This window comes from Arachis stenosperma, chromosome 4 (genome assembly GCF_014773155.1).
Source record: "Arachis stenosperma cultivar V10309 chromosome 4, arast.V10309.gnm1.PFL2, whole genome shotgun sequence".
In the NCBI taxonomy this organism is placed as follows: domain Eukaryota; kingdom Viridiplantae; phylum Streptophyta; class Magnoliopsida; order Fabales; family Fabaceae; genus Arachis; species Arachis stenosperma.
The window spans coordinates 139,667,796-139,739,884 of record NC_080380.1 but is presented as its reverse complement, the minus strand read 5'-3'; the positions used below and the strand labels follow the sequence as shown (position 1 = coordinate 139,739,884).

General features: G+C 33.9%; 1 protein-coding gene, 1 long non-coding RNA gene and 2 other non-coding genes across 5 annotated transcripts; 2 read left to right on the top strand and 2 right to left on the bottom strand.

Moving 5' to 3' along the window:
• The first annotated feature begins 13,503 nt into the window (after positions 1-13,503).
• On the top strand, positions 13,504-13,611 carry LOC130977917 (small nucleolar RNA R71). The gene has a single exon (XR_009085587.1). It is a non-coding gene; the product is annotated as a small nucleolar RNA R71 (small nucleolar RNA).
• Positions 13,612-29,101: 15,490 nt separating this feature from the next.
• Positions 29,102-29,209, top strand: LOC130978796 (small nucleolar RNA R71). The gene has a single exon (XR_009086410.1). It is a non-coding gene; the product is annotated as a small nucleolar RNA R71 (small nucleolar RNA).
• Positions 29,210-42,211: 13,002 nt separating this feature from the next.
• Positions 42,212-45,438, bottom strand: LOC130977140 (heavy metal-associated isoprenylated plant protein 39-like). 2 transcript variants are annotated; one of them, XM_057902164.1, is made up of 4 exons: positions 45,102-45,438; positions 44,481-44,556; positions 44,339-44,383; positions 42,212-42,995 (listed from the first exon to the last, which is right to left on the bottom strand). In XM_057902164.1, the coding sequence occupies exon 4, from the start codon at positions 42,976-42,978 to the stop codon at positions 42,520-42,522; it is 459 nt and encodes a 152-aa protein (XP_057758147.1). In that variant the 5' UTR covers positions 42,979-42,995; positions 44,339-44,383; positions 44,481-44,556; positions 45,102-45,438; the 3' UTR covers positions 42,212-42,519. The 2 variants fall into 2 exon arrangements, with proteins under 2 accessions (XP_057758147.1, XP_057758146.1); XM_057902163.1 differs by lacking the exon at positions 44,339-44,383 and having other exon boundaries at positions 45,102-45,431.
• A 19,061-nt stretch (positions 45,439-64,499) lies between these two features.
• On the bottom strand, positions 64,500-66,909 carry LOC130976717 (uncharacterized). The gene is made up of 4 exons (XR_009084740.1): positions 66,744-66,909; positions 66,598-66,652; positions 66,380-66,509; positions 64,500-64,866 (listed from the first exon to the last, which is right to left on the bottom strand). It is a non-coding gene; the product is annotated as an uncharacterized LOC130976717 (long non-coding RNA).
• Positions 66,910-72,089: the final 5,180 nt, after the last annotated feature.

Genomic DNA, 72,089 nt, shown 5'->3' with positions numbered 1-72,089 from the left:
CATCAATATAATTAAACTAAATTCAATAATAATTTCGAAAATTATGTACTTCTTGTTCTTTTGAATTAAAACATTTTTCTTTTAAGAGAGGTGAAGGACTAATGGATTTTATTTCATAGCTTTAAGGCATGGTTACACACTAATGATCATGAAAGAAAGACACAAAACATAGATAGACATAATACTTAAAAACCGAAAACAGAAAGAAATAAAGAACAAGGAATGAATCCACCTTTTAGTGGCGTCTTCTTCTTGAAGGACCAATGATGTTCTTCAACTCTTCTATGTCCCTTCCTTGCCTTTGTTGCTCCTCCCTCATTGCTCTTTGATCTTCTCTTATTTCTTGGAGAATGATGGAGTGCTCATGATGTTCCACCCTTAATTGCTCCACATTATGGCTCAAATCTTCTAAGGAGGTATTAAGTTGCTCCCAATAGTTGTTGGGAGGAAAGTTCATTCCTTGAGGCATTTGTTGATGATGAACTTCCTCATGTTCTTCTTGAGGGCCGTGAGGAACTTCTCTTGTTTGTTCCATCTTTTTCTTGGTGATGGGCTTGTCTTCTTCAATGGAGACATCTCCTTCTATGATAACTCCAGCTGAGTAACATAGATGGCATATAAGGTGGGGGAAGGCTAGCCGTGCCATGTATGAAGGCTTGTCAGCTATTTTGTAGAGTTCATTGGAGATGACTTCATGAACCTCTACTTCCTCTCCAATCATGATGCTATGAACCATGATGGCCCGATCCACAGTAACTTCAAATCGGTTGCTTGTAGGGATGATGGATCTTTGAATGAACTCCAACCATCCTCTAGCTACAGGCTTGAGGTCCAGTCTTCTTAGTTGGACTGGCTTGCCTTTGGAGTCTACTCTCCATTGGGCGCCTTCCACACATATGTCCATAAGGACTTGGTCCAACCTTTGGTTAAAGTTGACCCTTCTTGTGTAGGGGCGTTCATCACCTTGCATCATGGGTAAGTGAAACGCCAACCTCACATTTTCCGGACTAAAATCCAAGTATTTCCCCCTAACCATTGTGAGATAATTCTTTGGGCTTGGGTTCATACTTTGGTCATGGTTCCTAGTGATCCATGCATTGGCATAGAACTCTTGAACCATTAAAATTCCAACTTGTTGCATGGGGTTGGCTAGGACTTCCCAACCTCTCCTTTGGATTTCATGTCGGATTTCCGGATACTCATTCTTTTTGAGTTTGAAAGGGACCTCAGGGATCACCTTCTTCTTTGCCACAACATCATAGAAGTGGTCTTGATGGCTTTTGGAGATAAATCTTTCCTTCTCCCATGACTCGGATGTGGAAGCTTTTGCCTTCCCTTTTCCTTTTCTTGAGGGAACTCCGGTCTTGGGTGCCATTGATGGTGAATGAAAAATAAAAAGCTTAGGCTTTTTACCACACCAAACTTAAAATTTGCTCGTCCTCGAGCAAAAAAAAAAGAAGAGTAGAAGAAGAAGAAGAGAATATGGTAGAGGGGGAGAAAGAGGGTTCGGCTATGTAGGAGAATGTGGGGTTGTGTTGTGTGAAAATGAAGGGGAATTGAAGGGTATTTATAGGGTGGGGCCATTTTGGGTGGGAATGATTTTGAATTTTAAGAAGGTAGGTGGGGTTTATGGGGAAGAGTGGATTGATGTGAATGGTGAATGGGGTAATTGGGAAGAGGAGTTGAGGTGATTGGTGAAGGTTTTTGGGAAGTGTGATATTGAGAATGAGATTTGGATTAAGAGAGTGTGATTAGGATTAAAAGGGAAGGTGGGAATATGGTAGGTAGGGATCCTGTGGGGTCCACAGATCCTATAGTGGGGATCCTGTGGGGTCCACAGATCCTGAGGTGATAAGAAATACCATTCCTTCACCCTATAGGCATGTAACATGCCTTCATGCATCATCCTGGCGTTCAAACGCCCATTGGTGCATGTTCTGGGCGTTAAACGCCCATGTGATGCTTGTTTCTGGCGTTGAACGCCAGTTTCAAGCTTGTTTCTGGCGTTCAGCGCCAGATTGTCCTCTGTGTGCGCATTCTGGCGTTAAACGCCAGGATGTAGCTTGTTCTGGGCGTTCAGCGCCAGAAAGATGCTCTGTTCTGGCATTGAACGCCAGCCAGATGCATCTTCTGGGTGTTGAACGCCGGCCCGTGCGTCCTCCAGGGTGAAAATTTTTTTCTTCTATTTTTGACTCTGTTTTTAATTTTTTTGATTTTTTTGTGACTCCTCATGATCATGTACCTAATTAAACACAAAAATAACAAAGAAACAAAATAAAATAAAATTAGATAAATAAAAATTGCCTCCCAACAAGCGCTTCTTTAATGTCAATAGCTTGACAGTGGCTCTCATGGAGCCACAAGGTGATCAGGTCAACTTAAGTGTGGTATTCCCAACACCAAACTTAGAGTTTGAATAACAAAGAAACAAAATAAAATAAAATTAGATAAATAAAATTGGGTTGCCTCCCAACAAGCGCTTCTTTAATGTCAATAGCTTGACAGTGGCTCTCATGGAGCCACAAGGTGATCAGGTCAACTTAAGTGTGGTATTCCCAACACCAAACTTAGAGTTTGGATATGGGGTTTGGACACCAAACTTAGAGTTTGGTTGTGGCTTCACAACACCAAACTTAGAGTTTGACTGTGTGGGCTCTTCTTGACTCTGAACTGAGAGAAGCTCTTCATGCTTACTCTCTTTTGCATTCATCATCTTCCTTCCTAGTGTCTAGGATTATGAAATCAGTAGGGATGTAAAGGCCTTCAACCCTTACTAGCACGTCCTCTACTTTTCCATAAGCTTGTCTTATGGACTTATCTGCCAATTGTAATGAGAACAAGGCAGGTTGTACCTCATTGATCCCCAGCTTCTCCATTACAGAGAGTGGCATAAGATTTATTCCTGATCCAAGATCACATAGAGCTTTTTCAAAGCTCATGGTGCCCATGGTGCAAGGTATTAAGAACTTGCCAGGATCTTGTTTCTTTTGAGGTAGAGTTCTCTGAATCCAAGTATCTAGTTCACTAATGAGCAAGGGGGGTTCACCTTTCCCAAGTCTCATTACCAAACAGCTTGGCATTCAGCTTCATGATAGCTCCTAACTATTGAGCAAATTGCTCTCCAGTCACATCTTCATTCTCTTCAGAGGATGAATATTCTTCAGAGCTCATGAATGGCAGAAGGAGATTTAAAGGAATCTCTATGGTCTCTAGATGACCCTCAGATTCCTCAGGATCCTTAATAGGAGACTCCTCCTTGCTTGAGGGACGTCCCAGGAGGTCTTCCTCACTAGGATTTTCGTCCTCCTCCTCCCTTGTGCATTCGGCCATATTGATCAAATCAATGGCCTTGCACTCTCCTTTTGGATTCTCTTCTGTATTGCTTGGGAGATTACTGGGAGGAGTTTCAATAACTTTCTTACTCAGCTGGCCCACTTGTGCCTCCAAATTTCTAATGGAGGATCTTGTTTCATTCATGAAACTGAAAGTGGCCTTTGACAGATCAGAGACTATATTGGCTAAATTAGAATTGTTTTGTTCAGAATTCTCTGTCTGTTGCTGAGAAGATGATGGATATGGCTTACTATTGTTCAGCCTATTGCGTCCACCATTGTTAAAACCTTGTTGAGGTTTTTGTTGATCCTTCCATGAGAAATTTGGATGATTTCTCCATGATGAGTTATAGGTGTTTCCATAAGGTTCACCCATGTAGTTAACCTCTGCCATGGCAGGGTTCTCAGGATCATTAGCTTCTTCAGAAGCTGCCTCTCTAGTACTGTTGGATGCATGTTGCAATCCATTCAGATTTTGAGAGATCATGTTGACCTGTTGAGTCAACACTTTGTTCTGAGCCAATATGGCATTCAGAGCATCAATTTCAAGAACTCCTTTCTTCTGAGGTATGCCATTGTTGACCGAATTCCTCTCAGAAGTGTACATGAATTAGTTATTTACAACCATGTCAATGAGTTCTTGAGCCTCTTCAGGCGTTTTCTTCAGGTGAATAGATCCACCTGTAGAATGATCCAATGACATTTTCGAAAATTCAGAGAGACCATAATAGAATATATCTAATATGGTCCATTCTGAAAACATGTCAGATGGACATCTCTTGGTCAGCTGCTTGTATCTTTCCCGAGCTTCATAGAGGGATTCACCATCTTTTTGTTTGAAGGTTTGAACATCCACTCTCAGCTTGCTCAGCTTTTGAGGAGGAAAGAACTTATCTAAGAATGCAGTGACAAGCTTATCCCATGAGTCCAGGCTATCCTTGGGTTGTGAATCCAACCATACTCTAGCTCTGTCTCTTACAGCAAAAGGGAAAAGCAAGAGTCTGTAGACTTCAGGATTAACTCCATTTGTCTTACAGTGTCACAGATCTGCAAGAACTCAGTTAAAAACTGGTAAGGATCTTCAGATGGAAGTCCATAAACTTGCAGTTTTGTTGCATTAAAGCAACTAGTTGAGGCTTAAGCTCAAAATCATTGGCTCCAATGGCAGGAATGGAGATGCTCTTCCATCAAACTTGGACGTTGGCTTAGTGAAGTCACCAAGCATTCTCCTTGCATTATTATTATTATTTTCGGCTGCCATCTCTTTCTCTTGTTCGAAAATGTCAAGAAGGTCTCTTCTGGATTGTTGTAATTTAGCTTCTCTTAATTTTCTCTTCAGAGTCCTTTCAGGTTCTGGATCAATTTCAACAAGAGTGCCTTTATCCCTGTTCCTGCTCATATGAAAGAGAAGAAAACAAGAAAAGAAAAAGGAATCCTCTATGTCACAGTATAGATTCCTTTATGTTAGTAGAAAAAGAAAGGGGTAGAAGAATGAAGAATGGATTCGGATTTTGGATGAAGAGGTGAGGAGAAGTGTTAGTAATTAAATAATTAAATATAGAAGAAAAGAGAAGAGAGAATTCGAAAATAATTTTTGAAAAGGAGTTAGTGATTTTCGAAAATTAGAGATAAAATAAAATTAAATTAAAATTTAAAACAATTAATTAATTAAAAAGAATTTTTTGAAAAAGGGAAGATATTTTCGAAAATAGAGGAGGGAAAGTAGTTAGGTAGTTTGAAAAAGATAAGAAACAAACAACAAGTTAGTTAGTTGATTGAAAAAGATTTGAAATCAAATTGAAAAAGATAAGAAGATAGTAAGTTAGATAAGATATTTAAAAATCAAATTTTGAAAATATAAAATTTTAAAAAAGAATAAGATAAAGAGATAAAAGTTTTAAGAAAAGATATTTGAAAAAGATTTAGTTTTTTAAAATAACTTAACTAACAAGAAACTACAAGATAAGATTCTAGAACTTAAAGATTGAACCTTTCTTACAAGAAAGTAACAAACTTCAAATTTTTGAACCAATCACATTAATTGTTAGCTAATTTCGAAAATTAGATGTAAAGATAAAAAGATTTTTGAAAAACAATTTTTAAAATTTCGAATAATAAAAAAAATGAAAAAGATATGATTTTTGAAAAGATTTTGAAAAGATAAGATTTTTTTTAAAATTGAAATTTGACTTGACTTGTAAGAAACACTAATTTTGAAAATTTTTGACCAAGTCAATCCCAAAATTTCGAAATTTTGGAGGGAAATAAGGAAAAGATATTTTTTTGATTTTTGATTTTTGAAAGATGAGAGAGAAAAATAACAAAAATACTCAATGCATGAAATTTTTAGATCAAAACAATGAATGCATGCAAGAATGATATGAATGTCAAGATGAACACCAAGAACTTTGAATCAATGCATCAAACATAATGACAAAGAAAACATGCAAGACATGAAATCTTAACAAGAACAAAACAAGAAAACAACAAACAAACAAAGACATCAAGAACAAGAGACTTGAAGATCATGAAGAACACTATGAATGCATGGGATTTTCGAAAAAAATGCAAAAAATTTTTAAAGCATGCAATTGACACCAAACTTAAAAATTTACTCAAGACTCAAACAAGAAACACAAAATATTTTTGGTTTTTATGATTTTGTGATTTTTTTGTATTTTTATTTTAATTTTTTCGAAAATAAAGTCAAGAAAAATGAAAAATAAAAGAAAAAATTTGGAAAAAGATTTTTGAAAAGAAAAGTACCTAATCTGAGCAACAAGATGAACTGTCAGTTGTCCATACTCGAACAATCCCCGGCAGCGGCGCCAAAAACTTGGTGGACGAAATTGTGATCACTTGTTATTTGTTTATAAAGGATGTATACTCTTATGGCACTGTTTATTTTCTTCACAACTCCGTTCAACTAACCAGCAAGTGTACTGGGTCGTCCAAGTAATAACCTTACGTGAGTAAGGGTCGAATCCACAGAGATTGTTGGTATGAAGCAAGCTATGGTCACCTTGCAATTCTCAGTTAGGCTGATTAAATATTGATTTATGGGTTTCGAAAATAGAAAGAAATAAATAATAAAAAGGATAGAAATACTTATGTAGATTCATTGGTGGGAATTTCAGATAAGCGGAAGGAGATGCTGTAGAGCTCTCGGACGCCTGCTCTCCTATTCCTTCTACTCAATCCTTCTTACTCCTTTCCATGGCAAGCTTTGTATAGGGGTTCACCATCAGCTGTGGCTACTTTCAATCCTCTCGGGGAAATATCCTATGCGGCTGTCACTCGCACAGCTAACCAGTCTGGAGGCATCACCCATGGCTGATGGCTACATCCCATCCTCGCAGTGAAAGCTAATGCTCACGCACTCTGTCACAGTACGGCCAATCACCGGTTGGTTCCCTCCCCTACTGGAATAGAATCTATTGATTCTTTTGCGTTGTCACTACGCCCAGCAGGTTACAAGTTTGAAGCACGTCACAGTCATTCATTACCGGAATTCTACTCGGACACCACAGACAAGGTAGACTTTCCGGATTCCCAGGATCCTACTTGGAACACCACAGACAAGGTTGGACTTTCCGGATCCTCATAAATGCCGCCATCCATCTAGCTTATACCACGAAGATTCTGTTGGAGAATCTAAGAGATACACATTCAAGCTTGTGTTGCATGTAGAACGGAAGTGGTTGTCAATCACGCGCGTTCATAAGTGAGAATAATAATGAGGATTATCTAACTCATCACATTCATCATATTCTTGGGTACGAATGAATATCTTGGAATAAGAATAAAAGAGGATTTGAATAAAAGAAAATAGAACTGCATTAATACTTGAGGTACAGCAGAGCTCCACACCCTTAATCTATGGTGTGCAGAAACTCCACCGTTGAAAATACATAAGCAAAGGGTTCAGGCATGGCCGAATGGCCAGCCCCCAAAACGTGATCAATGATCCCCTAAGATGAAGGTTAAAACAAAACTGAGATCAAAGATGTCTAATACAATAGATAAATGTCCTATATATACTAGACTAGCTCCTAGGGTTTACATGAGTAAATAATTGATGCATAAATTCACTTCCGGGGCCCACTTGGTGTGTGTTTGGGCTGAGCTTGATCAATCCACGAGCTAAGGCATTTCTTGGCGTTGAACTTTGAGTTATGACGTGTTTTGGGCGTTCAACTCCGGATCATGACGTTTTTCTGGCGTTTAACTCCAGAAAGGAGCGTGTACTTGGCGTTCAATGCCAAGTTACGTCGTCATTCTTCGAATAAAGTATGGACTATTATATATTTCTGGAAAGCCCTGGATGTCTACTTTCCAACGCCGTTAAGAGCGCGCCATTTGGAGTTCTGTAGCTCCAAAAAATCCATTTCGAGTGCAGGGAGGTCAGAATCCAACAGCATCAGCAGTCCTTTTGTCAGCCTTTTTCAGAGTTTTGCTCAAATCCCTCAATTTCAGTCAGAATTTACCTGAAATCACAGAAAAACACACAAACTCATAGTAAAGTCCAGAAATGTGAATTTAACATAAAAACTAAGGAAAACATCCCTAAAAGTAGCTTGAAATTACTAAAAATTACCTAAGAACAATGCCAAAAAGCGTATAAATTATCCGCTCATCAATATGGTGATGAACGAAAATAACATAAAAGATAAAGATAGAGATACTTATGTAATCCATTGGTAGGAACTTCAGATAAGCGCATGAAGATGCCTTCCCTTCCGTCTCTCTGCTTTCCTACTGTCTTCATCCAATCCTTCTTACTCCTTTCCATGGCAAGCTTTTGCAAGGGTTTCACCGTTGTCATTGGCTACCTCCCATCCTCTCATTGGAAATGTTCAACGCACCCTGTCACGGCACGGCTATCCATCTGTCGGTTCTCAATCAGGCCAGAATAGAATCCAGTGATTCTTTTGCGTCTGTCACTAACGCCCCGCCCTCAGGAGTTTGAAGCACGTCACAGTCATTCAATCATTGAATCCTACTCAGAATACCACAGATAAGGTTAGACCTTCCGGATTCTCTTGAATGCCGCCATCAGTTCTCGCCTATACCACGAAGACTCTGATCTCACGGAATGGCTGGCTCGTTTGTCAGGCGAGCATTCGGTTGTCAGGCGATCAACCATGCATCGTGTTATCAGGAATCCAAGAGATATTCACTAGAGCTTTGATTGCTTGTAGAACAAGAATGGTTGTCAGTCACCTTGTTCATGAGTGAGAATGATGATGAGTGTCACGGATCATCACATTCATCAAGTTGAAGAACAAGTGATATCTTGGACAAAGAACAAGCGGAATTGAATAGAAGAACAATAGTAATTGCATTAATACTCGAGGTACAGCAGAGCTCCACACCTTAATCTATGGTGTGTAGAAACTCCACCGTTGAAAATACATAAGCATAAGGTCTAGGCATGGCCGAATGGCCAGCCTCCCAATGATCTAAGATAGCATAAAATTCAAAGATAGCTCCCCAGATATCTCAATACAATAGTAAAAGGTCCTACTTATAGAAAACTAGTAGCCTAGGGTGTACAGAGATGAGTAAATGACATAAAAATCCACTTCCGGGCCCACTTGGTGTGTGCTTGGGCTGAGCAATGAAGCATTTTCGTGTAGAGACTCTTCTTGGAGTTAAACGCCAGCTTTTATGCCAGTTTGGGCGTTTAACTCCCATTTGGGTGCCAGTTTCGGCGTTTAACGCTGGAATTTCTTGAGGTGACTTTGAACGCCGGTTTGGGCCATCAAATCTTGGGCAAAGTATGGACTATCATATATTGCTGGAAAGCCCAGGATGTCTACTTTCCAACGCCGTTGAGAGCGCGCCAATTGGGCTTTTGTAGCTCCAGAAAATCCACTTCGAGTGCAGGAAGGTCAGAATCCAACAGCATCTGCAGTCCTTTTGAGTCTCTGGATCAGATTTTTGCTCAGATCCCTCAATTTCAGCCAGAAAATACCTGAAATCACAGAAAAACACACAAACTCATAGTAAAGTCCAGAAAAGTGAATTTTAACTAAAAACTAATAAAAATATACTAAAAACTAACTAGATCATACTAAAAACATACTAAAAACAATGCCAAAAAGCGTACAAATTATCCGCTCATCACAACACCAAACTTAAATTGTTGCTTGTCCCCAAGCAACTGAAGATCAAATAAGATAAAAAGAAGAGAATATGCAATGAACTCCAAAAACATCTATGAAGATCAGTATTAATTAGATGAGCGGGGCTTTTAGCTTTTTGCCTCTGAACAGTTTTGGCATCTCACTCTATCCTTTGAAATTCAGAATGGTTGGCTTCTTTAGGAACTCAGAATCCAGATAGTGTTATTGATTCTCCTAGTTAAGTATGATGATTCTTGAACACAGCTACTTATTGAGTCTTGGCCGTGGCCCAAAGCACTCTGTCTTCCAGTATTACCACCGGATACATACATGCCACAGACACATAATTGGGTGAACCTTTTCAGATTGTGACTCAGCTTTGCTAAAGTCCCCAATTAGAGGTGTCCAGGGTTCTTAAGCACACTCTTATTGCCTTGGATCACAACTTTATTCTTTCTTTCTTTTCTTTCTTTTTTTTTCGGTTTTTTTTTCTCTTTTTTTTTTCGCTTGCTTCCTCTTTTTTTTTTTTTGTATTCACTGCTTTTTCTTGCTTCAAGAATCATTTTTATGATTTTTCAGATCCTCAGTAACATGTCTCCTTTTTCATCATTCTTTCAAGAGCCAACATCCATGAACCACAAATTCAAAAGACATATGCACTGTTCATGCATACATTCAGAGAGCAAAAGTAATGCCACCACATCAAAATAATTAAACTGCTATAAAATTCAAAATTCATGCAATTCTTTTCTTTTCAATTAAGCACTTTTTATTCAAGAAAGGTGATGGATTCATAGGACATTCATAACTTCAAGGCATAGATACTAAGACACTAATGATCACAAGACACAAACATGGATAAACATAAGCATAAAATTCGAAAAACAGAAGAATAAAGAACAAGGAAATCAAAGAACGGGTCCACCTTAGTGATGGCGGCTCTTTCTTCCTCTTGAAGATCCTATGGAGTGCTTGAGCTCCTCAATGTCTCTTCCTTGTCTTTGTTGCTCCTCCCTCATGATTCTTTGGTCTTCTCTAATTTCATGGAGGATGATGGAGTGTTCTTGATGCTCCACCCTTAGTTGTCCCATGTTGGAACTCAATTCTCCTAGGGAGGTGTTTACTTGCTCCCAATAGTCTTGTGGAGAAAAGTGCATCCCTTGAGGCATCTCAGGGATCTCTTGATGAGAGGGGTCTCTTGTGTGCTCCATCCTTTTCTTGGTGATGGGCTTGTCCTCATCAATGGGGTTGGTAAGTACTTCCCAACCTCTTCTTCGGATCTCATGGCGGATCTCCGGATATTCACCCTTTTTGAGTGAAAAAGGGACTTCGGGGATCACCTTCTTCAAGGCCACAACTTCATAGAAGTGGTCTTGATGCACCCTTGAGATGAATCTATCCATCTCCCATGACTCGGAGGTGGAAGCTTTTGCCTTCCCTTTCCTCTTTCTAGAGGTTTCTCCGGCCTTGGATGCCATAAATGGTTATGGAAAACGAAAAAGCAACGCTTTTACCACACCAAACTTAAAAGGTTTGCTCGTCCTCGAGCAAAAGAAGAAAGAAGAGAGTAGAAGAAGAAGAAATGAGGAGAAGGGAGATGGTGGTTAATTCGGCCAAGAGGGGAGAAGTGGTGTTTAGGTTGTGTGAAAATGAAGGAGTGAAGAAGGGTATTTATAGGAGAGGGGAGATGGTGTTCGGCCATTATGGGTGGGTTTGGGAGGGAAAGTGGTTTGAATTTGAAGGGTGAGGTTGGTGGGGTTTTATGAAGGATGGATGTGAGTGGTGAAGAGAAAGGTGGGATTTGATAGGTGAAGGGTTTTTGGGGAAGAGGTATTGAGGTGATTGGTGAATGGGGGAAGAAGGGAGAGGGTGGTGGTGGGGTTGGTGAGGGTCCTGTGGGGTCCACAGATCCTGTGGTGTCAAGGAAAAGTCATCCCTACACCAAATGTTGCTCAAAATCACGTTTTGAGCCATTTCTGGCGTTAAACGCCGGGCTGGTGCCCATTCCTGGCGTTTAACGCCAGGTTCTTGCCCTTTCCTGGCGTTTAACGCCAGTCTGGTGCCCCTTTCTGGCGTTAAACGCCCAGAATGGTGCCAGACTGGGCGTTAAACGCCCAACTGCTAGGCTTACTGGCGTTTGAACGCCAGCAACATCTTCCTCCAGGGTGTGCTGTTTTTCTTCCTGTTTTTCATTTTGTTTTTGCTTTTTTCATTGATTTTGTGACTTCTTATGATCATCAACCTACAAAAAACATAAAATAACAAAAGGAAATAGTTAATTATAAAACATTGGGTTGCCTCCCAACAAGCGCTTCTTTAATGTCATTAGCTTGACAGATGGCTCTCATGGAGCCTCACAGATACTCAGAGCAATGTGGGAACCTCCCAACACCAAACTTAGAGTTTGAATGTGGGGGTTTAACACCAAACTTAGAGTTTGGTTGTGGCCTCCCAACACCAAACTTAGAGTTTGACTGTGGGGGCTCTATTTGTCTCTGATTTGAGGGAAGCTCTTCAAGCTTCTTCTCCATGGTGATAGAGGGATATCCTTGAGCCTTAAACACCAAGGATTCTTCATTCACTTGAATGATCAACTCTCCTCTATCAACATCAATAACAGCCTTTGCTGTGGCTAGGAAGGGTCTGCCAAGGATGATGGATTCATCCATGCACCTCCCAGTCTCTAGGACTATGAAATCAGCAGGGATGTAATGGTCTTTAACTTTTACCAAAACATTCTCTACAAGTCCATGAGCTTGTTTTCTTGAGTTGTCTGCCATCTCTAGTGAGATACTTGCAGCTTGTACCTCAAAGGTCCCTAGCTTCTCTATTACAGAGAGGGGTATGAGGTTTACACTTGACCCTAAGTCACACAAGGCCTTCTTGAAGGTTATGGTGCCTATGGTACAAGGTATGGAAAACTTTCCAGGATCCTGCCTCTTTTGAGGCAGTTTCTGCCTAGACAAGTCATCCAGTTCTTTGGTGAGCAAAGGGGGTTCATCCTTCCAAGTCTCATTTCCAAATAACTTGTCATTTAGCTTCATGATTGCTCCAAGGTATTTAGCAACTTGCTCTTCAGTGACATACTCATCCTCTTCAGAGGAAGAATACTCATCAGAGCTCATGAAAGGCAGAAGTAAGTCCAATGGAATCTCTATGGTCTCATTTTGAGCCTCAGATTCCCATGGTTCCTCATTGAGGAACTCAGAGGAGATTGGTGCACGCCCATTGAGGTCTTCCTCAGTGGCGTCCTCCTCCTCTCTTTCCTCTCCACATTCGGCCATGTTTATGGCTTTGCACTCTCCTTTTGGATTTTCTTCTGTATTACTTGGGAGAGTGCTAGGAGGGAGTTCAGTAATTTTCTTGCTCAGCTGACCCACTTGTCCTTCCAAATTCCTAATGGAGGACCTTGTTTCAGTCATGAAACTTTGAGTGGTCTTTATTAGATCAGAGACCATTGTTGCTAAGTCAGAGGTATTCTGCTTAGAACTCTCTGTCTGTTGCTGAGAAGATGATGGAAAAGGCTTGTTATTGCTAAACCTGTTTCTTCCACCATGATTATTATTGAAACCTTGTTGAGGTCTCTCTTGATTCTTCCATGAGAAATTTGGGTGATTTCTCCATGAAGAATTATAGGTGTTTCCATAGGGTTCTCCTAGGTAATTCACCTCTTCCATTGAAGGGTTCTCAGGATCATAAGCTTCTTCCTCAGATGAAGCTTCCTTAGCACTGCCAGGTGTATTTTGCATTCCAGACAGACTTTGAGAAATCAAATTGACTTATTGAGTCAATATTTTGTTCTGAGCCAATATGGCATTCAGAGTATCAATCTCAAGAACTCCTTTCTTCTAACTTGTCCCATTGTTCACAGGATTCCTTTCAGAAGTGTACATGAATTGGTTATTTGCAACCATCTCAATTAGTTCTTGAGCCTTTGTAGGCATCTTCTTCAGATGAAGAGATCCTCCATCAGAGCTATCCAAAGACATCTTGGATAGTTCAGAGAGACCATCATAGAAAATACCTATGATGCTCCATTCAGAAAGCATGTCTGAGGGACATTTTCTGATCAATTGTTTGTATCTTTCCCAAGCTTCATAGAGGGATTCTCCATCCTTCTGTCTGAAGGTCTGGACTTCCACTCTAAGCTTACTCAATTTTTGAGGTGGAAAGAACTTTGCCAAGAAGGCATTGACTAGCTTTTCCCAAGAGTCCAGGCTATCTTTAGGTTGTGAGTCCAATCATATTCTAGCTCTGTCTCTTATAGCAAAAGGGAATAGCATCAGTCTGTAGACCTCAGGGTCAACCCCATTAGTCTTGACTGTGTCACAGATTTGCAAGAACTCAGCTAAAAACTGATGAGGATCTTCCATTGGAAGTCCATGGAATTTGCAATTCTGTCGCATTAGAGAAACTAATTGAGGCTTAAGCTCAAAGTTGTTTGCTCCAATGGCAGGGATAGAGATGCTTCTCCCATAGAAGTCGGGAGTAGGTGCAGTAAAGTCACCCAACACCTTCCTTGCATTGTTTGCATTGTTGTTTTCGGCTGCCATGTGTTCTTCTTCCTTGAAGAATTCGGTCAGGTCCTCTAAAGAGAGTTGTGCTTTAGCTTCTCTTAGCTTTCTCTTCAAGGTCCTTTCAGGTTCAGGGTCAGCTTCAACAAGAATGCCTTTGTCTCTGCTCCTGCTCATATGAAAGAGAAGAGAAAAAGAAAATGTGGAATCCTCTATGTCACAGTATAGAGATTCCTTGAGGTGTCAGAGGAAAAGAAAAATAGAAGAAAAGAAGGTAGAAGAATTCGAACTTGATTAGATAGAGTTCGAATTGTGCATTAAGAAGGAGTAGTACTCCATAAATAGAAGGATGTGGGAAGGAGGGAAGAGAATTTTCGAAAATTCAATTAAAAAGATTTTAAAAACATTTTGAAAAATTGATTGATAATTTTCGAAAATTGAAAGTGGAAAAGAAATCAAGTGATTTTTGAAAAAAGATTTTGAAATTAGAAATTAAAAAGGTTTGATTAAAAACTATTTTGAAAAAGATGTGGTTGAGAAGATATGATTGGTTTTAAAAAATGTGATTGAGAAGATATGATTTGAAAACAATTTTAAAAAGATATGTTTTGAAAACAATTTTTAAAAGATTTGATTTTGAAAATTAGTAACTTGCCTAACAAGAAAAGATATGATTCAAACATTAAACCTTTCTCAACAGAAAAGGCAACAAATTTGAGATGTTTAATCAAATCATTAATTGTTAGTAAGTATTTTTGAAAAAGGAAAGAAATTGATTTTGAAAACATTTGATTGAAAAGATATGATTTGAAAAAGATTTGATTTTGAAAAACTTTGAAAACTTGAAAAAAAATTGATTTGAAAACAAAATCTTTCCCTTAGCACCATCCTGGCGTTAAACGCCCAGAATGGTATACATTCTGGCGTTTAACGCCCAAAATGCTACCTCTTTGGGCGTTAAACGCCCAACCAGGTACCCTGGCTGGCGTTTAAACGCCAATCTGTCTTCTTCACTGGGCATTTTTGAATGCTCAGCTTTTTCTGTATAATTCCTCTGCAGCATGTTCTGAATCTTCAATTCTTTGTATTATTGACTTGAAAAGACACAAATTAAAAATATTTTTGGATTTTTAATAATCAAAATGCAACAAGAATCAAATAACAATGCATGCAAGACACCAAACTTAGCAGTTTGTATACTACTAACACTATATGAGACACATAAACACTCAAGCCAAAAGAATTCAAAGATCAGAGTAAGAAATCATCAAGAATTACTTGAAGATCCTTAAGACACATGAATGAATGCATGCAGTTGACACCAAACTTAAGATGAGACACTAGACTTAAGCAAGAAACATCAAATATTTTTGGTTTTATGATTTTGTAATTTTTTTTGTGTTTTTCGAAAATTAAGTGGAAAAAGATATCAAAATTCTTAATGAGAATTCCAGGAATCAGTGCAATGCTAGTCTAAGACTCCGGTCCAGGAATTAGACATGGCTTCACAGCCAGCCAAGCTTTCAAAGAAAGCTTCGGTCCAAAACACTAGACATGGTCAAAGGCCAGCCAAGCCTTAGCAGATCACTGCTCCAAAAGCAAGATTGATAAAGATCAACAAGCTCTTGTGATGATAAGTTGAAGCCTCGGTCCAATGAAATTAGACATGGCTTCTCAGCCAGCCAGATTTCAACAAATCATCATGAAACTCTAGAATTCATCTTCAAGAATTTCGAAAAAAAAATACCTAATCTAAGCAACAAGATGAACCTTCAGTTGTCCATACACAAACAATCCCCGGCAACGGCGCCAAAAACTTGGTGCACGAAATTGTGATCACTACAACTTCGCACAACTAACCAGCAAGTGCACTGGGTCGTCCAAGTAATACCTTACGTGAGTAAGGGTCGATCCCACGGAGATTGTTGCTATGAAGCAAGCTATGGTCACCTTGTAAATCTCAGTCAGGCAAACTCAAATGTATATGGTGATGAACGAAATAACATAAAAGATAAAGATAGAGATACTTATGTAATCCATTGGTAGGAACTTCAGATAAGCGCATGAAGATGCCTTCCCTTCCGTCTCTCTGCTTTCCTACTGTCTTCATCCAATCCTTCTTACTCCTTTCCATGGCAAGCTTTTGCAAGGGTTTCACCGTTGTCAGTGGCTACCTCCCATCCTCTCATTGGAAATGTTCAACGCACCCTGTCACGGCACGGCTATCCATCTGTCGGTTCTCAATCAGGCCGGAATAGAATCCAGTGATTCTTTTGCGTCTGTCACTAACGCCCCGCCCTCAGGAGTTTGAAGCACGTCACAGTCATTCAATCATTGAATCCTACTCAGAATACCACAGACAAGGTTAGACCTTCCGGATTCTCTTGAATGCCGCCATCAGTTCTCGCCTATACCACGAAGACTCTGATCTCACGGAATGACTGGCTCGTTTGTCAGGCGAGCACTCGGTTGTCAGGCGATCAACCATGCATCGTGTTATCAGGAATCCAAGAGATATTCACTAGAGCTTTGATTGCTTGTAGAACAAGAATGGTTGTCAGTCACCTTGTTCATGAGTGAGAATGATGATGAGTGTCACGGATCATCACATTCATCAAGTTGAAGAACAAGTGATATCTTGGACAAAGAACAAGCGGAATTGAATAGAAGAACAATAGTAATTGCATTAATACTCGAGGTACAGCAGAGCTCCACACCTTAATCTATGGTGTGTAGAAACTCCACCGTTGAAAATACATAAGCATAAGGTCTAGGCATGGCCGAATGGCCAGCCTCCCAATGATCTAAGATAGCATAAAATTCAAAGATAGCTCCCCAGATATCTCAATACAATAGTAAAAGGTCCTACTTATAGAAAACTAGTAGCCTAGGGTGTACAGAGATGAGTAAATGACATAAAAATCCACTTCCGGGCCCACTTGGTGTGTGCTTGGGCTGAGCAATGAAGCATTTTCGTGTAGAGACTCTTCTTGGAGTTAAACGCCAGCTTTTATGCCAGTTTGGGCGTTTAACTCCCATTTGGGTGCCAGTTTCGGCGTTTAACGCTGGAATTTCTTGAGGTGACTTTGAACGCCGGTTTGGGCCATCAAATCTTGGGCAAAGTATGGACTATCATATATTGCTGGAAAGCCCAGGATGTCTACTTTCCAACGCCATTGAGAGCGCGCCAATTGGGCTTTTGTAGCTCCAGAAAATCCACTTCGAGTGCAGGAAGGTCAGAATCCAACAGCATCTGCAGTCCTTTTGAGTCTCTGGATCAGATTTTTGCTCAGATCCCTCAATTTCAGCCAGAAAATACCTGAAATCACAGAAAAACACACAAACTCATAGTAAAGTCCAGAAAAGTGAATTTTAACTAAAAACTAATAAAAATATACTAAAAACTAACTAGATCATACTAAAAACATACTAAAAACAATGCCAAAAAGCGTACAAATTATCCGCTCATCAGTTTCTTCAAACCAAATAGAGGTATTCGACAAGGAGATCCTCTATCCCCCTATCTTTTTCTTTTTTGTGCAGAAGGTCTTTCCTTCTTGCTACACAAGGCAGAACAAAACAGACTAATTCAAGGTCTTCAGATACATAGGCGATGTCCCAAGGTCAACCACCTCCTGTTTGCTGATGATTCCATTTTATTCTGTAAGGCTAATCCTGAAGCATGTTCAAATATCCTGCATTTATTGAATTCTTATGAAAGCATCAATGGCCAGAGGATAAATCTTAATAAATCTGCTGTATTCTTTAGCCACAACACTCCGTCCACTACTCGTACACTACTGGCTAACTCTATGAATATTAATCATATTGGGGCTCAGGATAAATAGCTTGGTTTGCCTTCTACAGTCTCTAAATCGAAAAAGGCTTCTTTTAGTATGATCAAAGAAAAGGTTTGGAAAAGAATCCAAGGGTGGAAGCGCAATCTTCTTTCGTCAGGTGGTAGACATGTATTGCTTAAGGCAGTGTGAGAAGCTATTCCTATTTATACATTGTCTTGCTTCAAGTTGCCTGATGGTTTAATTTCGGAAATTCACTCTCTACTTTCTCAGTTCTGGTGGGGACAAAAAGGTTCTGAAAGGAGGATGGCTTGGATTAGCTGGGACACTATGACTCGCCCACGAAAAGAAGGAGGCCTTGGATTTAAAGATCTCAGAATCCAAAATCTGGCGCTTTTAGGCAAACAGTTTTGGCGACTTGTAACACAGCCTACTTCCTTATTATCCAAAATCTTAAGAGGTAAATACTTTAGCAATGGTAATGCTATAACGGTAGAAATTTGAGTCTTACCTTCTTGGGGATGGAGGAGCATACTGGAAGGCCGAAAGATTGTTGAAAAAGGTCTTAATTGGGCTGTGGGTACTGGTGAGGATATCCGAACCTTTGAGGATCCTTGGCTGCCTCCTCCGTATCCTTTAATGATTTCAGATATGCCAAATAGACAGGCTATTTCTGAGTTGTTTCCAAGAGTTAAAGATCTAATTACTGAAGATAGAAATTAGAATCAGAATCTTATTCAAGAACTATTTCCCCAAGACGTTGCAAACAGGATTTTGTCAGTTAAAATTCAGTAGAGTAGGGACAAATTGCAATGGGATTTGAACAAATCCAAGCAATATGATACAGCTTCAGGTTACAGAATTGGCTATTTATTTTACCATCCGCCTCTGGAGCTTTGCCCTAATTATATGCAACAGAAAAAGTCATGGATTGATCTATGGAAGTTGAACTTGCCTCACAAAATTAAGCTATTTATCTGGAAAGCTCTCCATGGCCGACTTCCGGTGCTTGATCAGATTCATCACCGCATCCCATCTATATCACCAATATGCCCTTGCTGTCATGAAGCAACGGAAACAGTCACTCATTGTTTGATCGATTGCTCTAGAATTAAAGACGTATGGTGTCAGAGTTATCTTCGTGACTGTCTTCCCCCTCAGAGTTCTAACGACTTTTGGACATGGTGGACTGCATCAACAGAGATACTTAACCCGTTGAAGAATGCTGACCGTAATCCTCAATTGCTTGCCATCATTTGCTGGAACTGCTGGAAAGCTCGCAACCAGTTGATTTTTGAAGGTTCTACTTCTATACCATCTGCCATTCTAGCAAGCTCTGTCAAGTTGCTCCGTGAAATCCAAAGAACTTCCAGTTTAGGTCGTCATCTCCATGAGACAAGCTCTTAGGTGCATTCAATTTGATTTATCATTATTTCTTCTTTAAGATTTTTCTTCGTTTTTCGACCACGCACCATTGGATGAATACCTTCAGTGTAGTATTTTTGGAAAATCCCCACCTTTTATTATGCTGTCCTGCTTTTGGACATTTTTGTATTTTATTTTTTAATAATTAATGAAATATAACCTATTATCTTTGGAAAAAAGAAAGAAAGAGAGATATGAAAAAATCAGTGAAAAAAATATAATTAAATTATATGTTGAAAGAAGTTTTTTTCTCTTTAAAACAAATGTGTGTATTGTTTAAAAATTATAAGACGTGGGTTTATATACTGTGAATATTTTTAGGGTTGACGTCGATTTTTATTATTTCTAAGAATAAAAATGGGTACTCAATGAAAACAATATATGTAACTATTGTGGATGTGTGAAAATAAATGATATTATATAACTATCAGTAGCACTAAGGAATTAGTATATTTTGTGATTTGTGATAAAGTAAATCAACTAAATAGAATTGGTTAGGTTGGTTAGCTTTAGTCAGTATGGTTAGTTAATTTGTGAGTGCTGGCATTGTTGTTAGTTAGAGTTAGCACGTATTTAGTTTGTGATTGTTAACTGAATTAGTTAGCTCATTGTGTGTAACATATAGCTTAACAGTTGTAGTTCTTTATGGTTTAAATAGTTAGAAATGAGTTACTGTTCACTCACTTTTCACTTTACCAATTCATATTACAAAAAATCAGTTCTCACTTTCTCTCTGCTTTTACTTTCTCCTTTCTCTTTATTCTTCTCGTGCTGGGCCTGATCCTTCATGGTATCAGAGCTCAATTCTCTTCAATTCAATGGCAAATAACAATTCACAAGCTGAAAACTCAGCTAATCAGTCAAGCCTAGCTCCGAACTTCACTTCTTTCTCAATTTTTATGAAACTTGACGACAACAATTTCTTGCAGTGAAAAGACCAGGCCGAATCAAATGATTGAAGGTCACAATCTACTCCATCATATCACAGGAGAGAGAATCCCTCAGAGGTTCGATAGATCAGGACAACTAACATAAGAATTTGCTGCATAGAAGAGGCAGTATGCGTTACTCAAATCTTGGCTTCTTGCTTCGATGACCAAATCTTTCACTACTCGAATGGTAGGATGCATTTATTCGTATGAGATCTGGAAAAGATTAGATGATCATTTCTCTTCACAGATTCGAGATAAAATAATGCAATTGAAACACAAGTTGAGTAGTATGAAAATAGGTAGTTCAATAAATGAGTATGTTTTAGCCTTAAAAAGAACAATTGATGCTCTAGCATCAGTAGGAGAACCAATGCATGAATCTGATCATGTTAATGCTTTGTTGAATGGGTTAACTGAAGAATATAGTTCTGTGATTACTTCGGTTGTAGCAAGACCTGTGAGTATTTCGGTAGGAGAATTATAAGCTTTGTTACTGACTCATGAGAGCATGTTAGAAAGATTCAGAAAACCAAAATCGTTTATACAAGAAAATGTGGCACAAAGTGCCACCGGATATTCTCAAAATTATAGGAACAGAGGCAACTACAGAGGAAACTATAAAAATAGAGGTGGTGGCAGAATGATCAGAGGCGGTCGTAATTTTTATAATGAAAATAGACAGTTTGGTGGAAACAATTCAAACAATTCCAGGTTTGAAGAGAATGGGCAATTTGGTAACAGTTCCAGATTTGGGACTCAATTCTACAATGACTCAAGATTTGAAGGTGGTGATGGCTCAAGATTTGGTGAGAGGCAGCATTACAATGGTTCAAGAATGACCAATGGCTCTAGACCTGTTTGTCAAGTGTGTGACAAGCTCGGACACACTGCAAAAACTTGCTGGTATAGGTATGAAAAACCAGAATGTTTAGAAGCTCAATATGAAAACCCAAACTCACAAAATCTGTAAAGCTCACAAGCAAATCTGAACAATGTGTTGGCCACACCTGCAACACTACAAGATCAGTATTGATACCCAGATTCGAATGCCACACACCACATGATTTTGAATCAACAAAATCTGGTTGAGAGAGAGAAATATGAAAGTGCGGATCAAGTGATTGTTGGAAACGGATCAGGTTTGTGTATCAACCTTGTTAGAAAATCTTACTTTAAAACTGATTTGAGTAATAGAGAATTTCTACTGTGTAAACTATTACATGTGCCTGATATTACAAAGAATTTACTTAGTGCATATAAATTTTGTTGTGAGAACAGTGTCTTTTTTGAATTTCACTCTGATAGTTGTTGTGTGAAATCTCAGGAAACTAAAGAAATTTTCATACATGGGGAAGTTGATAAAGGAATGTACAAGTTTCTCAACTTCAGTCTCTCAAATAAGTCAGCTGCATTTGTTTCAACTGTGTCCACTGTTGACCTGTTTCTTTTGTGGCACAACAGGTTGGGTCATATCGCAAATAATGTTGTTTCTTCTTTTCTAAAGTCTTGTAATGTTGTTGCTTCTTTAAACAAAAATCCTTGTGCATATTGATGTATTGGAAAGTCCCATAGTCTTCCTTACCCTCCTTCTGATTCTTTGTACACTGCTCCACTGCAGTTAATATACATAGACATTTGGGGCCCTGGTCCCTATTCCATATTCAACTGGAAACTTCTACTTTGTTGTTTTTATTGATGCTTTTAGTAAATATACTTGGCTCTATTTCATCAAAACTAGATCTCAAATCCAATCAGTTTTTAAATATTTTCAACAAATGGTTGAGTTGCAATTAAATTCTAAAATTAAGATGCTTCAATCTGACAATGCTCCCGAGCATGTGAGTCTAGTCAGGGATTTACAGGTGCAAAGAGTTCTGCATAGATTCTCCTGAGCATAAGCAGAATGGCAGTGCCGAGCCCAAAAACAGGCACATAGTAGAGAAAGGCTTGGCTATGTTAGCAGGGGCTGGAATGCCAATCAAATATTGGGGAGAGGCGTTTATGACAGCAGTACATCTCATAAACAGATTACCAACCCAGGTTTTGCAAGGCCAGTCATCATTCAAGAAGCTATTTGAAAAGGATTTTGACTACACAAGCCTAAGGGTTTTTGGGTGCTTATGTTTTTCACATATGAGGCCATACAATAGGCACAAATTGGAATTCACATCAGCACCATGCCCCTTTCTGGGTTATAGCTCAGTGCACAAAGATTACAAATGCCTCACTGCACAAGGTAAAGTGTTAATAACTAGTAAAGTGGTATTTGATTAACAATAATTTCCATTCAAAACTTGTTCTGCATCTCCTTCAATTGTTAATCCCAATTCAACCTCTGATCCTCATTTACCTCCAGTCATTCCCTTATTGAACATACACCCTACCCAGCCTCCAAACACCTCCTGCAACAGCCCTGCACAGCCCTCCCTCAATTCTTCAACCACAACAAATAGCTCCCCTCAAAAGACTCAAACTCCAACTCTTACACCTCCCCTTAACCCCACTATATCAAACACCAGCTCCCACTCACAAGTGCAAATAAGAGCCGCATCAACCTCACCCTTCTCAAACCCAACTCCAACAACAACAATCTCACCAGCACCTACCTTCCTTCCATAGCAGCACAAATAACACATTTAGCCCCATCTACAACTCCAATACCTATTCCCATTTCAGACCTTGAAATTTTACTTCTCTTTAGTGATGAGCCTCCAGTTCCAACCCCACTCATTTTCAATGTTCATCCTATGACCACAAGAAGCAAAAGCAAAATTTTTAAGCCCAGGTCCTTCTTGGCCAGTGTTTAACCAAGGACAATCCGAGTTGCCTTGTCCATGTCTGAGTGGAAGGCTACAATGGATGTAAAATTTAATGCCTTCATGCAAAACCAAATCTGGAAACTGGTGCCCCTTCCTCAGGGCAGAGAGGCAGTGGATAACAGATGGGTATTTTGGGTCAAGAACAACTCGGATGGCAGCTTACAAAAGTATAAAGCTCATCTCGTGACTCAAGGCTTTTTTCAGAGACCAGGATTTGATTTCACAGAAACATATAGTCCAGTGGTAATAAGACCCACTTCAATTCGGGTTGTGATCACATTAGAATTGTCCAGAAACTGAAAAATCAAACACTTGATGTAAATAATGCATTTTTGCATGGTGATTTGGCTGAAGAAGTATACATGAAGTAGCCCAAAGGTTATGAAGTTAGTGATGGCAATCTGGTGTGTAAACTTACCAAAGCCCTCTATAGTTTGAAGCAGACACCAAGATCCTGGTCTCACAAACTGTCCACAGTCCTACAGCATCTTGGGTTCAATGCAACAAAGTCCGATGTCTCTGTCTTTACCAGGTTCAGAAATGGCTCTTCATTATTTGTCCTGGTATATGTCGATGACATATTAATCACTGGAGATTCTAATGATGCGATTTCACTATTAATTTAGCAGCTGAATGTCAAGTTTGCATTAAAGGATGTGGGAGAACTTCACTATTTTCTTGGAGTCTAGGTTACCAAGACTGTTAATGGTGGCCTAGCTCTGTCACAAGAAAAATATGCCAAGGAGTTACTCAAGAAAGCAGATATAGAGAACTGCAAGCCCTGTTCTACTCCTCTGCCTTCCTCGGTCAAATTATCTGCCTTTGGAGGAGCAGCCTTCAAGGACCCTAAGCTCTATAGATCAGTGGTGGAAAGTTTACAATACCTCACTGTCACTCGCCCGGAGTTAGCCTATTGGTGCGCGAAATTGTGATCACTACAACTTCGCACAACTAACCAGCAAGTGCACTGGGTCGTCCAAGTAATACCTTACGTGAGTAAGGGTCGATCCCACGGAGATTGTTGGTATGAAGCAAGCTATGGTCACCTTGTAAATCTCAGTCAGGCAGACTCAAATGTATAATGGTGATGAACGAAAATAACATAAAGATAAAGATAGAGATACTTATGTAATTCATTGGTAGGAACTTCAGATAAGCGCATGAAGATGCCTTCCCTTCCGTCTCTCTGCTTTCCTACTGCCTTCATCCAATCCTTCTTATTCCTTTCCATGGCAAGCTCGTGTAGGGTTTCACTGTTGTCAGCAGCTACCTCCCATCCTCTCAGTGAAAATACGTCCCTGATGCTCTGTCACAGCATAGGCTAATCATCTGTCGGTTCTCGTTCAGGCCGGAATAATATCCATTGATACTTTTGCGTCTGTTACTAACGCCCTAGCCTGCTAGGAGTTTGAAGCACGTCACAGTCATTCAATCATTGAATCCTACTCAGAATACCACAGACAAGGTTAGACCTTCCGGATTCTCTTGAATGCCGCCATCAGTTCTCGCCTATACCACGAAGACTCTGATCTCACGGAATGGCTGGCTCGTTTGTCAGGCGAGCACTCGGTTGTCAGGCGATCAACCATGCATCGTGTATCAGTAATCCAAGAGATATTCACTAAGCCTCAGATGCTTGTAGAACAAGAGTGGTTGTCAGTCACTTTGTTCATGGGTGAGAATGATGATGGGCGTCAATCATCACCTTCATCAAGTTGAAGAACAAGTGATATCTTGGACAAAGAACAAGCGGAATTGAATAGAAGAACAATAGTAATTGCATTAATACTCGAGGTACAGCAGAGCTCCACACCTTAATCTATGGTGTGTAGAAACTCCACCGTTGAAAATACATAAGAACAAAGTCTAGGCATGGCCGAATGGCCAGCCTCCCAAGGAGGGTTCAATCATCAAAACATGATCAAAAGATGAAAATACAATAGTAAAAGGTCCTATTTATAGGAAACTAGTAGCCTAGGGTGTACAGAGATGAGTAAATGACATAAAAATCCACTTCCGGGCCCACTTGGTGTGTGCTTGGGCTGAGCAATGAAGCATTTTCGTGTAGAGACTCTCCTTGGAGTTAAACGCCAGCTTTTATGCCAGTTTGGGCGTTTAACTCCCAATTAGGTGCCAGTTCCGGCGTTTAAAGCTGAAATTTCTTGAGGTGACTTTGAACGCCGGTTTGGGCCATCAAATCTTGGGCAAAGTATGGACTATCATATATTGCTGGAAAGCCCAGGATGTCTACTTTCCAACGCCGTTGAGAGCGCGCCAATTGGGCTTCTGTAGCTCCAGAAAATTCACTTCGAGTGCAAGGAGGTCAGAATCCAACAGCATCTGCAGTCCTTTTGAGTCTCTGGATCAGATTTTTGCTCAGATCCCTCAATTTCAGCCAGAAAATATCTGAAATCACAGAAAAACACACAAACTCATAGTAAAGTCCAGAAAAGTGAATTTTAACTAAAAACTAATAAAAATATAATAAAAACTCAACTAAAACTACCAAAAACATACTAAAAACAATGCCAAAAAGCGTACAAATTATCCGCTCATCACAACACCAAACTTAAATTGTTGCTTGTCCTCAAGCAACTGAAAATCAAATAAGATAAAAAGAAGAGAATATACTATAGACTCCAAATTATCAATGAAACTAAGCTCCAAATTAGATGAGCGGGACTAGTAGCTTTTTGCCTCCGAACAGTTTTGGCATCTCACTTTATCCTTTGAAATTCAGAATGATTGGCTTCTTTAGGAACTCAGAATCCAGATAGTGTTATTGATTCTCCTAGTTAAGTATGATGATTCTTGAACACAGCTACTTTATGAGTCTTGGCCGTGGCCCAAAGCACTCTGTCTTCCAGTATTACCATCGGATACATACATGCCACAGACACATAATTGGGTGAACCTTTTCAGATTGTGACTCAGCTTTGCTAGAGTCCCCAATTAGAGGTGTCCAGGGTTCTTAAGCACACTCTTTTTGCCTTGGATCACAACTTTATTTCTTTCTTTTTCTTTCTTTTTCTCTTTCTCCCTTTTTTTTCGTTTTTCTCCTTTTTTTTTTGTTTTCACTGCTTTTTCTTGCTTCAAGAATCATTTTTATGATTTTTCAGATCCTCAGTAACATGTCTCCTTTTTCATCATTCTTTCAAGAGCCAACAATTTTAACATTCATGAACCACAAATTCAAAAGACATATGCACTGTTTAAGCATACATTCAGAAAACAACAAGTATTGTCACCACATCAAACTAATTAAGCTAGTTTTAAAGATGAATTTGAAATCCTGTACTTCTTGTTCTTTTGTGATAAAAACAGTTTTCATTTAAGAAAGGTGATGGATTCATATTCATAGCTTTAAGGCATAGACACTAAGACACTAATGATCATAAGACACAAACATGGATAAACATAAGCATGAGTATCTCGAAAAACAAGAAAATAAAGAACAAGGAGATTAAAAAACGGGTCCACCTTAGTGATGGCGGCTTGTTCTTCCTCTTGAAGGTCCTCTGGAGTGCTTGAGCTCCTCAATGTCTCTTCCTTGTCTTTGTTGCTCCTCTCTCATGATTCTTTGATCTTCTCTAATTTCATGGAGGATAATGGAGTGTTCTTGGTGCTCCACCCTTAGTTGTCCCATGTTGGAACTCAATTCTCCTAGGGAGGTGTTGATTTGCTCCCAATAGTTTTGTGGAGGAAAGTGCATCCCTTGAGATGAATCTCTCCATCTCCCAGACTCGGAGGTGAAAGCTTTTGCCTTTCCTTTCCTCTTTCTAGAGGTTTCTCCGGCCTTGGATGTCATAAATGGTTATGGAAAAACAAAAAAGCAATGCTTTTACCACACCAAACTTAAAAGGTTTGCTCGTCCTCGAGCAAAAGAAGAAAGAAGAGAGTAGAAGAAGAAGAAATGGAGGAGATGGATGTGAGTGGTGAAGAGGTATTGAGGTGATTGGTGGATGGGTGAAGAAGAAGAGAGGGTGGTGGGGTTGGTGGGGATCCTGTGGGGTCCACAGATCCTTAGGTGTCAAGGAAAAGTCATCCCTGCACCAAATGGCAATCAAAATCACGTTTTGTGCCAAATCTGGCGTTAAACGCCGGGCTGGTGCCCCTTTCTGGCGTTTAATGCCAGGTTTTTGCCCTTTCCTGGCGTTTAACGCCAATCTGGTGCCCCTTTCTGGCGTTAAACGCCCAGAATGGTGCCAGACTGGGCGTTAAACGCCCAACTGCTAGCCTCACTGGCGTTTAAACGCCAGTGAGTTCTTCCTCCAGGGTGTGCTGTTTTTCTTCCTGTTTTTCATTCTGTTTTTGCTTTTTTCATTGATTTTGTGACTTCTTATGATCATCAACCTACAAAAAAGATAAAATGACAAAAGAAGATAGTTAATTATAAAACATTGGGTTGCCTCCCAACAAGCGCTTCTTTAATGTCAGTAGCTTGACAGAGGGCTCTCATGGAGCCTCACAGATACTCAGAGCCATGTTGGAACCTCCCAACACCAAACTTAGAGTTTGAATGTGGGGGTTCAACACCAAACTTAGAGTTTGGTTGTGGCCTCCCAACACCAAACTTAGAGTTTGACTGTGGGGGCTCTGTTTGTCTCTGATTTGAGAGAAGCTCTTCATGCTTCTTCTCCATGGTGACAGAGGGATATCCTTGAGCCTTAAACACCAGGGATTTTTCATTCACTTGAATGATCAGTTCACCTCTATCAACATCAATCACAGCCTTCGCTGTGGCTAGGAAGGGTCTGCCAAGGATGATGGATTCATCCATGCACTTCCCAGTCTCTAGGACTATGAAATCAGTAGGGATGTAATGGTCTTCAACTTTTACCAAAACATTCTCTACGAGTCCATGAGCTTGTTTTCTTGAGTTGTCTGCCATCTCTAGTGTGATTCTTGCAGCTTGTACCTCAAAGATCCCTAGCTTCTCCATTACAGAGAGAGGCATGAGGTTCACACTTGACCCTAAGTCACACAGAGCCTTCTTGAAGGTCATGGTGCCTATGGTACAAGGTATTGAAAACTTTCCAGGATCTTGTCTCTTTTGAGGTAATTTCTGCCTAGACAAGTCATCCAGTTCTTTGGTGAGCAAAGGAGGTTCATCCTCCCAAGTCTCATTTCCAAATAACTTGTCATTTAGCTTCATGATTGCTCCAAGGTATTTAGCAACTTGCTCTTCAGTGACATACTCATCCTCTTCAGAGGAAGAATACTCATCAGAGCTCATGAATGGCAGAAGTAAATCCAGTGGAATCTCTATGGTCTCATTTTGAGCCTCAGATTCCCATGGTTCCTCATTAGGGAACTCTGTGGAGGCTAGTGCACGCCCATTGAGGCCTTCCTCAGTGGCGTCCACTTCCTCTCTTTCCTCTCCAGATTCGGCCATGGTTATGGCTTTGCACTCTCCTTTTGGATTTTCTTCTGTGTTGCTTGGGAGAGTACTAGGAGGGAGTTCAGTAATTTTCTTGCTCAGCTGACCCACTTGTCCTTCCAAATTTCTGATGGAGGACCTTGTTTCAGTCATGAAACTTTGAGTGGTTTTGATTAGATCAGAGACCATGGTTGCTAAGTCAGAGGGGTTCTGCTTAGAACTCTCTGTCTGTTGCTGAGAAGATGATGGAAAAGGCTTGCTATTGCTAAACCTGTTTCTTCCACCATTGTTGTTGTTGAAACCTTGTTGAGGTCTCTCTTGATTCTTCCATGAGAAATTTGGGTGATTTCTCCATGAAGAATTAGAGGTGTTTCCATAGGGTTCTCCTAGGTAATTCACCTCTTCCATTGAAGGGTTCTCAGGATCATAAGCTTCTTCCTCAGATGAAGCATCCTTAGTACTGTTTGGTGCATTTTGCATTCCAGACAGACTTTGAGAAATCAAATTGACTTGTTGAGTCAATATCTTATTCTGAGCCAGTATGGCATTCAGAGCATCAATCTCAAGAACTCCTTTCTTCTGACTAGTCCCATTGTTCACAGGATTCCTCTCAGAAGTGTACATGAATTGGTTATTTGTAATCATTTCAATTAGCTCTTGAGCCTCTGTAGGCGTCTTCTTCAGATGAAGAGATCCTCCAGCAGAGCTATCCAAAGACATCTTGGATAGTTCAGAGAGACCATCATAGAAAATACCTATGATGCTCCATTCAGAAAGCATGTCAGAAGGACATTTTCTGATCAATTGTTTGTATCTTTCCCAAGCTTCATAGAGGGATTCTCCATCCTTCTGTCTGAAGGTTTGGACTTCCACTCTAAGCTTACTCAATTTTTGAGGTGGAAAGAACTTTGCCAAGAAGGCATTGACTAGCTTTTCCCAAGAGTCCAGGCTTTCTTTAGGTTGTGAATCCAACCATATTCTAGCTCTGTCTCTTACAGCAAAAGGGAATAGCATAAGTCTGTAGACCTCAGGGTCAACCCCATTAGTCTTGACTGTGTCACAGATTTGCAAGAACTCAGCTAAAAACTGATGAGGATCTTCCAATGGAAGTCCATGGAACTTGCAATTCTGTTGCATTAGAGAAACTAATTGAGGCTTAAGCTCAAAGTTGTTTGCTCCAATGGCAGGGATAGAGATGCTTCTCCCATAGAAGTTGGGAGTAGGTGCAGTAAAGTCACCCAGCACCTTCCTTGCATTGTTGGCATTGTTGTTGTTTTCGGCTGCCATGGGTTCTTCTTCTTTGAAGATTTCGGTCAGGTCCTCAATAAAGAGTTGTGCCTTAGCTTCTCTTAGCTTTCGCTTCAAGGTCCTTTCAGGTTCAGGGTCAGCTTCAACAAGAATGCCTTTGTCTTTGTTCCTGCTCATATGAAAGAGAAGAGAACAAGAAAATATAGAATCCTCTATGTCACAGTATAGAGATTCCTTTAATTGTCAGAGGAAAAGAAGAGTAGAAGACAGAAGTAGAAAATTCGAACTTATCAGAAAAAGATGGAGTTCGAATTTTGCATTAAGGGATAGTGTTAATCCATAAATAGAAGGATGTGAGAAGAGGGGAAGTAATTTTCGAAAATTGAGTAGAAGATTTTGAAAACATTTTTGAAAAACATTACTTAATTTTCGAAAATGAAAGTGGGAAAGAAGTAAAATGATTTTTGAAAAAGATTTTGAAATTAGAAATCAAAAAGATTTGATTGAAAACTATTTTGAAAAAGATGTGGTTAAGAAGATATGATTGGTTTAAAAAAATGTGATTGAGAAAATATGATTTGAAAACAATTTTAAAAGATATGATTTGAAAACAATTTGAAAAGATATGATTTTAAAAATTAATGACTTGCCTAACAAGAAAAGATATAATTCAAACATAAAACCTTCCTCAACAGAAAAGGCAAAAAATGTTCAATCAAATCATTAATTGTTAGTAAGTATCTTTGAAAAAGGAAAGAAATTGAATTTGAAAACATTTGATTGAAAAGATATGATTTGAAAAAGATTTGATTTTGAAAAGATTTTGAAAACTAAAAAAAAAAAAATTGCATTGAAAAACAAAATCTTCCCCCTTTAGCCATCCTGGCGTTAAACGCCCAAACCTATACCTTTTTGGGCGTTAAACGCCCAACCAGGTACCCTGGCTGGCGTTTAAACGCCAGTCTGTCCTTCTTCACTGGGCGTTTTGAACGCCCAGCTTTTTCTGTGCAATTCCTCTGCTGTATGTTCTGAATCTTCAATTCTCTGTGTTATTGACTTGAAAAGACACAAATTAAAAATATTTTTGGATTTTTAATAATAAGGAATAATCAAAATGCAACTAAAATCAAATAACAATGCATGCAAGACACCAAACTTAGCAGTTTGTATACTACTGACACTAACAAAATGAGAATGCATATGAGAAACAACAAAACACTCAAGTCAATAGAATTCAAAGATCAAAACAAGAAAATCATCAAGAACAACTTGAAGATTAATTAAGACACATGCATAAATTCGAAAAATGCAAGAAGAACAGAAACATGCAATTGACACCAAACTTAAAATGAGACACTTTAGATTCAAACAAGACATATTTTTGGATTTTATGATTTTGTAAATTTTTTTGTGCTTTTTCGAAAATTAAGTGAAAAGGAAAATAAAGGTATCAAAATTCTTAATGAGAATTCCAGGAATCATGCAATGTTAGTCTAAAGCTTTAGTCTAAAGGAATTAGACATGGCCGGCTAAGCTTCAGCAGGACATTGCATTCAAGAGCTAAATTGATGATGATCAATCAGCTTTGGTGATGATAAGAACATCACCTTGAAACACTAGAATTCATTCTTAAGAACTCTGAAAAAATAATACCTAATCTAAGCAACAAGATGAACCGTCAGTTGTCCATACACAAACAATCCCCGGCAACGGCGCCAAAAACTTGGTGCGCGAAATTGTGATCACTACAACTTCGCACAACTAACCAGCAAGTGCACTGGGTCGTCCAAGTAATACCTTACGTGAGTAAGGGTCGATCCCACGGAGATTGTTGGTATGAAGCAAGCTATGGTCACCTTGTAAATCTCAGTCAGGCAGACTCAAATGTATAATGGTGATGAACGAAAATAACATAAAGATAAAGATAGAGATACTTATGTAATTCATTGGTAGGAACTTCAGATAAGCGCATGAAGATGCCTTCCCTTCCGTCTCTCCGCTTTCCTACTGCCTTCATCCAATCCTTCTTATTCCTTTTCATGGCAAGCTCGTGTAGGGTTTCACTGTTGTCAGCAGCTACCTCCCATCCTCTCAGTGAAAATACGTCCCTGATGCTCTGTCACAGCATAGGCTAATCATCTGTCGGTTCTCGTTCAGGCCGGAATAATATCCATTGATACTTTTGCGTCTGTTACTAACGCCCTAGCCTGCTAGGAGTTTGAAGTACGTCACAGTCATTCAATCATTGAATCCTACTCAGAATACCACAGACAAGGTTAGACCTTCCGGATTCTCTTGAATGCCGCCATCAGTTCTCGCCTATACCACGAAGACTCTGATCTCACGGAATGGCTGGCTCATTTGTCAGGCGAGCACTCGGTTGTCAGGCGATCAACCATGCATCGTGTATCAGTAATCCAAGAGATATTCACTAAGCCTCAGATGCTTGTAGAACAAGAGTGGTTGTCAGTCACTTTGTTCATGGGTGAGAATGATGATGGGCGTCAATCATCACCTTCATCAAGTTGAAGAACAAGTGATATCTTGGACAAAGAACAAGCGGAATTGAATAGAAGAACAATAGTAATTGCATTAATACTCGAGGTACAGCAGAGCTCCACACCTTAATCTATGGTGTGTAGAAACTCCACCGTTGAAAATACATAAGAACAAAGTCTAGGCATGGCCGAATGGCCAGCCTCCCAAGGAGGGTTCAATCATCAAAACATGATCAAAAGATGAAAATACAATAGTAAAAGGTCCTATTTATAGGAAACTAGTAGCCTAGGGTGTACAGAGATGAGTAAATGACATAAAAATCCACTTCCGGGCCCACTTGGTGTGTGCTTGGTCTGAGCAATGAAGCATTTTCGTGTAGAGACTCTCCTTGGAGTTAAACGCCAGCTTTTATGCCAGTTTGGGCGTTTAACTCCCAATTAGGTGCCAGTTCCGGCGTTTAACGCTGGAATTTCTTGAGGTGACTTTGAACGCCGGTTTGGGCCATCAAATCTTGGGCAAAGTATGGACTATCATATATTGCTGGAAAGCCCAGGATGTCTACTTTCCAACGCCGTTGAGAGCGCGCCAATTGGGCTTCTGTAGCTCCAGAAAATCCACTTCGAGTGCAGGGAGGTCAGAATCCAACAGCATCTGCAGTCCTTTTGAGTCTCTGGATCAGATTTTTGCTCAGATCCCTCAATTTCAGCCAGAAAATACCTGAAATCACAAAAAAACATACAAACTCATAGTAAAGTCCAGAAAAGTGAATTTTAACTAAAAACTAATAAAAATATAATAAAAACTCAACTAAAACTACCAAAAACATACTAAAAACAATGCCAAAAAGCGTACAAATTATCCGCTCATCACCTATTGTTTAGATAAAGTCTCTCAGTTTATGCAAAATTCACTAGATGAACACTGGAAGCTAGTCAAAAGAGTACTGAGATATGTGCAGAAAACACTTAACCTTGGTCTTCACCTGTCCAAAATGAGTGTTCAGTAGGTTCAAGCATACAGTGACTCTGACTGGGCAGGAGACCCAGATGATAATAGAAAGTCCACTGGCAAATTCTGTGTTTTTTTTGAGGTAATCTAATTTCGTGGAGTTCAAAGAAGCAAAGTGTTGTTGCTAGATCCAGTACTGAGGTAGAGTACCGGGTTATGGCTGACCTAGTGGCCGAATTGCTTTAGATTAAGAGTCTTATGATTGAGATAAAAGCCCCACTTTCAACAGCTCCATTAGTTTATTGTGATAATTTGAGTGTTGTACTGCTGGCTGCAAATCCAATTTTGCTCTCAAAGTCAAAACACTTTGAGACTAACCTTCACTTTGTCCGGGATTATGTCACCAAGAAGATTATTCAAGTAAGCCATGTTCCTGGAACTGCACAGCTAGCTGATGTATTGACCAAGCCACTACCCAGTGCTGCATTTCTAGACCTCAAGTCAAGACTGCTGGTTGAGGATCTGACTAAGTACAGTGGTGACAGTGGTACAAACAGGCTCAACAAAAGAGATCACAAAGGAAAATTAGAAAGATGCAAAAATTTAGATTCAGAAGATCCAGGCAAAGAACTCAGCAACAGGTGTCATGACACCATTTTGGGAACTAAAGCTAACAAGACTGAAATACTGGAAGAGCTAAGTAGCATGAGTCATGATAGAGTAAATCAACTAAACATTATTGGTTAGATTGGTTAGCTTTAGTTCGTATGGTTATTTAATTTGTGAGTGCTGGCATTGCTGTTAGTTAGAGTTAGCACGTGTTTAGTTTGTGATTGTTAACTGAATTAGTTATCTCATTATGTGTAATATATAGCTTGACAGTTATAGTTCTCTCTGGTTTAAATAGCTAGAGATGAGTCACTATTCACTCACTTTTCACTTTACCAATTCATATTACAAAGAATTAGTTCTTACTTTCTCTGCTCTCTCTGCTTTCACATTTTTCTTTCTCTTTGTTCTTCTCGTGCTGGGTCTGATCTTTCAATTTGTAGTTATTAATTAATTATTGTTAATATTTTTAATAGTATAAAATTATATCTAATAATATGTGATTGCATACTATTTTTTTTATACTTAAATGTTAGCTAAATTTTAATAAAAATGCTAAGTCTAAAACTTTTTCTTCTCCTACATATAGAACTATCATTATCACTTCACTTCTACAATACTATTTAGTATTTAATTTTACATATACGAATTTTCAACGTATACAAACTAAACCTCTTTTTATTTGGCCCATGAGGACACTTTCACTATACTTGCTCTTCTTGCATGTTTTCATTTCGAATCAAGCTTTCGCTTGTCACAAAAGATTATTTAAGTAGAATGCCCTTGGCAGAGTATACCGATAACTCTCAAGGAGGACCCCTCATCCAAAGTTTTCTTTGAGTTGGCCAGAAATACCTTACTAAATATAGAGTTGTCGTGACACACTTGAAACATTCTCATTCTTTACTTTTTCGTCTTGAGCTCACCTTGCCGGATTATTCAATCGGACATCTATAAAAAATATAGAATTCGAAATATTATACTTGTATATATATCTATATGTGTTGATCTACTAAGTATTATTCACTAATACAATTTTTCATCAAATTTATTTCTTTGTTGTTAAGGTTGGTTTTCGGCGGTGCAGGGAGATAAATGATGTCTTATTTCTGTAATTTTTTTTTCAACATTAAATTTAAACACTATTGTATCCTGAAATTAATTATTATATGTATGTAGGTATAATTGTAATGAAAATTTAATGTGGCCTATTTATTCTTGAAGTGTAGACAATATAATGAAACAACAATAATTAATTCTATATTTTTTAATTATAAATTTTTTTATACTATTGTTTTGTCGATTTTTAACAAATCGATGGTGGTTCAAATTCTAATGGTTTGGGAGCGAAACCTACTCCTCTTTTGTGGGTACCAATTTTTTTTGCATCAAAATCTATGCCTTTGATAATGACGAAGAAGAAAGAACCAAGTTTTGCAGAAATTCGAAATGAACAATAAAACTTAAATGGCTTGAATAAAAGGGATTCAAATTACAAAAAGGAAAAGTATTTGAAAAAATAAATGACAAATTAAAAAGTAAAGACTGGAAAGGGTAAAAGTTGCTGAATTTAAAGGAAAGGAAAGGACATTGCAAGGAAAATAAATTGCATGAAAAGAAAGTTGTAGGAAATTTAAATGAAAAGTAAAGACCTGGAAGGAACCTTCAAAAAAAAACTCTTGACTGACTCAGAAAGTCGCTAGAGATGTGAGTAAGTGTGAGTGTTTTCTCTGAAAAGATTCCAACCCTTATTCTTTCGAATTTTCTCCTATTTATAAGACTCTTCAACCAATCCGATTGAAATGTAACTTCCACGCACATTAATCTATGAGTAACCGTTCTCGCTCTTGAGTGTTGTCTACAACTACCACCAAACTATCTTCACCTATTAATTTCTTCATTCTCTCTATGAGTCCTAGTCAATCAACATTCTCTCCTTCATCGATTGACCATCCTCGATGATTCCACCTCGAAATTCACAACTTGTTATTTTTTCGACTAACAAATTGTATTACTGACCTCTTATTCGACACAGTTGACCATAGTCGAGTCTGCCACTTCGACTTCCGTATTTGTATCAATCGATTAATAGAGAGTACATAATAGAGTATGTAATTGGCTTCAATCCAAAGTTAATTGTAATATGTATTTAAAGATTGATCGAAATATTATTTTAATACTTGCCAATGATCGAAATCTAAATTTATCGAACATTGACGTGTCAAAAAATTCAACAACATCTTTATCGAAAATATTATTTTTCCATATAACAACTATATCATAAAATCGTTTTTTAAAGTCTAAAAGGTTCAATAGAGACACATAATTAAATAAATATAATTATATATTACATTATATATAGCTAGCACTCCCAACCATTCAAAAGTCATTATTCTTTCTCGATTGCCATCAAGACAACTTTCAAAGGTGATAATTCGAGGGAGACTATTATTTATATTTAGTGACCTTTATAATTTTCAATCTAACCGGCCTTTGCGGTTTTTATTCTCCTCTTTTATGATGATTCTAGTCCGATTATTGGTGTTCCTCCAAACCTTTTCCTTTTTATTATAACGTATAAGAGAGTTTCACGGCAATATTTTGTTAGATGTTTATATTATTCAGTGTATTATATTTTTAAAAAGTGAAAAGAATGTATATTTTTTTTTCAAAAACGAAAAAGAAAATGGTGCACAAAGAAAAAAGATACTAAATCTTTTTGTTTAAAAAATGAAATGAAATAAAATAATTTAACTAATAAAAAATTAATTAACAAGCATTTCATGTGTATATTTTAACAGATAAAGTTGAACAAAAATAATACCCAAAAAAATAGGAAAAAATTAGCACAGTACATTGTTCTTCAATTAATAACTAGAAAGATATATATATTTCCATAAAATTAAATTAACGAATAAGTCTGGCTTGATGTCAAATAAAGTTTAAACAGAACCTCCCGAAATCTTTTTTTTTTCTTTTCACCCCGGGGGGTTGTCAAGTTTGTTCCTCGTTCTCAGCCTAATAATTTTGAGTTAATGGACTCAGGCTAAGAGAAATATATGATGCCAACGAGTAATAGCTCAAATGATATAGTTTCTTCATACTCAATTAAGAGGTTGCGGGTTCGAGTCTTCTATCTTTGGTAAAAAAAAAAAAAAAAAAAGAAATATATGGTACCATTGAAAAAAAGAAAAAGGTGTTATTTCATTTCATCAAACTATAAATCTAAAAATGTTAGATCGCATTCATAAAGACTAGAGGCATCCTTTAACTTGTGCGTGTTTACATATCCTTAGTATAGCCTTACTTGCTGCATGCATATAAATATAGTGTATTATTATTATTATTATTATTATTATTATTATTATTATTATTATTATTATTATTATTATTATTATTATTAAGGATAAGTATGAGACGTGTCTAATCAAGACAACTATTACAAATGATAATGGCTTAGATTGTTCAAACATCATGTCTCGAATTCGATCTTTAAAAACAACGTATATGTAATTTTGTAAATACTCTTCTATCCAATAAGAGGTAAACTTCGATATCATGATATCACTCATTTTTTTTAACACTCTTTTTCAAGAATTTTTTTTTGGTTTACTTGATTTTTACATAATTTTTTTATTTTTAGAATTTATTAAAGATTAAATTTTAAACTTTTATATATAAAATTTTAATACTATATTATAATATTATTTATTTCAAAAATTTCAACTAATAAAAGAAGACACTATATAAATTATTATATCGCTAACATTGGATGAAATTAAATATCATACGTGTTTGATTGTTCTTCATGAATCACGTATATATGTATATGTATATCCAAAGTTCTTTATTACGAAACTTAGTTATGAACTTATGATTCCCATCAGATCTTATTACTAACTTGCACGCATATTCATCATAAAAAATATTTAATAACAAAAAGATATTAATAAAAAATAATTAAAATTTATTAATTATTTGTAACAGAAATATTCATTTCAACTTTTTCTGGTAATGAATAGTATTTTTTCTAATTTATTCTTATATTTAACAATTTAATTTTAATGTATTAATAATAAAATATTTTATACAATTATTAATTATATTTTTTTTTAGATGAATTCAATTTCAACTAAAATAAAAGATATTGCACATTGCTTAAGGGAACTAAATTTAAAACTAACTAAACCAATAAAAGTTTCAGTAATCATTCTTTGTAATATATAATGAATAGTAATATTTTAATATTAAGATCATAATAATAGATTGCCAAATATATGAAATTCATGCAAATTAGATGTTAGACAATAATTTTTTAAAATTAATAAGTACACAAAATAATTTTTGAATAGTTAACATATATGAATAAATAGTTAAATTTATCTTTAAAAAATTATTTTATTTTTTAAATTGATTTTTAAACATTTTTTTAATCAAATTTATTTTTCAAAAATTTTAAATTAATTACATTAGTATTTTGGTCACTTCTATTACTGATTGTGTCAGAATTTATTAATATGACACATTATGCTGAATTTAATTAAAACACAAATTTAATTTGAGTTTCAATTTCGGTCCATTGTTGAGAACCTAATTCACTTATTAGAGTTGTTGAAAAAGGGAAGAACAAAAAAAAGCTTCGGATATTTGGTGCCACAAATATATGTGGATGTGTTTGAATTTAATTTTGCTTGACTTTTGTAATTTGTTAACGCTAATGGGGTGGTACAGACGACAAAGATTAGTCATCAACTCACCGACCAAATCCTTTAGTCAATTCCAAAAGCAGGTTACTTATTATTTATGTGTGTGTTAATTGAATTTTAATTTTAAACTTAAAAAAAACAAATATAAGTTAAATTAGTCTTTTATATAGATGATAACACCTAATTTAATAATTTTGTGACTAGTCATCAAATGAATTAAATAAATGACTATTTTAATTTATTATTATATTTTTTTAAAATTGATTAATATTTGATGTTTTTTAAATTAAATTAATATATGTTAATCCTTTGAAAATATAATAATTATTTAATTAGTCTAATTAATTTCAGATACTAATTTGAGTATTTTAATTTAATTTTGAGGACCAAATGTGTGTTTCAAAAGCACATCAGCTCTTATAATTTTGTGTCTTCTTTACTATATTATTTCAATTAAACCTAAATAGGTGTGTTATTTTATTAATTAAATAAATAGAAACTAATATTAATTTTTTATTAATATATTTATCATAAATAATTTGGCGGTACATGTATTAATAATAATTAAGATATAATAGTTGAATAAGAAGTCAAAATCCGTCAATTCCTAACATTCTATCACTCAAGTCTAAGAAGTGGGCACACTCATTTATTAAACGTTGTAATTAGCAACCTTAAGCTTCTTGATAATGGAAAAAGCCATTTTGGCAACTTCTTCTTCAATTCCCAACTATTTTTATGTACACTAATTAAAAAAGAATGATGAATAAGAATCTATAAACTAAAAGTAAATCAGAATCACAATCGGATCAATATATAATATATGATTTATAAATCTTATTAATGGATTTCATCTTAAATTTGGAAAAACAAAAGACACCCTACCATTAAAGAAAAAGAAAAGAGTTTTTTTTTTTAATTCATAAAGTATATAAATAATTTTTTTTTTATGGTTAACAAAACTCAACATCAACAGACCCAAAAAATAAAAAAAAAAAATCAACACCAATATACATCTAGGAGTATTTATTAGTTTCATATGCATTCCAAATTATTAAATTGAATTCAATTATTTGATTTATATAGTAATATAAATGTATGTATTCCAAACACCAACTCAAATAAATTCACGATTCCAGTCATAATTATCTAATATTATCAATCTTACTTTAATATATATTCCAAATAGGCTGTTGTATTACTATTCCTATAATTTTTTTTCTTTTCTGAATAAATTGAAAACCAAATTGAATATACATTCTTAGAACAACGGAAGTTAAAATGTTAAATCACAAGATGGGTCAAAATCTTCTTTTGTATAATAATGAAATACTTTAAAAGGAAGAACATGTGTAACCTCAACTAGGAGTATTTGTGGTACCGAAAATGTTTGGTAACAAAAAAAATCAGTAAAAAATAATTATAATTTGTCTTATTTAATATTTATTAATTGTTGCGATAATTAATGAATGTTAAATAAAGTAAGTTCTGACTGTTTTTTTTTCTCCCTAGCATTACTCTTGTGGTACGGTTTAGATCGATTTTTAGTTAAAAATTCATTCAATTCAAATACTAATTTTATTTGTAGTGTAGTTTAAATTGGATGATTTTTTTAAAAAAAAAATCTTATCTGTTTCGATCCAATTTCAAGCAATTTAGATTGAATTGGATTAGTGATTTATATATATAACAGGTCTCAACATCAAAATTTAAATAACCAACAATAACATAACAAGTCTCAACAATATTTTAAAAAATCAACAATAATATAACAATAAAAATAAAATTATAAATTAATTAAAATAAATAAATAAATAAATCACATTTTGAACATAAAATATTTATTAAATAATAATAATACATGAATAATATAAAATGTATAATAAATTAAATATGTTATAAGTATAATTATAAATATAATAATAAAATAATAATACTATAGTATATTGTGTGGTTTGAGTTTGATTAGATCGATTATGAAAAGTAAATCCAAAATTCGATTGCCAACAGTTTACAACAAATAAAATCCAATCAAATTCAAATTAATACAATTTTAATCGATTTGAATTTAAACACCCCTAATCTCAACCCAAATAAATTTCAAATGAAAACACTAATAAATCAGAATCTGCAGATTATTCTTTTATTACCATTAAGTACACTTAATAATCACATGCATGTGCTTTAAATTCGTATTGTACACATAGAAGTACAAAAAACAGTGAGAGAGTTGTCACCATGTGGATTCAAGAATACACAAAAAGCTAAGGTGACCTGCCACCTAAAAAAGCAAGCTAGGGTGGGTGCTTTGGTCATTCTGTCTTTATTGAGTTTTAGAAAAAACCAAAAAGAGGTTGGGATTTAGAGACTCATTACTTTAATTATACACCACTAATAAGTAATATTCTATTACAATAATATAATAATCATATATAGATCTCATCATAAAAAGTATTTTTTACTTAGATAGGCATGAACCACACATTGAAAAAATAAAATAATTGGAAAAACAAACAAATTACTATTATTATTATTATTATCATTATGATTCTATGAGCAGAAAATTCCATTAGCTAAATGATGCCCAAGAAAGCTAGAATATGGTGTGAGGCTAGATACATAGCTGAGGAAGCATGATATATGAAAAAGCAATGATGATGAAGATGATGATATGTATGACACTTCATTGCAACATACATGTGGACCATGAAACATCAATCATACACACCTACACAATAAAAATGAGGAATTAACCAATTACACAATATAATGGGGCCAAAGAATCCCATGAGTGAGTCACTTGGTTTTCACTTTTTCACTCATATCTTTTTCTGTCTTTGCCACCATTAATAACATGCACCATAGTGGAAAATATTTGATTAATTTAGTTCACATTAAGAAGTTAACTATGATAGCATAGATTAGTTAAAATATGTTTTTATTTTTAAAATTTATTTAAAATTATGTAAAAGAAAATCAAGTAATATTTAGCTGATCTAAGTTATATTTTTTTCATATTTACTAAAGAAAAATAATATTTCTAATATTTTTAGAATGTCAAGACGTTCGTACTCTTGATAATATAAGAATTAAAATGGGAAGGAGTCCTTGGATATTTAAAAAAAGAATGAATAAGTATAAAAAATTAAGTTTTAATTAGTTAATATTAGTTATTTCTTATTGTAAATTTTTTAATTTTTGTTTTTTGAAGGATTTAAGATTATAATTTAAAAGTTATGTTTAAAGGTTTAATTTTTTTTAGATTAAAAAATAATTTTAAAAATGAGCAGATATTAATTAAAAAAAATTGACTCCATAATTAAATTTTTAAATAATAACCTAAAACATACATTGGTTAAAAATCAACCTCAAATAATTTTCTTTCCAAGTGATTAATATCTAAGACAGACTTCTCTATACCCTACATGACAAAATAATAAATTTGTTATAATACAATATTGTTTATTATTATTTCTATAGTTGGTACAAATAATAAGTGAAATAATATGATTGAATGTAAAATGTGTGGGTAAAAACAGTGTGATCTGAAAAGGAGTCCCACCCCTCATATATATCCAGTGCATGATGGGGCTACCTTTGCTTTTTTCAGCCATAATGTCCCACAAATGACAAAGGACATGACATTGCCACAAAATAGAAAATTAAAAGCAACACTTTCTTTATTGCTTAAAAATGGCGGTGGATGTGGTTGCCCACACCACCATCTCCACCATTTTGACCACACAATTTACACAAAAGCATATATGCTTCATTCTTATATTAGTTACTGTTTTCAATCTTTTTCACATAATGATTTTCATTTAATACTAATAGATAGAGATATAATTGGTTTATATATACATTCATGCTACTATTGAGGCAAAAATATGTTATATTATGAATTGTACATTACATTTGTGCTCATTTCATTTTGCCAAAAAAAAATATCCCAAAATTTTTATTCCTTTTCTACACAATATTACTAATCAAAACAACTAACATGAGACATTACCAAATTATATATACAAAAGGAGTTTCTATCTTCTTGGTTGTGGTCTCCCATGCTTCATCCTCATCAAAAGAGATTTTGATCCATATTCCATTACAAGTTGAGACAATTTTATATATTCTCTCTTTTTCTTTTTTCTTTTTAAAGAAAAATATATGCTTGCATTGGTTATTTTAACAAATGACACAAGCATTAGGGTTCTCTTCCATGCTTTGAACATAGTAGTAGGTAGTCATGTGAGGATTGTATTGCCTATAAGCCTTGACCATCTCCAAGACCGGGTCCGGCGCCGGAGCCGGAGCCGGAGCTGGAGCTGGAGCTGCCTCTTTCTTCTTCTCCTCCTCCTTCTTTTCCTCGTCTTTTTTCTCCTCCTTCTTTTCTTCTTTCTTCTCCTCGCCTCCTTCTTTTTTCGCCTCCTCCTTCTTCTCTTCTTTCTTGCCTTCCTCTTTTCCTTCTTCTTTCTTCTCCTCCTCCTTCTTTGCCTCCTCTTTCTTAGGCTCCTCTTTCTTTTCCGGCTCCTTTGCCGGCCCTACTAAGATTATATCCGTTGGCCAATACTTGCGCAATTTGCTCACCACGCTCACCGGATCAACCGTTCCTATTATTGTTAATTTCTTCTCCTTCATGTCCATTGAGATTGCATCAATTCCTACAAGGTTACATAAGTTCATGAATCATGATGTATGGTTAATTAGGAGTCATTTGCACTAGGAAATAAAATTCAAATGAAAATTGCTAAATTATTAATGAATTTTATTATTACTTTATCCGAATATAATGAATGAATGAATGATAAACTAATTTCAAATGTGAGGCCTAATACAATCAAACAAGAGAAATATTATGAAGCAATTTGATTAGCACTTCATGAAGAGTAATTTATAAATTAATTAAGAAGGTATACATCATGCCATATTATAATCTTCAAATGTGGAGGATGCTAACCCAAGCAGAGCAAACTAATGATATGAAAATTAATAATGTATGCCTCTATGTCTTATAACATATAAATTTTTGAATTACACTAAAAGTGTCACTTTCATCTTTTGGAGGCAAAATTCCAATTAACTATGGTACTTTTAGTTGACCTTCAATTTTTTCATTCAAATTAAAAATTAAACTCCAGATATTGCTCTATAAATTAGTACTTGCAACTTAAGCGAAAAGTTAAAAGGCAAAGAGAAAAAAGAAAAAAAGTTTAATCACACCCCTAACATTATTTTATTATAATTTAAAATTACATTCATTAGAAAGTAGCAAGTCATCAAGTTGGGAAGTTTTTATTATTCAAGAATGTTCAAGAATATTTTTTGAATTTCATGCATAATATTAATTACCGACAGAAAAGGTTAAACTCATAATTAAGAGACACCATAAAATTCTTCTAATTAATCTTCATATTAATATGATACAACAATATGGCTTGTGGTTGATACAACAAACCACATCCCTTGGAAAACACATTCATATATTTCAAAATATTAATTATTGTGCCTCTCAAGAAAATAAAAGCATTAACATTACGAAATGCCAACTAATATTTTAACCTCAAGCTAAGATGTCAGGATATGTTGACAAGCTAACTAATATCTCAATTATTAGATAATCCAAATATTAGTTTATTAAGGTAGTGTATTATTTTGTTATTTCTAATGTAGAAAATATTATTCTTAATATAAAGTATATTTATATTAAAATGAGAGTCACAGTATTCACTCTCATAATAAAAATATGACTAGACAAAATAATCAAGTTAAATCATCAAAGATATGGTAGAAACTAGAAACACACCACAATCTAAAAAAATTAATTTTAGTTTAGAAAAAGTAGTAATTAAAAGAAAAGGTTTCATCATATTTTTTTTAAATAATTTTGTTCTTGACAAGGGATGGAATATTCTTTAAAAAAAAAAAACTAAATTGACCGTGGAAATGTTGGTAAAAATGTGACGTGTCCATGATTCTAAGGTTTCATCATTATTTGATTGGTCACCTATCACTCTCCCCAAACTGGATCTTAGAACTTTCTAGCATTCCCCTGATTTTCAGCAACCTCAAATCAGCACTCAGATATGAAAAATTATGATCTAACATTCATATAGTTAATAAGGGTAAAAAAAAAAATGATTTGGTACCTGAAAGTGTTGACACTGTTTTCAGTGCCTTCTGCTTGGCCTTGTCATCAGGCAAGTCTAATTTCAGTACAAATTTCTGAAAAGAAAAAAAATGGGAACATAGAGTGATTAATTTAACCCAGATTCAATAATAAATCCTTAATTAGGAATGAACTTTATTTATCATCTGAAAGAATATTCACAGAACAACATACAAGAATCTGAACCCAAAAAAAAAAAAATAAAGTTCTCCAAAAACTCCATCACTTTTGATGTAATTAAGAAAGAAAAAAAAAATAACAAATTTGAAAAGAAAATAAATAATAAATAAAAAAGAAATCTAATCCAGCCCAGATGTTGAATCAAATATCCACAACCATCTGGAATCTGAGGAAAAATTCATGTTAGGCACATGCATGTACAAAATCTTTACAAAAACAAATTAAAATAGTGGAAAAGAATATAAGGGGAAGAAAAAAAGTAAAAAACATTAGAAAGGTAATTAATTAATTAAAGAGAGTAAGCTAATAAGAAAAGCATAAAAGTTGATGAAGCAAAGTGAATGATCCGTTTTAGAAAAATGATGATAGAAAGGAGAATCAAATTAAAAGAAGCTAAGAAAGTGGGGAACCATGCATATACCTTCATAATTTTTGTTATTTCCTTCCTTGTATATGGTGTGATGAAAATATGATGCAAGAAGATCAAAAAGCAAAGAAAATGAGAGAAACTCTGAAAGAAAAAACAAAGTAAAGAGAGGCTGCTATGAGAAGATGAGAGAGTGCAATACGAAATGGAATAAATGCTTTGTCATGTGAGAGAGAGAGAGAGAGAGAAATGGGTTTGGAAGAAGAGAAAATCCGAATGAAAACAAGGGTGTGCAGAATAGGGAAGAGAAATTAGAATTAAACAATGCACTACGTAGTAGTAGAAGTAGTAACTAGTTAAGTGATGAGTAAGAATAAGAGAAGAAAGAATGAATAATATAATTTTAATTCAAATTATAATATTCTTAAAATATTTATAATGTTGGAATTGGATAGGTGGAATGTTTTATTAACATATAATAATGGGCCCCTCCATCATCTCTAGCTAGCTTGTATTGTATTCACATTCATATTCATATACGGCTGATTTTCAAAGCATAAGGCATCACGCGATGATTGTGAGTGTGTGTTTTAATTTTGTATGTATGACTAGGGTACTTAAGGACCACCACGTCACCAATTTTAATTAGGTAAACATTTATGTGAAGTTGATAATTAACGATGATGCATCAAACACAAAACAGGATACGATCTAAAATACGCGAACATGCAAATTTTTAATTTTTACAAGACATGAGGATATGATATACGTATAAAATATAAAATATTTTTTAGAGAAATTGTAATAATATTTTGATATTTTATTAATATTAAAATGTAAGTTAATTTTTAATATTTTTTAATTATATAAAATATTTAAAATATTTTTATTTTAATAATATATAATATTTTTAAACTCATTTTAAGAATATATATTAAAAATAAGGCTAAACATACTGATAAGTAATGGTATTTAAGTGTGTTTAAATATATTCGAAAAAGATTTTTTTTATAAGACATGATTGGACACAGAAAATACACGTGTCAAATAAATTGAATGTCGTAGCCAAAATATATTTGACACATAAACACCATAAATAAAAAAAATTTCTATACTTTATAGATAATTAATAATAATTAAATAATAATTTAATTAAATCTATCAAATTATCTAACAATTTTTAATTATATTAACTTTACATTAAAGTAAATACATGTAAATTTTTACCTTTTAATTAACATTACTGTCAAAATTTTAATTTCAGAATTCAGATAATGTATTTTATTAGGGTTTTGTAAATGGGAGTCCAAGCAAGAAGAAACACTCTTAAAATAGCCATAAAAAAATAAAATAATTCTTCTGTGCGTTTAATATATTGTAAACTTCATTATTTTATTTTTAATTTACATTTGTTAACAAAATTTAATGTGATATCGACTCGTTATATTTAAAGCGAATATCTAATCCTATCTATATGTCTTTTCACACCAAAGATAACGCAATTTAAAAAAAAAATAATATGACCCCTGCTATTATTATTTTAAGATAATATGGCTTGGCCGTACTAAATATGTTTTTTTACATTTAAAAATATTACTAAATTATAATAAGTTATTAGCTATTTCTATTAATAATATTTTAATTAAATATTAAATAATCTTGTATTACTAAAGATTTTACAAAATTTTATAAAATTTTACTAATGATCTTGTATTTCAGTAAAGATCTTCTATTAACACTTTTATAAAATTTTAATAATATTTAATAAAAATGTTACAATATTACAATAAATATTTTTTATTTTATTTATAATATATGAAATTTTAAATTTCACAAATTATTAATAGATTTTTTCTTTTGAAAATTTTCTATACCTGTGCTACGCCTACGATGATCTGACAAAGAAAAAGCATTGTCAGAAATAATGTCATAAGAAGAAAAATAAATACAATACAAAAATCTTTTAAAAAGAAAAAAAAAAGTGTTAGACGAGAAATAGAAGAAGAAAATGGCAATATTAATGGTGGTGTTAGCTGTGGTAAACAAGATAATAATGATAATAAAATATACTAGTACAATAGAAACAAAAATTATAATAATAAAAATAAAAAAATAATAATAGTGATGGTAATTAATCTTTTTTACTGTATGGAATTTTGTGAAGGTTAAAATCTTCTCAAATTATAAATAAAACTGCATGCTACACAATTATCTTTGGTTAATATTTAATGGATTTTTTAAAAAAGATTATATTATTTTTTATAAAAATAGACAAAAATCAAATTAGTTGTTGGAAATCTATTTTATACAAATCCTATTTTTAATTAATTTGGATGTTTTTTTATTGCACTTTTTATTACCTCTTCAATCATATATAAATTGGGTTAATAGTCTTAATTTTTGAAAAATTAAATATTATTTAAATTTATCTTTAAAAGATTTTATCAATTAAATTAGTCTTATAAAAATTATAAATTAATTATATATATTTTTACTCCATTAACAATTTTTATCAACGATTGATGATGTAAAATATTAACTGATAATATACATGACACTTAATATATTCAATTAAATACTGATCAAATATATTTATAAAAATCTATTATTTTTAAATTAATAGATTTTTATAAACATATTTAATTTAATTAATATCCAATTATATATGTCCATTCTCATTTGTGTTGTCAATTAACGTTTCACAATATCAATAGTTAACTAAAATGATTAATGCAATTACGAAAAGATAAACATGATTAATTTTTAATTTTTAATAGATTAATTTAATTAAAAAAATTTCAATAACAAATTTTAAAAATACTTTATCAAAATTAATTTAACTATTCACTTTATATAAATTTATTTTTTGTATTTTTAAGTATTTTTATTTTATTAAATTTAATTTTAAGACAGTTTTACATAAATATTTGATTATATGGTGCCAAATTATGAATAAAAATATGCTATTCATATTTATTATCTCAAAATCTTAACTTATATACATAAATATATATGTAATTGAAGACAATGCAATAATAATATCGATTAAAACACTAAAGTAGTCCCTGAGATTGGGCGAGTTACCCATAATCGTTCTTGACTTTTAAAATTTTCTAATAGTATCCCTCACATTCAGCTCCGGGACCCATAGTTGTCTTGCGACTCTTTCCAACGCACAGTCAACAAACGGAGTAATGATCTGGCACCTCCCATACCATGCTGGAGCCAGCAATCAACGACTAGCTGACGTGGCAAATCTTAATTTTCTACCCAATGTGGTCTTGGTCCCATTAAAACCCTAAAAGCTAAGAATGATTATTATATGTAGTATCTCTTCTTCCCTTCTCCTTCGTCCCATAATTGTGGTTCACTATTGTGATTTAACGGAGATTTCATTGACATGTGCAAAGGTTCTTTCCACATAATAAAATCAACCTCTTAGAAGCAGATCTCAGTGAAAATTTGGGGTTGCAGGATGAAACTCTTGATGAACTTAGTGCAGAATTCCACAAGAAGTTAGATTTAAAGGATGAGGATGAAAGGGTAGCTGAAAATGAGAAGAAAGATTCGGACTTTGTAGATGGTAGTGGAGAATATGGTGATGAGGAATTGGGTGGTGAAGGTGGTTGTGCCCCCGAAAACAAGTGAAGCACAAGGGAGTGATGATAATGATGATTGGGATGATGATGAGGGTTATGGCTGGAATAAGAATGTGAAAAAGAGTGAGGTTGATAAGGTAAGTGGAGATTTTGATGTTGATGGTGATGGTAATGGTGATGATGAAGTTGAAGTTGAAGGTGATGAAGAAGTGGAGAAGAAGAAAGATAGAAACAGTGGTAGAGTTCAACAACAATATCCACTAAGACCTGATGCTGAAGATTGTGCTTTCTATTTCAAAACTAGAACTTGTAAATTTGGATTCAATTGCAAGTTTAATCACCCACTTAGTAGGAGGAAGAACCAGGTATTAATTATTCTTCTGATCCTATTATCAATTTAGCACAGTAGTCTGAATTGCATGTTTGAAAATTAGGGTTGAAATTCACTTATGAATATTTATCATTTGTCCAAGATTTTTTTTCCTTATATTTTTAGCATTATATATTATATCAATAGAATGAGTAGATTGAGATAAAGGACATTTTTGCTTAGCTGAATAATCAATGGCTTGCCCTTCACCTCCAAATATTGCTTCAGAGCATCAATGGAATCTCCGTTAAATCACAATGGTGAACCACAATTATGGGACGAAGGAGAAGAAAAGAAGAGATACTACATATAATAATCATTTTTAGCTTTTAGGGTTTTAATGGAGTCAGGACTACATTGGATAGAAAATTAAGATTTGTCACGTCAGTTAGCTGTTGCTGGCTCCAGCATAGCATGGGAGGTGCCAGATCATTACTCTATTTGTTGACTGTGCGCCGAAAAGGGTCGCAGGATAACTATGGATCCCGAAGCTGAATATAAGAGATACTATTAAAAAATTTTAAAAGTTAAGGACGATTATGAATAATTCGTCCAATCTCAGAAATCACTTTAAGGTTTTAGTCAACAATATCATTTTCTTTTATATATAAGAATAAATTTATGAGTGTTACTTGAATCGAAAACATACTCGTGTAATTTGAATATCAGCAGTTCTATGCTTAATGATATAATTTATTTACTATATTGCATCTTAAATCTGTTACACTATTTTTATTTTGATCATCTTTTAATGCATCATGCGATTAGCAGAAAATATAACATATATTATCATAAGTGTACAATAAAAAGAATCACTTTATTATTAAAATACATATGGATTTTAATTTTTCTCACCTATATATAAAAAAATTTAAGATCAATTATTTCATTGGATCATATGTTGTTTTCTTGATTAATTTATTGTCTTCGTTCTTGACAATGGCTCTCATGAGTTTTTAGTTGTCCTTGATGACAATGCTGAAAAAAATGATTGATTATGTTTAAGGTAGTATTTGGTGGAGAGACAGAGATGAAAAGATTGAGACTAAGAGACAGAGACTAAGAGACAGGGATTGAAATAAATCTCAGTATTCTGTTTGGTGCAAAATGAAAGACAGGAATTGAAACAAGAATGAAACTCTAATTTAATTTGCACAAATGGTAAAATTGGAATTAATTAATTGAAATGAAAGTATTTTAGGTATAAAATGTTATTAAAGTTTCTGTCTCCATCTCTAAAAATTTCAGTCTCTTGTGTCCTTACTTTTTAGAGGTATTGAAATACTGAAATTTTAAAGACAGAGACAGAAATTTTAGTACCAGTTTCTGAATAAACAAACACGATATTGAGTCTCAGTCTCTCAGTCTCTCAATCTCTGTCTCAATAGCTTAAAACAAATGCTACCTAAGAGTTGCTTTGTTATCTCTCCAATTTTCTTTGTCATCTCTCCATTTTTTTTTTTTGGTTCGAATTGTTGTAAACGATCTAATAAAATATAAGGCAAAACTTAATTAAGTAGCTATATATTGTACCTAACTTATTCAGCTACTAATAAATAAATTGAATATTAGTTGAGTAGAGATGGCCGGTTAGGAGTGAATTAGAAGAAAGGTATTTTAGATAATAATAAAAATTAATATATGAGGCCATAAGACATAAGTATAATAATCTAATTGCAATATAGTTAATATATACTTAAAAATATGAGTTAAGTATTTTGAAATTGATTCAACTTTGAAAATCAATGAAATCAATATTAGTGTAATAATTTTTTTCATTTGCATTTCTTGGTATACGCTATTTTACAGAGATTGTTATATATATATATATATATATATATATAATTTTATACATGTAAAATTTAATTATAATTATATATCTATTATATTTAATAATATTATACAATTATTTCAGTAATAATTAAATAATACAAAATGAGATAATCTTAAACTATTTTGATATGATTATTTATTATCTTTCAAATATTTTTGATATGTTATTATAATATTATCTCTTTACAAGATATATATTTTTGGATAAATTATACTTGGGCTATCCAAATTTACCACGTTAAAATTTTTGTTACATTGACTGAATAAAAACTAATATTTATTCTATTGAATATTAAAACAATATAGATTATTCAAAATGCAATTCATACAAAAATTAAACTACAATCATATCATTGAAGGGTGTAAAAAATATTCTTAGCATATTCAATTATTCATTGGATTTCACAACATATATCAATATTGTCGTTTAGAATAATATATAATAATATCTTCTTAAAGATGATGATGTTTAGTACTCCATCCCCTAGTTAAAATAAAATAAAATTATAAAAAAAAAGAAGAAGAAAGAATAACAAACTAGGCCCCTCACTTAGCTTCTTCTATCGATAAGTTGCTTTCTCAAAGCAGTTTCATGCATATAGTTCCTAAATGTAGATCAGAATCATGATGAAAATGTGATTCAACAATGAACTGTTATTTTTTCCTAAAAGGCATCTTAGGTTAATATAATTTTACCTGAATTTATATAACTGAATAATATAGCTACAGTGAATTTTGTGGGTTAAAGTAGCAACTTTCTTTATAAAATATTAAGGGTACTTATATTAATATATTCAATGTAAAGAATTTACAAGTTCATAAAATACTTATTTATAAAAACCACTTACCACTTAAGAATATGGTTTTTTTTTTTTCTGAATTCTTTAATACTAATTATTTAAGGAATAACCAATAATAACCACCTAATATATTACTAGGATTTGTGTATAATTTTAATTAATTCTAAATAAGTTATTTATATCATGCATGCATATTCAAATTCTGACGAGATTCAAACCTAACAAAGGCAGTTCTAGATATTTGGACAGAAGTCAGTAGCGGAAATCAAAAAGTCAGTAAAAATTTTGTACTATTCATTTATTTATAATGGACATTATGCATGCATACAGATTCTTATTTTTTATTTTTTAATTTGGTGCAAATAATGTTCATAGGCCAACAATAAATTAAAACATGTAAATTACGATTATGTTTATTCAAATATTCAACATATTAAGAAGAAGCATCTGTTGCCATGTAATAACTTTGTAATTACGAAGACAGTTTTTGTATTATAGATATAATTATTAATATATATTTTTTTATTTATTTAAGTCTTTTAGTAGAAATAATATTATAACATAGTATGAATGTTTTTATGATAAAGATTTAGAGTTTGATTTTTATTGAATTTAAAAAAAGAATATAAGCATAAAAGAAATAGAAAGTCTATACAAAAGTTCATGTAAACTAAATGTTATGAAATCACTCATTTTAAAAATTTAAGTTAACATTAATAATTATATCTCTAATATTTCTCCTCAAGCAAAAGTATTTTTTTATTTGTTTGATTTGCTATTTTTTTACTTTTTGGGGTTCACCAAGGATCGAATTCTTGACTTTTCGAACATAGAACTCTAATACTATGTTATGAAATCACTCATCTCAAAAGTTTTATCAGAGCTCTATGTCCGAAAGATCAAGAATTCGATTTTTGATGAACCCCAAAAAGTAAAAAATAGCATAAGGCAAATAAAAAGAGAAAAAAAGTCTATGCAAAAATCAAACTTTCCCAAGAGAGACTCTACCTTCTCCTATCTGCTTAAGTTTTTGAAATGAGAGGTTTTATGACACTAAAAACTGACTTTTATACAAAGGACGTATTGTAGATATAATTGTTAGAGTAATAATAATTCATATTACCTCTCTGTATCAAGTTAAGCTTTTGGAATAAGTGATTTTATGATATGGTATCAAAACTGAATGTCTGAAACGTTTAAAATTTGATTTTTTGTAAACTCCAAAATGAAAAAGTAGTTTAAGTAAAAAAAAAACAAAAAAAACTTATAATATACAAAAATTCAAACTAATCCAAAAAAAATTTTTATTTAAGAAAAAATATTAAAAATATAATCATTTATATCTTTTTCTATCAATTTAAACTTTAAAATAAGTAATTTTATCACAATAACTATTTATATATAATTTTTTATCAAGCTTAAACTTTTAAAAAATAATACCACGATAACCATATATAATCATAAAAATTTAGGACTAGACATATATTTTCAAATTGTCCCCTTTTCCCTTAATATTTTCATTGAAGCCGGCTAAACTGTTAATTAGAATTGAAAAAGTTAAACAAAGATAATAATACTACAATAATGGTTGCATATTGATGTTAGAATGTAATGTTGACATCTTAACCACTGCATATATTACACTAATTTGTTGACAAATCTTAGGACATACATTACAGGCCTGCACCATACACCCTTTAATTTTTCAACTTTACAGTCAGCATTGACAAGATCTAATAAATGCTGCTTGTTACATATTTAAAGATCGATATCATGCATGCATGTAATTTGTCATGAAAAAAACGACATTCAGTTTTATAGGAGTATATTATTTCAGTACAAACATGCTATGTGTAACAAAAAAAATCAGTTATTAAATCAATTATTTGTATAAAATATATTTTAAAATATAAAATATGTATTAAAAATTAGTTAATCATTACATAGTTTAAAAATTCACAACATGCATAGTAAACTTGATTTTAAATTAGGAAGAGACGAAGAATGTACTAATTCTAGGAATAAATTGCATAACTCATGTTTTTTACAACGATAAGTCATGGAACAGTCTTACATGAGTTCATTCACTTAGATTAAATATTTATATTTATAAATAATGTTTTATTATTGAAATAAAGCTTACATAATATATAATGTCCACCCGTACTAAAATAACAAACAAAATGTTTCATATATAAATGATGAGTAATGCTAGCTGAAGTTGAACCAAAAAACATTATTGTTTATTTATGCATTATTTGTCTCTTGTATAAGGGAATTTGTATGGATTAATATGCCCATTCATAGTGGGGGCATATACTATTTTCCTTGTTACCTTGTTATATAATTCTCGAACTTCTAACCATGCAAATATCACCCAAACTTGATGCTAATTATTGACCACTAATTTTTATTCCATCACCCCCCCCCCCCCTTCTTTTTTTTCTCAAAAAAAAAAAAAAAGTACAGCAAAATTATTACGAGTAAATTGGATCCTAGTCTTAAAAACTGTGCAGCAGTGTGCAAGAAATGGAAATTTGAGATGTGCCACGTTAGGTGGGCCATATGGGCGGTGCCAGAATCATAGTTCTATCGTTTTCACCTTTTCTTTTTTCTTTTTTCTTTTTTTTTTATTAACAAGTGGGCGTAAAGTACTGTATAGTAATACCCGTATACGGCAACGTATAGTATTAGTATAACGGTATATTTATAATAGTTCTGCCTCGTGAGACATTTCCTACGCGCGGATATTGGCGCGTGAATTCGTGAGGGTAGTTGCACGTGATTGAATGTTGATATAATTATTTTAAATTTAATTATTCTTATAATTTATTAAATTTATATTAAATATATATATTAATTAAATTTTTATATTATTTTTAGTTAAATTTTTATCAGTATAAAAAATATAGAGCAAATGAAATATCTTTTATAAATTAAAGATATCTACTATTAAAAATTTAATTAGATATTGACTATATATTTTTTTTAAATATTCTATTTATTTTAATTTTTGATATAAAAAATTTAATTATAAAATTAAAAATAATAAAAAATCTAATTTAAAAAATATAAAAAATTAATTTCAAAGTTGATAAAATTATAATAAACAAAAGACTAATCAAATTGTTATTTTATGATGGTGAGTAGTGGATCCCACGGATGAACCCTACGAAATCACAATTGTGGGTTTTTACTAACTTGGCGGCTGTGTGTGGTGGTGGGCGCCCTAGATTTTTGAACCGCCGCCGGTAACCGTGGTCATCCATGCAATGCTTAACAGGTAATCAGCTACTCCATTTTTTTTTTATTTGACTAATACGTGTAGACCATTTTCAATAGGAAACTCATTTCAATTTTTATTTATAGTTTATTTATTATAAAAGTAACTCTACATCACCTTTTGCGTCATAAACAGTAAATAGAAATTCAAAGTATCTCTCTCTTCTCCATTAGAAGGAACTAATTTTAGTGTTTGTTGTGGTCCCACTTAATTAATTAATTAAAACACTTAAAATTAATGTAATTAAAGAATCTTTAAGAAAAGAATCAAATTTTCATCGAGCTAAAAAAAGGATATCGATGTCTCTAGTAAACTAGAGTAATCGTTTAATAGCTATTGTGTGTCAACTTCTCTTAGACTACAAAAAAGAAAAAAAAAAGAAGAAGATTTAGTTATGACTAGAAAATTAAAAAACAACTTTTTTTAGTTTTTTCCATGGATCTTTTATCCAATACTAAAAAAAATTAGACTTTTGATCCAATTTAAAAAATTTATGTTTCATAATATTAGAATTCAATTTGTCAATTGAGAATTGATTCTTCTAAGATACAAATTACGATAATTTAAATTATTTCTTGAATTTTTTATTGAAAGGAATAAAGAATTCAAAATCCCTTTAAGTAAGAAATAAAATTTTTGATCAAAATATGAATCAAATTTATGGTTTTTTGGTTGATAGAAATTCAATCACCTCAATTTATAATTTAAGATGAGACAAATTTTTTCATTTGTAGCAAATGCTTACCTATTAAGCGGGTGAAATCCTTTATTTTTAATAATATTATTTAAATTTATAAATTTAAAAATAATTTACTATTAAAAGATATTAATATTAAAAAAATTTATATATAACAATAATACACAATATATAATTCGAGATTACACTAATTTGTAAAATTATTTAATACAAAGAAAATTATAATTGAACTCTATAGTTATCGACAAGCATTGTGAAATTGCCATATGTGTTCAATCAAGTCCTCTTTCAATTGTAAATTTGGATTTTGAAATGTATTTGTTAGTGTGAAGTTTTGATTTGGAACTTGAGAGTTTGAGGTTTGAGATTGTTGGATATTTGGAGTTAGAGAAAAATTTTGTAAATAATTGAAAAAAGAGTTGAGTTGGTTTGGATCTATTTTTTCGAACAAAAAATAATATCAGTAGACTTTGATTTCGTAAACTTGAAAAAAGATGAAGAAGAGTAGAAGAAAGTGTGAGAATAGAAGTGTATCTGAGTGGTATATATAGAGTAATAAAATATTAATTTATTAATAATAACCGTAACATATTAAACCCTAGTTTCCAGCGGCTAACTTTGCAACTGCTAGTTTTATAACTGTTAATTTTAATAATGTGGGTAACATTTTAAATTTTAAAAATAAAAATAACCATCTCAACCAAAAATTATTTTGTAAGTATAAAAATTAAATTAAATTTTTAATGTAAATAAATTTAATTAATATAATTTAATACAATAATATAAATAATATTCAATATTAATTATAATATAAATGATTAATATAAATTATTAATTAAATAAAAATTTAATTATTTAATCTAATTAATTATTATAATTATTAATAAATTTATTATGATTTTAATTAATTATTATTTAAATAATTAATATAAATTATTAAATAAATAAAAATATAATCATTTATTATAACTATTACTAACTTAATTTTTATTTAATTATTTAATATAATTATTTAATTATTTCAGATTTTATATAATTATTTATCTTTATAATAACTTGTCAAGTTATTATTAGTCAATTTGAATTCCTATTCAGAGGGACTCTCTCTTTAAGATCTGTGCAAGAACTCATTCTTTCTCCTCTCCAATAATCCGTTCTTGCTTTTGTCAGAAATAGGACCTTAAAGTCCTACTCATTAAAATTGCTCTAAAGACATGTGATAAACTTATTATTAACAAAATATTTTATTAAAATATAAAAATTTTATATTTTTAATATATTTATTTTATTTGTATTAAATAAAAATATTTAAAAGTTTTTATTAATAATAAATTTATCATATATCTTAAAACACACATGTTAGTTAAATTTTTTTTATTGCTTTAAATAGATTAGAAATAAACTCCATCCTTTAACCTATTTTCACTTTCAACGTCATGAATTGGTCAAATAGTCAAATACCAAGATACTTGAAATTGTTGGGAGTTTAATGAGAGATTTTATCATTTTTTTTATGCAGCGTAAAACTTTGATTTTATATTATTTGACAATCACTTGACATGAAAAATTATTTTGTGGTGGTAAATTAATTTCAACTATACTACATGTAAAAAAATAATTATTAAATCAGTTATTCATATAAAATATAAAATATAAATTAAAAATAAATTAAATAATAGAATATTTATATCCAAATATATAATAATTAATTTTATAGTTGATTTTTTATGTAAAAATAGTATTATTAAACTAATCAATATAGAGAAAAAAATTACTTCATAATATATTGTGTATACAACAATTATACATTCAATAAATATAGTATTATTCTAATTTAGAGAAATAAAATGACAAATAAGCCTTAAAAATTTATACTTCGAATATATTAGTTTGTAAAAAAAAAGTACCAATAAATTTTTTTAAGATAATAAATATAGACAAATTATATTTAAATTAAGATCTTCTATTCTGATCATAGGAAGTTAATTTAAAGATATTGTGTTCATAACTATTATTTTAAAAGATTTTATTGATATTTTTTAAAAATTTATTTATTTAAAATATAAATTTTTAAAAATTATTTGTCATTTTACTCTTTAATTTATTACTTGTGACTTAAATGGATTTTTTTAGGATAGTTACTAGAGAAAGATATCAATGATGTAATTAGCCAACAAAAATAGTCAATAAATAATTAACAAAAAAACTAATACATCTAAAAATATAAAATTTACACATTAAAAATTTATATTAGCTGGTTGTTGCCATTAACTATAATTTTATGATCTTTCCTCAAATTTATCATCCAAATGGAAATTGTTCACTTGATATATACAAAGAGATTGTGCATGGAAATAATATTGTATTAGGATTTTAAATAGTAGTTTGAAGTATTTTAACGACGTTCACGCAAGTTAAAATTTACGGCCATTAGAAATTACTCATCTTGATATTAAAGTACTATTTTCTTTCTTTCTCATACTTTCAATATAGAAAAGGGTTATGTTCTAAATCAATTATCAATTATCAGCTTTCGATCTTATAATAATTTCCAATGCCATTTTAATAATTGGTCCCACCATGCAAATTTCAAGCACACTTTTGATGCTGCCATATATATATTTTCTATGTGCATGAAGCTTATTCTCACAGGGTTCTTTTCTATCTTTTTTTCTTTTCTGAAATTTGTTTGATTTTGTGATATGGATACGTGTGATGCCATTTTTGTCAAACAATTTAAGTGGGTGTTATAATGATTGTAGCTAATTAGATAGCCACCCAAGTTCTAAGTTGATGATAGGATAAGAATCCCAAATAGATGCTGCCTTGTTTGGCTCCTAAGTAGTTTCCAACGAATCTCATTTTCTTTCTCTCATGCCATGCATAATTCGGATTTTCTCTTTTGAGTTTTTTTTTTTCTTTTTCAGTGATGACACTACCTTTATCATCATGCATGGCTAGAAATTGTGTGTAAGGAACTTTTTTAAAAAACAAATTGGTTTTAGTTTAATTTAGGAATAATTGTAGCAACTAGTTGAGGACCACGTACGAGACATGAATAGTACGGTATTCCTTTTTTTTTTTTAGCAATTAATAATTTTAAAAAGCACCATACAAACTATGATGATTGCTCGTTCTCGTTTGCATGGGAGCTCAATTATTGACCCACCTATAAAAGATGCGAAAATATATACTATTAAAGAGTAGTCAGTCGCAAACCTTCAAATCAAACTCCAATTCAAAATGGATTAGTTTTTAATTTGCTGGATTGAGAGATATAATTGAAAAAAAAAGAACAATAATAATGACTTATATAAAAAATTTTAAATGTACAAATTAAATCAAGTTAATGAGGATAACAAATTTGCAGCGACTAATTTACAGAGACAGCTTTGTGTCTGTGCGAAAATAATTTTCTCTCTTCTTTTTTCTCTAGTGTTTGGTATTCTCCTCTCAAAATGATCCCTCTTACTCAATCCTAACTCATCTCAGCCACTTCAACTATTCATGGGTTTAGATACTACCATTTGGACTTTTTTTACACATAGGAAGGGAGCCCAAAAATCCAACAAATCTCCCCCTCACGACTATGTGGAGGTAACCACCAATCCGACGATTAAGCAACAAACTTCAAACTTCCATCTTGGCAATGCCTTGGTCATCATATTAGAACCATTCTCATCAGTATGAACCCTTTCAAATTCCAATAACTCAGTATCCAAAACATCACGTATCCAATGATACCTCACATCAATATGTTTGGATCGATAATGAAAAGTAAAGTTTTTACCAAGATGTATAGCACTTTGACTATCACAAAACAACACATAACTCTCTTGAGTAAACCCGAGTTCCTTCAAGAATTTTTTCATCCAAAGTATCTCCTTGCACACTTCGGTAATGGCAATAAACTCGGCCTTGATAGTAGACAAAGCAATACATTTTTGCAATCTAGATTGCCAAGACACAGCTCCACCCGAAAAGTTGATCAAGAAACCTGAAATGGACATTCTAGAGTCAATATCTCCTGCCATGTCTGAGTCAGTGTAACCAACTAGAATAGACTTATCACTTCCATAACACAACTTCATGTTAGAAGTACCACGAAGATATCTTATTATCCATTTTACAGCATTTCAATGCTCTCTTCTTGGGTTTGAAACAAAATGGCTAAATACACAACTAACAGCATGAGCTATATCCGGTCTTGTGCACACTATAGCATACATTAAACTACCCACGACTGATGCATATGGAACTTTTTCCATATCTTTCTTCTCTTCATCACTTGATGGACTTGCTTGCAACTCAATTTGAAGTGTGTAGCAAGAGGAGTACTAATGATCTTTACTTTCTCCATTTGGAACCTGTGCAACATTGTCTCTATGTATTTCTCCTATGACAACCAAAGTTTCTTCTCCTTTCTATCACGCTCGATTCTTATACCAAGAATCTCCTTTGCTGGCTCAAGATCCTTCATTGCAAATGACATTGCAAGTTGCTTCTTCAACATATCAATCTTAGAAGCATTCTGACCAACAATAAGCATGTCATCAACATATATCAAAAAGATAATAAAATTATTACTAACAAACTGTTTAACAAATACACAATGATCAGAAGTAGTCTTCTTGTAGCCTTGTTCTGCCATAATAGACTCGAACTTTTTGTACCATTGTCTTAGAGCTTGCTTCAAGCCATACAAGCTCTTCTTCAGTTTGCAAACATGATTCTCTTTGCCTTTTACCATGAAACCTTCAGGTTGTTCCATGTAAATTTCATCCTTAAGATCACCATGAAGGAAAGCAGTTTTCACATCCATCTGCTCTATCTCTAAATCAAGACTTGCAGCCAAACTCAAAACAGTCCTAATAGAAGATCTTCTCACAACCGGTGAAAAGATTTTATTATAGTCAACTCCCTTTTTCTTCCTGTAGCTCTTGACCACCAATCTAGCCTTGTACCTTGGACACTGAGAATTTTCTTTATGCTTCAACCTATAAACCCACGTGTTCTGCAAAGCTTTCTTTCCTTTTGGCAACTTCACAAGCTCAAATGTTTGATTATCATACAATAATTTCATTTCATCTTGCATTGCATCAAACCATTTCTTATTGTCGTCACATTCCATAGCTTTCGCATAACATTCAGGTTCTTCCCCATCAGTCAAGGTCATATATCCATCAGTAAATGTCACATACTCATTAGATGGATACCTCGTTGAAGGTCGTCGCTCTCTAGTAGACCTCCTAGGATGGAAACCTGGTGGATCTTCAGGTAGCTCAGGTTGATTATCAGCATCATCACCATCAACTGGAGCATTAATCGGATCTCCCATCTCCTGGTCATTAGGAACCAAAGGCTCATTTTGCTGTATATGCTCCTGATCTTGATTCTCTGTTTGTTCTAACGAAGGAGGCGGTTGAATTGGATCTACATCAGTCAAGTTATTGTTCTCTTGTGATTGACTCTTCTATACCTTATCAATGTCTTCAATGGTCTGGTCTTCAACAAACTCTATATCACGGCTTCTTACAAGCTTCTTTTCAACTAGATCATAAAGCCTGTAACCAAACTCATCTTGACTATATCCAATAAAAATGCACTGCCTTGTCTTCACATCCAACTTGGACCTCTCATCCTTTGGAACATAAACAAATGCTTTGCATCCAAAGACTCTCAAGTGACCATACGAGACATCTTTATCTGACCAAACATGATCCGGAACATCATTGTCCAAAGCAATTGTAGGATTCAGATTAATCACATGAGCCGCTGTAAGTAGCGCTTCACCCCCAAAAGACTTTAGGTTGCTTAGCTTCAGTAAGCATACACCTAACTTTTTCAATCAACGTTCTATTCATCCTTTCTGCCAAACCATTCAACTGAGGTGTTTTAGGAGGTTTTTTTCATGCATAATGCCTTGTTGCTTGCAATACACATCAAATGGTCCACAATACTCACCACTATTATCAGTGCGAATACATTTAAGCTTTTTACCTGTTTGCCTCTCAACCAAAGTTTGGAATTGTTTGAACTTTTCCAAAGCTTGGTTCTTTGTTTTCAAAACATAAGTCCAAGGCTTTCTTGAATGATTATCAATAAAAGTAATAAAGTAAATAGCTCCACTAAAAGACCGTACCTTCAAATGACCACAAATATCAGAGTGCACTAATTTCAAGAAGTTTGATTTTCTTGAAGGTTGATGCTTCTTGAAGGATAATCTTCTTTGTTTTTCACTAATATGACCAAGTCGTCTGTGCCACAAGCTACAAACTTCTTTACTTTCAATTGCATTCACACTACCTTTTGCAATCATGGCATGCATCACATACAAACTTGAAGTATCTTTTTCTCGAGCCACCACTAAATTGCCTTTAGTAAGCTTCCATTGTCCAAAGTCGAAAGTGTTTACAAAGCCTTTATTATCAAGCCTTTTAACTGAAACCAAATTCAAGCGAACATCTGGAGCGTGTCTAACATCTTTGAGTAGTAACTTCATTCCTATATTAGTCTCAAGACAAACATCTCCTACACCAATAACCTTGGCCAAGCCATCATTACCCTCTTGAGCACTCCAAAATTACCTGGAATATAAGAAGTGAAAAACTCCTTCTTCGGTGTAACATGTATTGAGGCGCCACTATCAATTACCCAGCTGAACTCATCATCAGAAACAAGATTGACCTTGTACTCATAATCAACAATATCAACAGTAAGAAGATCATTTGAAATAGAAGATACACGATCAATATCACTATTATCCTTCTTTAATTTTCTTGCTTACCTTTGTTTTTCTTTTTTCAAAGATAGCAATATTTTTTAACGTGACCCATTTTGTGATAGTAGTAACACTCAACATTCTTGTATCTTACCTTGGATTTGCTCCTGCTTTTACCTCTACCCTTTTGAACTCTATTATGATTTCTTCCCCTGGTTTCAGTGACTAACATTTCAGAGTGTGACGAAGAATTTTGCGTCTTCCTTCTCATTTCTTCATTTAAAATGCCACCTTTAACAAGTTGCATGCTCACTTTACCATTCGGAACAGAATTAGTAAGAGAGATACGAAATGTCTCCCAAGAATCTGGTAGAGTATTTAACAACCACAATTCTTGAACCTCATATTTAAATTTGATTTCCATGCTTGACAACTGATCCAGAACTCCTTGAAATTCATTCAAGTGATCTAATACTTGTAACCCCTCCTTGTATCTCAAATTCATCAACATATTCAACAAGTACAATTTATTATTGCCAGACTTAGAAGCATACAAGGATTTAATTTGATTCCACAAAGTCCTAGCATGAGTCTCATTAGCAATGTGATTATAAACATTATCATCTACCCATTGCCTAATAAAATCACAAATTTGTTGGTGTTCAAACTCTCATTCTTTATCTGTTTTAGATTCTGGTTTTTGTGTAGAAAATACGGATAAATGTAGATTTTTGACAAACAAGAAATCTTTCATTTTTCCCTTTCATAGATGGTAATTAGTGCCATTCAAACTTATAATCCTAGTATAATTATTTGCCTCCATCTTTCAAGCAAGTTATAACCAAATACCCAAAACTGAGCTCTGATGCCAATTGATAGGAATAAAACACAATTCTTTACTTGCAAGAATTAGAGGAGCAACATTATCTACTCATAACAAGTATTAACACCAGCACAATAATACCCAATAGCAGCAGAAAAATCACATAAATCAGAAATTAGAAACAAGCTAACACACCAAGATTTTTAACGTGAAAATCTCCTCAATGTGAGAAGTAAAAACCACGAGTCACCAAGACTAGGAAATAGCTTCACTATGATGAAAAATAGGGTACAAGAGAGTCACAAATTACTGCACAAAACATGCATACAACAAGCCAAACAACCCAAGTTTCAAAACTTTCAAAACAAGAACAAGAAGATGAAAATACCACAAAAATAGAGCTACTTTGTGTGGCCAATATCTCTAGCTACAGATGTCAAATTGAAGATCCAAACGGTGAAATCAAAGAACCAGATGTGTAGAACACACTGTCCAAATTTGAACTCGATCGAACGGTTAACGAATCTGCAGCAACCAATTTACAGAGACAGTTTTGTGTATGTGCGAAAATAACTTTCTCTCTTCTTTTCTCTCTAGTGTTTAGTGTTCTCCTCTCAAAATGACCACTCTTAGTCAACTCTAACTCACCTCAGCTACTTTAACTATTCATGGATTTAGATACTAGTATTTGGAATTTTTTTCTACATAGAAAGGGAGCCCAAAAACCCAACACTTTTAACTGCTAATCCAATTACAATGTCGTTCTTCTTTTAGCTTCTAATTCAATTTCACACTCAAAGTCTAAGCACTTTGAGATTGATTTATATTTTGTGAGAGATTATATAAAGAAAAAAAGTGATTCAAGTTAGTCATGTGTCCATCTCAGTTCAAATTGCTGATACATTTACCAAAGTATTACTTTCATCTACATTTCTTGGTTTAAGGGACAAACTTAAGGTAAAAAATCTTAAAGATTCAGTACACTTGAATTTGGAGAAGAATGATAGAAAGAATAAAAAAGGGAGAAGTTAGTTATGCACAACTATTAGATAATTAGTATTGCTGTTAGTCTCTGTTGACTCAACAAAGTTAGTTACACACTCTCAAATTTTTTATTCTATGTCTATAAATAGTTATAAGAGAAGTCTTGTAAGTCTTATTCTTAATACTCTATGTAACACCCTACCACACTAAGCTTTACGCTTAAGCCGTAAAACAGAGGTGGTGTGGTATTACAACCTCTAAAATAAAATGAGTACACATAATAGCAGAAGAATTATAATATACTAGGAGCTTGGAAGAATAGAGGAAATAAAAATCGCGAATATAAAAGCGCAACGCTCGAGAAATGAGTTAACTTGCATGCTAAGAAAGCCACAGCTGTCAAGTGTAAAGTAACCCAAAATAGGAACAGAGAGTCAAAGACACAAAATAACGAGCTCCTGACTCAGTCTGCGAAGTCAAGACTAGCCGGAGAACATACACACATATATACATATATAAACATATCCAAAACCCAAATGTACATAAACAAAATCCTGCCTCTCCATACACCTCTAGGAGGATCAAAAAGAATAAGTTATGTGGAGAGAAAGCTAAGTACGTAAATATACATCATAGCATAACAAAATAACCCAGTAACCACTCCGCTTCAAGAGTCCAGACGCCTAACGAGATGCCTCTCGACCTGCATCTGAAAAACAACAACATAGTATGGAATGAGAACCGGAGGTTCTCAGTATGGTAAAGGTGCCACACACATAATATATAAGGTCATGGGAATGCCAGAGGCAATCCTAGAACGCCGACACTCAGATTGTAGAGCTTAAAGTATTAAACAGAAGCCATAAAAGGTGGTTTACTAAGGATATTTAAACCTAACTTAACTTAACCTTAAATCTAAATTCCCATTCTGCCATATCTCCTTACCTCCAACTCCATCATGCATTTTCACAGACAACTAAACAGACAAAGGCAAGCACAAGAAGGTTACAAGTACTGCAGATAACAAATATACATTTAACAATGGCAAGTACATTTAGGCACACCCAGTTAATACACACGCAAGTAATTCAAGTAATATGCATATGATGCATGCCTGTCCTATGGCTGATGAGGCTCATCTGTCGGTTATCCAGCCAACCCAACAAGTCTGAATTGTCCTTAGACTGTCCCCCGACGTGCATCCCCAAGAGTCTATGCATAGCTTTATCTCAAATAATCAATATTGCTCAATGGGGGTAACATTCCCGGGAATTTATATAGTTCCCGGTCACACTTACGTCGTAGGGTCAATAGAGTATCGAGTTTTCAACCTGGTACACATGGTGGCAAGCCACGGCATTTGATCCAGGTAATCTCGTATCTCAGATTATTCAAATTCATAAGCCATATAAATAATTCAATTATAATTCATCAACATTCACATTATTCTCAATTACATCTCATTCATCATCATACATCAAACATATTCAATCCGTATCCTTCATCGTCACATCTCCCATTCCATCCATCAATAGTTCCAATTCAAAACATAATTTATCCTTTTCTAAATGAATTAAACTTCAAACTTAAAACATACTCATTTTCTTAATAACGTAAAATCAAATCATATACCCCTTAAGTCTAATTCTCTTTTAAATAATCATATAAACAAAATCTCTAACTTTTATAAAATTTCAGCAGCATCTCCTCTAAAACTCGGACTTTGCCACCCTTTTCGGGTCCAAACCTGCTTTCTTTTCAATTCAACATACCCTTCCTCATCATCATAACAGTCACCACAATAAATCTACCTTAGATCAACAATTATACTCATACAATATTCAAATCCAACAACCAAAATTCAACTAAGGATCATAATTCACTAATCCTAGGCTTCTAGCACAAAATACCTCATTATCACAACAACCTCCACAATAGTTATACCTCAAATCAATAATTCACCAGATCATTAGTTAATCAACAAGCACCAAACCAACCATGTTCATCAACAATAACATTCAACCATAATTCTCTCCAAATTAATATAATAACATTCACCATCCAAAATTAATAACTAATTATCCAATAAACTTCAACCAAATATATTCATCGACAAATTACTAAACATTAAACATACACCTGCATTCCAACTTATCCTATGGTCGTCTAGCCTAAGTTTTCACAGAACATTATATATTAAATGCAAGAAACCTAAATCATACCTTGGCCGATTTCCACGTAACGACCAAAGCAAATTATTTAAAACCAAGGCAGCCCCTTCAAAATTCAACTAATCAGCTTCCTCCAAGTTCCAATATTCACAATTTCAAGCTCCAATTATTTATTCACAACCTAATACATATTCATAACATATATATGTCCAATTTAATACTCAAAGCTCGAATTTAAAGAAAATAAAATGGAATTATCGTATCCTCACCTTACCCAAGCTTCACATAAGCAAGAATGAACGTTTTTCTCAAGCTAATTAGATCCTAAAACATCAAAAATCAAAGAAATTCAACATCTCTTCCAATTATTTGAAAATTGGGGGAAAAGAGTGGCTGGAAGTGATTAATGGCTTACCAAAGAAATTGTTCCGGTAGAAATGTAGAGCTCGACGCAGTGAACGCGTGGCCGCAAACGGTGCGGCGATCGGAGCTCGGACGGAGAAGTTACAGGAGCGGGAACTCACCGTAACCCTTACGGGAATGTTTTCCCTTCTTTTCCTCCCCTAGAGCGCTGCTGCCTCTGCTGCGTTTTATGAAGGAAATGGGCTTCAAGCTCATTTAATATGTTGGTCCGGTTGGACCGATGGCCTGATTTGGGTCCGGTTCGATCCGTTCGGTCCAATCTTAGACCGATTTCTTTGAAATTGGTGTCAAAATTCTCGTTTCGATGAGTTCTATCCTAATTTAATATAATATTTACATTTCTAATCTTTCTTATTAAAAATTAATTTATTGACTAATTATCTACTAATTTAACCGGAGTTTACACTCTAGCTATTATCTTTCTCTTTTTCTCTCTTTTTTGAATTTTTGCTCTTTTACTCACTAGTCTCTAGTACTTTTTATTCATGACTTGACTAGACCCAACAATTCATAACACGTTTATATTGTTGAGTGAATGGGTGCCATTTTTGAGAAGAATTTTGCTAAAGAGTATTCTAAAAACATTGATGAAGAAAGTATTAGGGAAAACTTTTGATTTTTCGATGAAGCATAAAATTTTTGAAAATTAATCTTACTTTGTATTAAAAAAAATGGTATTCTTAATTAGTATTTCAAGACATTTGTTAGCAAGCTAAGAAGTATCGAGCCACATTAATTTTTTGAAAAAATTTTATTTTTCTCTTTTGAAAAATGATAAAATAATATTTTTTTCTCTTCTATTTGTAAAATGTATATTCCTATTTCTTTTAACTTTTAAAAAATCTCATTTTTAATCTATTTTTAAAATTTTTTGTGTTAACTAACATTAACTTTTTTTATTTTTTAAGAAAAATAAATTATTTTTTACAAAAATATTCTTTAACAAAAATTTTATTTTTTTAAATAAATTTTGTTTATCAAAATACCCTTTAACAAATTATTTTTTTACTGATTAAATTATATTTTTATCAAAATATTTTTTTAAATTTTTTTAATAATTAATTATTTTTCATAAGATACCCTTCAATAAAATTTTTAATTATTAAATCATGATTTTACCAAAATTTTCGTGAACCATTACTTTTATACTTTATTATTAATTTTTCGATATGAATGTATATTATTTTAACAATAAGTTAAAATAATCTTACCATTATTAATATGTATAATAATTAATATTAATAAATAATTTATTTTAGAACTATTAAAAATTATTAACAACTTTATCAAAATTTAAAAATAAGCCGAGATGGATAAATCCCATATTTTAAAAATTAACATTTCATTCCTTCACATATTTACAAAACAAGTTCTTTAATAATTAAAAAATTATTAAAAAAAGATATTTTAGGAAAAAAGAATTTAATCATTAAATTTGTTTTAAAAAATATTTTGAAAAAATAATTAGGAGAAATAAAAATAAATTGTTAAAGAATATTTTGGTAAATGTAACACCCTAATATTCAAATCCTTATGCTCGAGTCATAAGTCAATGATATTACGGTGGTACGACTCTCAGGTGGATTTTTAATATATAAATATAGGTAAATTCGAAAGGAGTATTAATCGAGAAGCCTGAAAAGAGTAGAAATAAAATCGCGAAGACGTATCACTCACGTTTCGACAACAAAAAGATAAAACGTGAAGCCGAAAGCGATATACGGACAAGGCATAAAGGAGATTAAGAGATAGATAACAGATAGATATATATAACATAAGTAAATAGCCACTAGTCGCGACCCGCAAAGTTTAGGCCGGCTAGGGTACAGTACGAAAGTAGTTGACAACAGTATATCCTAATCTCTCCCAAAGGAAACATGAGAGCCTCTATAGGCAAGTTCAAAAGAGTTCAATACATAATATAATCTTTTCAAAACAAAAATGGAGAGATTCTAAGCAAAACACAAAGTAGAGAAAATAAGGATCTTCGCCGTCTCTCAGACGAACCATAGCTCACTTCTGAGCACTTGGACCTGTATCTGAAAAACAAGAGATATATACAGAATGAGAACCCCGGGCCCATGGGTTTTCAGTACGGTAAAAGTGCCAAATAAATACAATGCACTGCAATAAAAACTCGTTAAGCATCCTAAACTCCTTTTCACCAAATATCCAGTCTAGATTCTCACTAATCCATGAATAGGCAACTGTCATAAGGGGATACTAAATCTAGTTCATGTTACACATGTTTCCCAACTTGCTGACTCTTCCACGAATCAGACTCAGAATCATAAGCAAAACCATCACCAGTTGTTCTGCCTCAGCAACTCTATATCAATACATCATACCCTCGCCTGGAGCTAGTGAAATCACATCACTGCGTCTATCCAGGGGGCTCAAATTATCTCATTCAAAAATCATCATCATCATGCAATCGCATCATCAATTCATCTCATCAAGAACAGCCCTCAACATCCACCGACACCAACATGAGGGATCTCTCAGTTGTACAAACACAAGCAATACAGACAAGTAATACACAAATAAGGTACAAGTAGAACAAGTAGCACATAATCATGTAACATAGCATATATGATGTAGAAATCCAAAACCAATAGGCAAACCCAAACAATTCAAACATATGCAAATGATGTATGCCTGCCCTATGACTGATGATATCATCTGTCGATTATATAGCCAACCCGACATGTCCTGGTAGCTAACCATTGGACAGAAACACCCCTTGTGGAGCAAGTAGGCTTGAGCTACAACCCCTTTGCTACTACCCGCTCAACCTAGAGCCAGTGGAATAACCACTACTGCGGCTACTACTCAGACGGGTGTTCAAAAGCTCAACCTGGAGCGAGTGGATTCACCACTACTGCCGCTACTACCCAGGCGACACAATCTCTGACCTGGAGCAAGTGGGACGAACCACAACCCTTGCTACTGCCCAGGATCTCAGAATATACATTCGTTCAGTTTAAAAGCAATCCTCATTGTTATCAAATCTCAAACATTAACCTGGAGTAAGCGGGATGAACCACCACCCCTTACTACTACCCAGGTATCACAAATATGTTCATTCAAAACTCCATAATTAAACTCATTTATCATAAACATTCTCATACCCGGAGCAAGTGGACAATGCCACTGCCTACTTCCCGGGTTCACACATCACATTTTAACATTTTCCATTATTATCCATTTAACACATTCATTCATTAATCATATATGCATTTATACTCAGCCATAATCAATAATGGCTTTGCCGTAACCCAGCAATAACTCAGTCATCCGGCTCATGGTTCAATCAAGAACCAGTCATTTATCAATAAATATAGCCCTTCGGCTCATGGCATACATGGTACTTCCACCGTCATCCTCCATATCTTATATAATCATCTTTGATCATCATTGATCACAACTTTTCCCCTTGCTTCATTTGCAAGTTACCACATCCCCTAGCTCCTTCCTCATTGCTAGGCATATCATAAAGATTTAATACATAAGGGGTGAGATCGGAGGCTTAGAAGTATTAGATTTGGCTTTTAAAACTCAAAAATCAACTTTGGCTTGAAAACAGGGCCACGCGCACGCGTACTCCACGCGCATGCGTGGATGGCCACAAAGCTCATCGACGCGTATGCGTCATACACGCGGACGCGCGGATTGAAACACAGCCAGACGATGCGTACGCGTCAGTCACGCGTACGCGTGGGTGCATTTGCGCCCCAAGCACAAAACTGGCACAACTTTGGCACAACTCTCGGGAAAATGGCTGGGCATTGGGTGCAGCGCATCGACGCGCACGCGCACACCACGCGCACGCATGGATGGTGCCTTCTTGAAGAACGACGCGTACGCGCCAACTGCGCCTACGCGTGGAGGGTCATTCTGCTAAAAATTTTCTAAGTTAAAAGTTGCAGAATTCACAGATTCAACCCCCAATCTTCTGACGGACATAACTTTCTCATTTTAAATCGTTTTTCACCCGTTCTTCGAACGACATGGACATCCCGGATCCAATTTCATTTCTAAACAAGTTTGTCACAAATAGAAATCCGCAGTCCAAGTTATGTCCCATCAAAGTATGTCCAAAAAACTATGTTTTCACTCAAAACCACAAAGTCTCATTTTCAAAACAAGCCATTTTCAACTCTTTTCAAAATCAACAAAAACATGCCAATTTCAACCCTTTTTGAAATCAATCAAAATATACCAAAATCAACATCAAGCCTCCTCAACTCATACATTAACACTTTACCACGATTCACAAAATCGCCATATAACCATTTTTACCCATTTCAAACAAATGGCTAAATTACAAACACATTAACATGTCATACATCCTTCCTCATCCCAATTTCCAACAATATTTTTTCCAATCAATCATCATTATACATAATTAATATCATACTCACTATCACATGGTTTCACCCACAAATCAACCTTAATCATTTCTCAAGCATATATCACAACATACATATCTCTCATGCATCATCATACCATCAAGGCATCAATAATCATGATCACATATATGACCACATAACATACCTCAACCAAAACCAAACATACCTCATCTATACAACTTCACCCAAAATTATCAAATTCCACACTTCAACTCCTCAAACCTTATTATTCAATAACCAACCTAATCATTCATATATTCATTATCTGAAATTCATCCAATCACTTGTGTCATCATACAATGCACACATCAACTTACCTTCCTTACCTCTTTTCGGCCTCCGGCCCAAGATTCACGGCCTCCGGCCCAAGTTCACAATTTAAATGCATAAACCACAAATCAATACTCATTACCCAATACATCAAATTCTCAATACACCAAGCATACAAGGCCACACAATTTTTAACCCAATCATTAATTTACATTACATACCAACTATGCATATTAGCACCAACCATTTACATAATCCAAACTTAATCCTAGGGGCATCTAGCCTAGGAATTCTCATCACACCACACAGTACTTAAATGAAACTTAAACCGTACCTCTTGTAGCCAAACCAATTGAGCCACTTCTATGGAAGTCTCCACCAACCCTTAGCTCCAAGCCTCACCAAAGCTCCACAAGCAACACCAACCTCCCAATTGTGCATCAAAATCACCAAATACACTAACATAACAAATATCACATACATACATCAACCTAAGGCTCATAAAAATGACAATTTACAAAGGTTTGAGCACTTCTTACCTCAGCCCATATAAAGTAGGGATAGAACCCACTTGAAATCCATGTTGGAGTATCCCTAAACACCCAAAATCACAAGATTTCAACACTAACTATCCAAAAACGTGTAACAGTGGGGAA

What these genes read in the sequence shown, in the direction of transcription:
- LOC130977140 (XM_057902163.1), bottom strand. An exon ending in AACAGTGTCAACACTTTCAG is followed by an intron (nt 42,996 to 44,480) that starts GTACCAAATCAT and finishes GTAACCTTGTAG; the next exon opens with GAATTGATGCAATCTCAATG.